This window comes from Wyeomyia smithii, chromosome 2, assembly GCF_029784165.1.
Source record: "Wyeomyia smithii strain HCP4-BCI-WySm-NY-G18 chromosome 2, ASM2978416v1, whole genome shotgun sequence".
NCBI lineage: Eukaryota > Metazoa > Arthropoda > Insecta > Diptera > Culicidae > Wyeomyia > Wyeomyia smithii.
In genome coordinates, this window is record NC_073695.1 from 125187853 (window position 1) to 125259941 (window position 72089).

Sequence of the window (72089 nt, forward strand, 5' to 3'; positions counted from 1 at the left end):
TTTTCTCGGCTTTATCGAGCCCAAAGAAAAACCCATAAGGAACTGTCAAAAAGTTATTTACAAAATACATGCAGCACTTTTCGATTGGGAACGAGACAAATGCAGGGCTGCGCAGGTACACTGCCTTAAAAAACAACTCAAACAGTGATTTTATTCAGAGGGTGGTACCATTCGAGTAGTTAATTTTGTACCAACTTTTTTGGAACATTTCTTCCTGAGTGTTACGTATGTCTTATGTATGTGTCTATACTTTAAACTGAACAACTCTGCTCGGGAGTGGAAGTAAATAAATGTTCACGGTAAACAGTTTTAGCTATCTCTTGTGTTTAAACATTAGTTAAACTGTTTAGGACCTATCGTTTTAGCCAAAGTGACATTCGACCTGAAGATACGACCTTATATGAGCTGTCATGTGACATAAGTCCGAAATGATTGGACCAATTGCTCAGAGATTTTTATATGACCTAGAGGTAGTAACAGAAACAATCCGGTTGACTGTTTATTGATACGTTTTGAATAGATTCTGTAAGGCTATTAAAAGGTATTTCGAATGTCATATATCAGGTATAAAGCTAAAGCGATTTCTCATATTATTAGTACAAAGTTTATTTAGCATAAAAAACTGTACAGACTGGATGTAGTTTCAATGACTAGACAGTAGAGATTGAGTGAACATAGATTCATTAGTTAAATACAACAGCAAGCGAAGGCTGATAAGCCAGGAATCAATTTAGAGCCGGGGAATAGTTTTCTCAACATAAAAACCAAACATGAAAAACAAATTGTAGAACGGTTTATTTGAAACTATAACAATCCATCAATCATCTTCTAGCTCGCTCAAATCGTAAAGGTCAGCATCAAAGTGGTCGTCAATATTGCTTTTTTTTTTATTTTTTCCCCTTTTTGATCCACTGAGAGTCTTCAGGAAAGTTTTATAGTAGTTCTTCTGAGCAACATAAGGAATGAGGTTTCGTAAATCCTTTATTTTGGCTGCAGATAATGAAATCGGTTGTGTGTCGATTGGCTTCAAAACGACTTCGCTGGCGTTTGGCTTGATTGTCAGGTTTATTTCCTGATAGTCGTCGTCATGTTAAAAACGTACTGTTTCGGTGTGTTCCGTACTGTACAAGAATACCATCACATTTTTGAAGCAAAATTGATTACCGTTCGCAGTCGTCTTCGGAAGTGTATACCGTGCTTCAAGATCCTTTGTTTTTAAAAAAAAATTCTGTTCCATATCGATGACAACGAACGGCACAGATCGACGTATGCCCGATATGAATATGAACCAGTCACGTGGTGTTCCGATATCTACTTTAGTTCGTTTCTTAGCGCGCTCTATCGCCGCATGTACGGTATCCACTTCCATGTGAGTGTCCAGTTCTCATGAATTTGTGATAAATTCAAAGAAATCGACCACTCTTCTTGAAAGTTTCCAATGCGTGCGTAAACAAAAACATTAAATTTTTGTTCTGGTTTTGTCCAGAGCAGCGGTCGCTATAGTAGATAACTTCCTGAATGTTTGATGGCATCTGTAGAAGATCCTTTAATAGGCACGACCCTACTTCTTGAGATCCTTTCTTTGCTCGGGACCCGTCCCACAGATAACAAAAAGCTTTGTTCTTGCCCGAGAAACTTTCGAATAGAGTAAAGTTTGTTGTGTAAAGTTGCCTGGAGTAGAATGATCGTCCGTTTCTCAGAAAAGGAGTCGGCAGTTGTTTTTGCATGTCAAAAGAAACTGTTTGCACTCCCAATTCTATTTTCGACTGATCTACATCCTTCCGCTTTAAAAATATACTCTTTGAGCCGACAGTTGATGATCTTCTTGCTTTTTCCTTAGCTGTATTCTCTCATCGTCGTTTTTTTTTCTATTTGTAATTTCACTCTGCAGCGATCACACTCATCACACGTATCTAATTTTGGCTTTCTGAAATGCAGATTCAAAGACTTGAAAACCAAACGGTAGCTTTCGTATCCGACAGGGTTAAGACTATCTGTACTACATTTTGATTGGTATAATTGGTACATTAACGAAATGCTCAAATCACCGGAAAGATATAGCGGTCCGTCTTTCCGCGACTGTAATGGCTCGTGTAAGCTGGGAAGAAGAGAATATGATGTTTTACATAATCAGCATCCTCTGAACTAATGCTCGATGCAGACTTGTTTCCAGATCTTCTGTCATCTTCAACCACTCCAGAGTTAGCTATTTTTTTAGCTGCTAAAACTCTGATCTTACGATCGCCGATATCAAATGTAGACATGAACATCGTCTTGCATACTGTTGCCATACCATTCACAGCAGGTAAACGATATAGGCGAGAATAGGTTCTGCGTGAATTGATTACCTGAAAGTTATGCGGAACATATTTACAAAGGAGTGCTTGAAAAAAGGATAAGTGAACAGAATATTAAGCATTATAATATTGGAAAACATAATTTCCTTGTTCGACTTAGGAATGTTTTTTTTTTGTAGAAAGTGCGATAAGAGAATACAATAAATATATCGCCATCATTTTAAATTATTTTGGATCATCAATATATTGATATTGTGTAACCGTTGGTTTCAGGGATAATGTGTTGACTTTGTCAAACTTACAAATAGTTAAAGCTGCTCAGACCCCCTTACTACGACTCTGTAGATAGAGCCCACTGAGTGAGTGATATCCCTCCAAGTCTGTCGCTTGGCGTCTGGGACGAAGGGGTCACTCACGACGGCAAGCTTTTTTATACGACCACGATTAGGGGCCGTTCAATAATTACGTAAGCAAATAGGGAGGAGGGGGTGTGTGCAATTTTCTTACGCTATCTTACAGGGGAAGGAGGGGGGTGAGTTGATTATCTTACGTAAGAAAAACATTGTCAATGGAACTATTCAAAAAACCATGTTGATGAAAGTATGGACGGTAAAATTCATAAAAAGAAAATTACGGAAGGAATATTAACTCGAATTAAGGACAAAAGAGGAAACGAAGTATTGTGCTTGCTTCAGAATGATAAAACTATAGTAAAAATCTATATATAGTATATATAGTAACTAGGGGGGGAGAGGGGGTATCAAAAAATCTTACGATGTCTTACAAGGGGGGAGGGGGGGTATAAAAAGTGGAAAAATATGCTTACGTAATTCTGTCGTGTGTACGTTCTGTATGTGTGATATCCCTCCACGTCTGGTGCTTTTGCATCTGGGACGGAGGGGTCGCTCATACCGGTTCACGATCAGATGCACCGAGGCATGTTTTGCCACAAGGATTTTGGATCATCAAAACTTAACGACCTACAAAGTGTTGCCAAGATATAGATATGTCAAGATTTGGGGAATTCGAAAGGGTTTATAAGGCTCAGCCAAAGCGGGGAAGACTCCTTTTTACGCTGAACAGTAAGCAAAGTCGTTACGCGCGAAGTCATTTTTACAATTAAAAATACATAAAAGGTGTAAATCAGTATAATTAAGAAGAAAGCAGACAAAAGGAACAGTTATTATCTAAAAACTAATTGTGTGAAAAACAAAAGGATCTAAAAGTTATTTGTGTAAAACAAAAGATGTTAGTCACTGTCTGTAAAACCTTATTGTGTAAGACAAATTGTTTCCTATGTCTAATTGTTAATCCTATATTAAGTTATTATAGTGTAGTAAAAACAAAACAAAAAAACGAAGAGAAGAAAAGAGCGGAAAACAGTGTTTTAAAAGGATAAAGAAAAACTTATTGTAAAAAAAAAGGTAAAAATTACAATTATATGTTGATAGTTAATATAACGCTTGTGTACCATAGCTATAAGAAACCGTGAAATGATAGCTAATTGCCCCCGAGGTCCGTGGAGGGCCTTTTTATGTTCTGCTCTGGTTACACCAGAACTTCTACTTCACAGACATCAGGACAGAGAGCATCAGTGGCCAGAACGCCCTTCTGTGGTGGTCAAAGATATACCCGCCCCGCAGTGTAAGCTAGGACATACATCCTCGTCGTGCGGTGTGATCGAACCCGTGCTGGTCGGCAGGGAGACCCAGCAATCATTGAAGCCGAGCCCAAGCCGTGGGAACACAGGTCGCAGCAGATGTACAGCGAGGTCGACCCGCTGAATTTGGGGAAAAAGCTACTATGGTTACACAAGCGCAAGTGAACTTAGGTTAAGATAAACATTGTTCGATAGCAAGATGAATATAATGTAGAATTAGTGTACAACTATCAGCTTTGAGATTCATACTAATTTACACCTGCCAATTAGTCCGGTATTCCGAATTCATACAGTGGTTTTACCCCTTTTCGCTACTGGTCTAACGAAAGGGTGTTCAAAGCAGGAACTTTTGAGCCAGTAGGGGTTTACACGTTAATACCAGGCAACGCTTTTCACCTGGGTCGCTCTTCGTTCGGTGGTTCACTTTCCCTAGGTTCCCGTTCGTCGAAATACGAGTAACGTGGTGGGCATAAAAGCAGCTTGAGGCGTAGATCGAAACCCCACCTCGCCTACTTCCTCGTTACCCCTGAGCTAAGCATAGGCTAACAAATTGGCGCCCAACATAATATCCCACGAATTTAGAATTTTTTCGATTTCAAAAAAGTCCCGGTGAGGAGAGTATAAAACAGTACGTCGTTTTGGCGAGGCATTTTCGTCCTCCAAACGAAAGTTTTACCAAGATGGATGTAGAATTTGATATGCAATATAAAAGTTTACTCGTTCATCACCTGAACAGGGATGAATTGGAATATGAACTTATAGTGCGCGGCATTGATTTTACGGATAATGAAGCACGTACAGTTATATCGCGGAGATTAAGGAACAGAATTAAAGCGGATAGAGAAAAAAACACTTCAAATTTTGATTTTGGTCGTTTAGGTACATTGGTTGATGAGGAAATAAAGGTGATTGATGGGAAAGTTAAGGAAATTAAAGAGTTGTTAACAAAACGAGGTAGTGTAGAGGTGACGCGTGAGAGCCTCAAAACCCGCTTGGCCCACTGCTTCGCGCGTGTCATAAGAGCGTCGGAAGAAGCAGAGCAAGAGGAAGATTTGGTTGACTTAGATAGTCTACAAGCCGAGATTCGTAGTACGTATAATGTACATTTTTCTTTGCATTCAACGTTAGGTCAAGCAGACTTAGCGAGACAAATTAGCCAATCGATGTCGAATTTAACAATTGATTCCCGAGTTGAGCAGGACAAACAACCCTCCAATTCGTCGAGTCAAGAAGATGTAAATGATTTCAGAACACCGGGAAGACATTTGAAACGAAGTTTGAAGTCGATAGAAATGAATACCGAAAAACCGAACCTTCCAAATTATTGGTACCCCTTTCCCATGCCGTATAACGCATACCCATGGCCGTTTGAACCGTCTCAAATGCAAAAGTGGGCCGCACAGAAAATGCTTAATTTTAGTTCAGCCGATAACGCGTCCAAGCAAACAGTACCCGTGCGCAATCCGATAGGGAAAGTAGGGAGAAACCCAGCAAAAATAGATAAACATTCATGCTTGCCAAAAAAGTCATATAATCAAACGAGAGACATTTCAGAAGAGTCAGGAGAATCTGAGTCGGGATGGTCATCAGACCAGTCCCATTGGAAACCGCGGAAAAAAAACATAATCACTTCTACCGTCGCGAGAGTTCAATTAGATTTAAACGGGGTAAATTAAGACCGGTTCCCGAGTGGAAACTTAAATACGATGGGTCCGATAATGGCCAATCACTTATGAAATTTTTAAAAGAGGTTGAATTCTACGCTCGGTCGGAAAACACGTCAGATCGACAATTGTTCCGGTCGGCAATTCATCTTTTTAGCGGGTCGGCTAAATCGTGGTTCATGGCAGGTTTCGAAAATGATGATTTTGGATCATGGCACGAACTCAAAGAGGAATTAAAGCGAGAGTTTTTGAGCCCCGATCATGACCAATCAAGTGAACCACGCGCGGTCGCGAGAAAGCAAGGACCTCGTGAAAAGTTCCAGGATTTTTTTATGGATATTCAAAAATATTTTAATTCTCTTACAAAACCGATGACGGAGCGGAAAAAATTTGATATCGTTTTTCGGAATATGCGCGCGGACTACAAGGGATACGCCGTGTCGACCAATATCGATAATTTAGTTGATCTTAAGCACCTCGGCTGACGCCTAGATGCTACCTATTGGTTCAAGTACCAAACACCTGCAAGCGAGGGTCAACCACGAGTTAAACCCGCACAGGTAAACGAGGTTTACACAGGTACTAATCATAAATACGCATTGCCAAACGAAAACGAACAATTTAAAACACGAAACTTTTACAATTCTCACGGACGTGGCGGAACCGATCAGGGAAACAAACGCGCGCGAGAAACCCAGCAGGAGAATCTCAAAGAAAGAGAGCCTGATTCACAACGTGGACTGGATGCTATTTTGGAACGGTATCAAGTCCCTCGAGACGGTGTCTGTTTCAATTGTCGCCTCCCAGGTCACCACGCAAGAGAATGTAATAATGTAATAATGTAGTAATGTGACCAAAATTATAGACACCCTGATCGTTCCATCTCTCAAGAGGCGGCTTCTCTTAGGAAGGAATTTGAAATCAAACCTACTTTACTGAAAGCAACCGTGGAAACACTAGAGCAAAATGAATATATAGAACCTATCTTACCAGAATGCGAACAAAAAGATACTAGGGAAAGTACATCACGATTGAATGATGAACAGAAAACTAAACTAGGAAAAATCCAACAAATATTTAAAGTAGCAGAGGAAAATCTGGACACCACACACTGGATTAGCCACAGACTTGAACTAACTGAGGAAGCCAAAAAGCTTCCACCAGCACGAATAAACCCGTTCCCGAATTCGCCCAGGCGACAAGATCAAATCAACGAAGAGCTAGACCGAATGTTGAAATCTGGAATAATTGAAAAATCCTATAGCGATTGGGCTCTGCGCCTGGTCCCGGTAGATAAACCAGATGGAACTGTACGATTGTGCCTTGACGCGCGCAAGCTGAACGATCGCACGGTTCGAGACTCTTATCCACTTTCGCACGCAGATCGTATTCTCAGCAGACTGGGGTCAGCAGAATATATCACCACCATAGATTTGTCACAAGCCTTTCTGCAAATACCATTACACCCTAGGTCCCGAAAACATACGGCCTTTTCCGTGTTAGGCCGAGGACTGTTCCAGTTCACTCGTATGCCATTTGGCCTAGTGAACAGTCCGGCCACCCTTTCACGCCTGATGGATCGAGTTTTGGGTGGAGGGGAACTTGAACCTAACGTTTTTGTGTATTTGGATGACATAATAGTCGTATCCAATACCTTTGAAGAACATTTGATATTGCTACGAAAAGTTGCAGAATGTTTGAGGGCCGCAAATTATCGATTAACTTGAATAAATCGCGTTTTTGTGTGACGGAAGTTCCGTATCTAGGGTATATTTTGGGACGTGGAGGTTTGAGGCCCAACCCAGATCGGGTGTCGGCCATAGTAAACTATGAGCGGCCAAAATCTTTAAAGGCTCTAAGAAGATTTTTGGGGATGTGTAATTATTATAGAAGGTTCATAGCCGACTATAGTGAAATTACGGTCTTTAACTGATCTTCTCAGAAATAAACCCAAATCAGTTCAAAGAAATAGTTATCGGTTTCCGTTATACTCTACTAAATTTACGAAATTTAGTAGAGTAGAACGGAAACCGATAACTATTTCTTTGATTTCTCAATCACTCTGCTAAGACGCTCGTTATAGATTTTCTAAATTCCCAAATCAGTTGTTTGGAACGATAAAGCTGAAGCTTCGTTTCTTAAAATAAAAGAGCTGCTTATTTGCGCTCCGGTTTTAACCAACCCAGATTTCACGCGGCCGTTTGCCACACATTGCGACGCGAGTGACACAGCTATAGCTGGCGGGAAAAAGAAGGGTTGGCAGTGATAAAAGCAATTGAAAAATTTAGATGCTATATCGAGGGTTCAAAGTTCACCGTGTATACAGATGCATCGGCATTAACCTACATCATGAAGAGTAGTTGGCGAACTTCTTCGCGGTTATGTCGCTGGAGCATGGATTTGCAACGACACGATATGAAAGTTTTACATAGAAAAGGTGCGGAAAATTACGTTCCAGACGCTTTATCTAGGTCGGTGGAAGAAGTTATTGAGGCTCCAAATCCCGGGGAATGGTACACTGAAATGCTTAAAAGAATTCGAGGGAATTCAGAGAAATATAAAGATTTTAAGGTCGAACGGGGAATATTGAAAAAATTAACTACAGTCCAAAATGATAAGCTTGATTACCGCTTCTCGTGGAAGATATGCGTTCCCGAGTCTGCTAAGGAAAAGATACTAGTAGAAGAACACGATGATAGGATGCATTTAGGCGCGGAAAAAACTTTAGCTTTGATCAAGAAAAAATATTTTTGGCCAAAAATAGCTGAAGACGTACAAAAGTACATCCGTCAATGCTCACTTTGTAAACAGAACAAACCCGCAAACCGATCCCAAATGCCCGAACCCGGTAAACAACGCGTGACTACGAAACCGTTCCAAATCATAGCGTTGGACTTCATACAGTCCCTTCCACGGAGCAAAATTGGAAATTCTCACTTACTTGTTGTCCAGGATCTCTTCTTCAAATGGTGTCTACTAGTACCGGTAAAACGCATTTCCGCGCCACTCGTAACCAAAATTCTCGAAGAAACCTGGCTGCGCATGTTTTCGGTCCCGGAATATATTATAACCGATAATGCTACCACTTTTCTGTCCACTGATTTCAAAGCACTATTGACAAAATACGGAATTCAACATTGGGCCAACGCGAGGCATCACAGTCAGGCCAATCCGGTCGAACGATTGAACCGTACCATAAACGCGTGTATAAGGTCGTACGTGAAACAAAATCAGAAAATCTGGGACACCCGGGTGTCCGAGGTTGAATTTTGTCTCAATAATACCCCCCATTCCGCGACGGGTTACTCGCCTTACAGGATACTTTTCGGACACGAAATAAATGGAAATGCAGAAGAACATCGGATAGATAGGGACAAGGAACGTTTGTCTGAAGAGGAAAGGGTAATTAGAAAAGGAAAAGTGGACGAGAAAATTTACTCGATGGTTAGTAGAAATTTGCAGAAAGCTCATAACAGAAATATAAAAAATTACAATCTACGTTCAAAGAACTCGGCTCCTGTGTACACAGTTGGCCAGAGAGTGTTTAAAAGAAATTTCCGGCAGTCTTCCGCAGCGGATTCCTACCATGCGAAGCTCCGACGAATCCAGTAAATCATTGGGGGTATTTCCGGTAGCTGATTTGAAGCCCGATGCCAAAAATGAACACAAATTCTCTCTTCAAAACAGATATTTTGAATAATTCATGTCTGTGAAGGTTTTAATGTCCGCACAGGGAGAATCCAGGGATCCGATATTAAAATGATCACTCCGGTAGTAGCGCCATATTTACCTACCCGCAACTTTCATTTTCCAACACAAGTACTACAATCTCGAATCGCTCTCCATCAGCCGATCAACCTATAACAAAAAAAAATTAACTACACATGAAAATAAGACCGAACGAAATCTGTTATCTGGCTACTGTTAATGTAACAGATTCGTGATAACAAATTGTTTTTCTTACCTTATGTATAGACCAAATTCTAAATTTGTCGTTTTAATCAAATTTAATGCACTACTGAACTACTCAGGGCTCCTAATAATTTCGTGTGCTTGGCTTGACGCCACCGAGAACTGACAGTTCTCAACAGTGGTGTTAGTAAACGGTATTTTTTAGCTTTTTCACGTGAGTGAAAAAGAGCATCAAAGAATACCACGATAGAATAAAAGAAGGTTGCATTGAGGAAAAATGAGAGTACTTGATTGGGTGCAAGTATTGTCCATTACACGGAGCAGTAGTTTAGACTCCAGTTTAAAAAAAAGGACCTTAATGGTATTACTATCGCCGCTTCCCCCCCCCCCCCCCACCGAATGAGTATTGTAACCGTTGGTTTCAGGGATAATGTGTTGACTTTGTCAAACTTACAAATAGTTAAAGCTGCTCAGACCCCCTTATTACGACTCTGTAGATAGAGCCCACTGAGTGAGTGATATCCCTCCAAGTCTGTCGCTTTGCGTCTGGGACGGAGGGGTCACTCACGAAGGCGAGCTTTTTTATACGACCACGATTACCTCGTTCTGTATGTGTGATATCCCTCCACGTCTGGTGCTTTTGCATCTGGGACGGAGGGGTCGCTCATACCGGTTCACGATCAGATGCACCGAGGCATGTTTTGCCACAAGGGTTTTGGATCATCAAAACTTAACGACCTACAAAGTGTTGCCAAGATATAGATATGTCAAGATTTGGGGAATTCGAAAGGGTTTATAAGGCTCAGCCAAAGCGGGGAAGCCCCCTTTTTTACGCTGAACAGTAAGCAAAGTCGTTACGCGCGAAGTCATTTTTACAATTAAAAATACATAAAAGGTGTAAATCAGTATAATTAAGAAGAAAGCAGACAAAAGGAACAGTTATTATCTAAAAACTAATTGTGTGACAAACAAAAGGATCTAAAAGTTATTTGTGTAAAACAAAAGATGTTAGTCACTGTCTGTAAAACCTTATTGTGTAAGACAAATTGTTTCCTATGTCTAATTGTTAATCCTATTTAAAGTTATTATAGTGTAGTAAAAACAAAAAAAAAACGAAGAGAAGAAAAGAGCGGAAAACAGTGTTTTAAAAGGATAAAGAAAAACTTATTGTAAAAAAAAATGTAAAAATTACAATTATATGTTGATAGTGAATAGAACGCTTGTGTACCATAGCTATAATAAACCGTGAAATGATAGCTAATTGCCCCCGAACAGGTCCGTGGAGGGCCTTTTTATGTTCTGCTCTGGTTACACCAGAACTTCTACTTCACAGACATCAGGACAGAGAGCATCAGTGGCCAGAACGCCCTTCTGTGGTGGTCAAAGATATACCCGCCCCGCAGTGTAAGCTAGGACATACATCCTCGTCGTGCGGTGTGATTGAACCCGTGCTGGTTGGCAGGGAGACCCAGCAATCATTGAAGCCAAGCCCAAGCCGTGGGAACACAGGTCGCAGCAGATGTACAGCGAGGTCGACCCGCTGAATTTGGGGAAAAAGCTACTATGGTTACACAAGCGCAAGTAAACTTAGGTTAAGATAAACATTGTTCGATAGCAAGATGAATATAATGTAGAATTAGTGTACAACTATCAGCTTTGAGATTCACACTAATTTACACCTGCCAATTAGTCCGGTATTCCGAATTCATACAGTGGTCTTACCCCTTTTCGCTACTGGTCTAACGAAAGGGTGTTCTAAGCAGGAGCTTTTGAGCCAGTAGGGGTTTACACGTTAATATCAGGCAACGCTTTTCACCTGGGTCGCTCTTCGTTCGGTGGTTCACTTTCCCTAGGTTCCCGTTCGTCGAAATACGAGTAACGTGGTGGGCATAAAAGCAGCTTGAGGCGTAGATCGAATCCCCACCTCGCCTACTTCCTCGTTACCCCTGAGCTAAGCATAGGCTAACAATTGACTTCTAGCAGTTCTAATTTTGTGTTTAAATATATCTAACATCAAAATTTGTCCATTAGGTTGAAAAGACTGAGGGTATGCAATGCTTCCCCATGTTGATTTGCTTTGAGATAAATTACTGGAATTACAATCGAAATTACCTTTGTTTTTGCAGTTGTAGTTACTTCCATGTGGCAAGCGAGAAATTGATTTTGACCAGATAACTTTAAACACGAAAATTTTCTCATCAACTTCGCTCGTATAGCATCCGGATATTTATTCCCGCATTGTAGTCAACAATCACAAGGTGCTCTTATTCTTCTCGCATTTATTAAGGTCCCATCTTTACGGATGTACTCCAGTCCTTTTTCCTTCCGAATCTTATTCAGCAACTTTACTTTTGCTTTGGTGATTTTTGGTTCCAAAGTCTCTTTGGCCATGTCAGCAGTTGCATGGACCGTTATATTCAATCTAGGTAGAACAGTATTGTCCTAATTTTCTTGTGAAGGGCAAATTGGTGATTCTGAAACGTTGAATATTGTATTGGAATCAGATTCCAATGCAATGGAATTATCACTTACCACTTTAAACTTTGGTTTGTACTGGCGCATTAAAATGGTTAATGTTCTGTTTGGGAGAAGATTCAGAACTCACGATTGCGTCATCAGAGTCGTTCTGACTGTTTGCTATTTTTCAACATATTCGACAATTGAAAGATCATTTAAAAGTTCTGGATCACCGACTTGATCGTGGCCATCTTCATCGCGTTGAACTACATTTCTTTCAAGGTCTGGACTCAGGAACCTATTCGGATCCTCGTCTGAATTTTGAATATAGTTTTCAGATTTTGACGCATGTTCATCAAAGTTAAAAGTAACACTCTCTGTCAGTTGCTTTGCACTTCCAAAATCTTATATTAGTGGTAGTTTCGGTAGGACCAAAATTTTTTATTTCTTCACCTATCGTTTATTTGACACGGCACAAATACAATTTAATGTTTAACGGCGCCAATTATATCTGATGACTTAAATTCTTTAAGCAAATTTTTTATCCTCGCTGCCGACTACGAGCTGAAATTAAGTCTATCTTAAAACTAGCATATATTTTTCAATCAATGTTTTGTAGTTGAATGGTCGTCTGATGATCGTCGAATGGCCATGGATATGCAGCATGTATGGATTTGTTCTGCTAAGCCACGATGTCATGAGCTGGGACAGGGGCATGTAATCCTCGGGGCCTGGAAGTATTGTGCGGGGTTCAGTTGCTGGTTATGGTTCGTTGTTGTTGTTCGCTGTTGTTCAAGCCAAGATATCGCGAAAGGCCTCGGGTTCTCAGGTCCTAGCGGATTCGTGTGGGGTTCAGTTGCTGATTCCAAAATCGAGGTCTAAGTAGGACCAAATTAATCGGCTCCAAAGTAGACGGGGAATTCAATGAAAAAGCAGATAGAGTGGTTGATTCTGATAATTCTTTTTTTCTCGATAGAGGAACTGATTTTGGTGTTGATGAAACTATATTATTGAATGTTATATCTGCTGACGTATTCAGGTAGTGCTCATTATCAATATCCAGTAAACGACCTGTAAAACACAATAAAAAATACGGTCAATGAACACATTGATATAACTTAAACATTTCATTTGTACATGATTTTTGGTCTGAAAAGTCAACGTTTGTTGAGTATCACTGATGGCATTACTTAGTGTTCGATATCGGACCAAGCACGAATAAAGAAAGTATTTACATTTATTGCTTCACCTAGATGTGCTGCTTGTGATTCAGATATTTAGTTTTCTTTTTTTTGGACTTTTCCGAGGTCCGTTCGATCCGACTTTGAACATTTCGAACCGATTGGGATTCAGACAAAACTCTATCCAGTTCGATGACGGATGCTGCTTAAGATAGAAAGCATTTGATAAGGCCTTACCTGTCCCAGTGAGCTCTTTAGAAAGTGATGTTGGTAATAAGAACATCTCCGGCGAGGATTCGTTTTTCTTAGCTGAGTCAGTACGATTAAAAAAGTGCATTGATGCCGTTTTTTGCGCAACCGAAGATCGATCGAACACTGAGTTCGAACAAGATGAACTATTCAAAGATCTCGACCGATTTTGCCAAGAGCGCGCCTGTTCCAGTATAAGCGATGACGGAGTATCTGGATTCCAATGAGAATTTTCGACTTAACTGAATCTATGGTTTATACTACTAGCAGGTGTTGTGCGATTCAAATGAAATAGTGTTGGTCGTAGGCAATTATTTGCGAAGCTCACCGCCTCTTTTGCAGTCGTGTAACCTGTATTTCTACTAAACAAGGAATACGAATGTTCTTCAAATATAGATTTATCAACTTTGGACGTCGAAGGTGTTTTAGCATATTTGGGCAGATCTGGAAGTCTACGCAGAACTACATCATGAGATCCAAATGAAACTGTTTCAAGTTTTTCCAGCTGCTTATCTAAGAAGAAAAACAATATAAAGACAAAAATTGTATTTTTTTGTGCTACCAAACCTATTAAAGATTCCAGTTCACGCATTGTTAGATAAAAAGAAAACCATTCCAGCTTGCTGTCATATAACATAGAAACCAGTTTTATTGCGGTCATTCTAAATCTAAAAAACTACTAGTTGGCTATGAAAAATATCTCATAAAATTGTCATAAGTGCCCAGTTTTAACCTGTCAAACTTGTAAACAAATACATGCATGCAATGATATACATGCAGGTGAGACAAAAGCGGCTTAGTTGGTTTAGTGTGATGCAGAACTCTGTCGCAGTCTCCGTAAGATGTGTGTAAAATGCTTTAGAGCATCTTGCAGCGCATCTTATAAAGTAACACGGCAAACTTAGTATTAGTACTTAGTACTGTTCGGTAGTTTTTTTTTTTTAATTTCATCGGCAGTTTGTCTTGTTTCGGTTGAAAATAATTTCCTATGTCGTTAAATTAAGCGTCCTTAAAAATAAGGTAGGGGCAAGACACTAGATATATTTCGAAATATATTCAATATTCAATTAAACTAAGTATGTATCGTTGCATTTTTCGTGCACCTCTCTATTTATATCAAAGCTCGTTGATTCCTTATTATCGTCGGTGTGATGTCAGATTTTTCATAAAAATAAAGTTGTCTAGGCCCCAGGGATTTACCATACTTTTCTCTAATAATACAGGCATCCAACCTTTGCCGCACCTTACAACATATATATCATTGAACTAGGCTTATTGCGGCTACGATTGATACCAACTAATTACCAACCGCGCCATAATGATATTCTTGAAACTTTTTATAATCTTGAAACGAAAATCGAATCGTCGTCTGACTAACAAATAAACTGAACATCCAAAGTTGATTTTGATCTATCTCTGTATTAAAGAACACGGCTAGATTTTTTTCTTCTGAAAAACTGAGCTGAAACAATCCAATTCATTTTTTGCTAACAATGAAATCATTTGTGTAAGCCCGTACTATTTTGATGGCGCATAAATTTTAAGCGCCTATGTTCTCAAAATGCACGACAAAATTTCATGCGCATATGCTTGAGAGCTACAAAACCTACCAAAAACCCTTCTTTATTCCATATCTTTTTACAATATCACCATCAAATAATATCGATTGCACGATGATAACCAACACAGGTGAAACATTTCTCCCGCGACGAGAGATTTCCTTATTAAAAAAGTGGCGTGATGCCCTGGTGTGTGTGCTGGAACGGCACAACAAATCAACTTGTTACGGTTGCTGTCAAGCAATGAAAAGTTTAATTTAACTTATTGTGGCAAGTAGCAGAGCGCAATAATAATTATTGCGCTCTTAAAGAGGTAATGCCAGCTGCTTGTAGTATGCGGTACTCTTTCCATGTGGTTTTAAAACAGTTTTATTGCCATTCTTATAATTGCTTCAATAAGCTTGGCAAGGGTGGGCCACCTGGCTGTGAAGCAAACTTACAGCGATTGTCAGGAGGTTCCGATAGTATTTCTAGTTTTAACAGCAGTTTTGCGAAGTTGGTCATGAAAACCGCTAAAAGAATGCAATATGACCTAAATTGTTACTTGGGAATGCATTGAAGGTATGCAACGCATGTTAACCAGCTCAAAATAATAACCAATCCAGTCGATGTGTCGCTTCCCCGCAATGCTCTTCAGGCAAATAAACGAATTCAAAAGAATTTCAAATTTCACAGTGACAGGCACCAGCAATGTGTTATTGTTTTTGGGTGGTTGATGCAAGTGCTTTTAAACAGTGCCTTCAAGGTAAAAATAAAAGTTTAGGCAGATTGTTTCCGATATCAACTGTGCCATCATTGCCTAGTAAAATCCCGCCTATATGAGTTTTACATCTATACTGTGGGTGTCATTATTATTATTGTTCTTATTTTGGGCTTATTCCAATTTCTACATCATGTTAGGAGATGGTTATACATGATTTTACTAAAGAAAACTTCAACATATTTTACAATATATGTGAAGAGATATTACTTCACCGTCAATTTCAAATGATAGATAGAAATACAGTAAATATTCATTACATAGTGAAAGTTCATGTTAACTTGTAAATAAAAAATAAACTATACAGTATTTTAATTCTAAATTCATGGTTGAGCGACGTTTTTTAAAATATTGATATGCAGGGTTTTGATAAAGTGAGAGCTTTCGTAAATACGCTTAAATCTCCATAGCAAAGAAATGAGCACATTTACAAGTAAATTAGACTGCAAATAAACCAAGGCGAAAAATAGAACATAAATAATTTATCTTTCAGAAATATTTATTTCAAAAATTATCTTGAAAAAATAAAAGCTGGATTAATTTACATCGACTACGATATTCTCCATATTTCATTTCATCAGGCCTACCGGTTCCCAATGACATTTCTTGCCTGGTTCACGATGACATTCGTGAGCATAAAAACAAAGCCAGCTGGCGCCTCTCTCTCAGGTCAAAACGAGCAAACTGAGTAGCTTTTACTCAGTTTCATTTCAAAACGGTTTTCTGAGAAGAGGGTAATTCCTACTCAATTTCTGACACATAGACCTTCCTATTTGCGCTAATGTTAGTGGTCGATTTCGTTAATACAAGTTTTATTTTTGGTTGCAAATAATCAACACGCTGGTGGTAAGAAAAACTTTCCTCCTGCCCCGAACTTTTATTCAAGCTGTAAGCCGATTTTTAGTTTGATTTCATCTATTTTTCCCTTAAAACAAAGTTTGTTAAAACAGGAAACACTACTGAACTAGGATTCATAAGTGAAATATTTTTCGAAATTGAATATCAGCTGATTTTTTGGTTGAAAACAAATCGATTTTATAAGGTAGTAGAAAGCTCTATGGTGACTCTACCCATAAATGAGTAATATCATAAAAACTCTGTTCAGAGTAGGTTCACTTTTAACGAAAGTGAGTGACATCTCACTCAATTTAGAGTTAAATTTGACGAGCGTGTAGGGTTTAAACTAGCAATACTCAGAGGGAGAGATATGCGAAGAGAGTGTTGTGAGCACTAGCAATGGGCGATCTTTGAAAAACAATCGATTCTCCTGCATCGATTAATCAAAATAAATAAAATCGATTCATAAGAAAATCGAGGCTGGAAAATCGATTCAACAAAAAATCGATTTTTGTTCGGTATAAGCTTTTTACGACCTTTTTTGGTTATATTTATGGAGATTTTGTTTTGTTTGCGTTTTCTGGTGTATCAATCATGTTCAACGAGTTTTCGTTCACAACATCTACTAACGATACGGCTTTTTTAGTTTATTGCCATCTTCTTTTACCGCGTGTACTCTTTTGGCGGTTTTTTTCTTCTAAGAATTCTCGTTGTCGCTCATCCCATAGACCATTTCACGAGACGTTTGTGAACTTGATTCATGAACGAAATTTTGACAGAAAGTTTGAAACCGCTGACATAATGCACGTGAAAGCATCAGGATCCGTCAGCAGGATCTGTGACACCTGTGAGTTCGTGAAATTGTCTTTTGTTTCGGATGCACTAAGAGCAATCCAAACCTGTATAATTGGGTTGTTTAGCTATTCACGGATTTCCGATTTTTATATATCATCCAAAAGAGTGTAACTTTCTAAGTAAAACGTGATTTTTCAAAACTTTATATCATTTTCCTTCGGTTTTTAAGAAAAAAACAAAAGCTCTATATCGCTACAATGACAGTTGGTAGTTGGGCGATCTGTCATTGTAGCGGTTTCGAGCAAATTTCAAGCAGTTTCAAATCGTGATTTAAAAAGCGAAGGACAATGATATATTTTTTTTTTAAATCACGTTTTACTTAGAAAATTCAGATCTTCCAGATGAGAGAAAAAACTGATATAGCTGAACAACCCAATTCATAAAAAAATCGGAACATCCGCAGCACAAACTCAAATAAACAAAAATGGCGAGCGTGACACCATGCAGAACAGAATGCAGCACGGCATATGCACGAACATTTAATTCAACTTTTGCAGTATTTGAGTTAACGAGTACCCCGCTACTCATAGTTGAAAAATAAGCGCATATGCCTTTTCTACCGAAATCAAAAAATTGGTGCTTGATAGTAAACACCCACAACGATAGTAAACAACATCCCTACGGAAGCCAATTTTCAAAAAATGCACTTGCAGAGGTAGCAAATTCGAAATAATGTTGGCTAATGTCCAAAATGGTAAATTCAATATCCAATGCAATGCAAAATTTCAGCTCAATCGGAATTTAGGAGTATTTGGTCTAAATTTCACTTTCTCGACTTCTGAATAAAAGCACAGTTTGTAATAGTTTTTTTTTGTGCCAAATGTCTTATGCCTTGTTCACACTATAGCAGATATCACGTGATATCGCGTGTCTTGAAACATCCATAGATCTAGTTTTCACGGAAAATTTGGAGTATGGGATCTGAAATCAAGATGAGCAATATTACATCATGTGAACGGGTTATTAGAAATACATAAAACGTCGAGGTCGGGTGTTATCCAAAAAATCGAAATTTTGCTAACTGTGAACATTGAACACTACTTCTAAATAAAACTGTCAAAGTCCATTGCCACCCCAATCTACACCAATCAGTTAGTAATGATTGTATACAATATATGTCAAACTTTCGAGGCGGTCTTGTGGTCGGTAATTTATATTCAGTTCGAGGTGCAAACTTATCACGAGCCGTTCATATGAACCGGTTCTTAGAAAAGAGCGAAAGAACGAACAGCTCACGAAAAAGAACCACGGTTCTTTAAGCGCAGCAGAACTGTTTGGTTCGCGTGAACCCGAAGTTTACCGAGACAACACGAACTGTCAACGCTCGTGAATCATTGTGAACCATGAGTCAGTTCAGAGCGGCTCTTGCAAAAGAGCCGTTTCACCCACCCCTAATCCTTGATATATTTCACAACGCATGCGTATTAGCCAAATTTCATACGGGTTTGTCTATTGATGTCGCGTTTACAAAGGCAAAAAAATGGTTACTGCGTTAAAAATACTGGAGGGACTTAATTTGGCTGCGGATTGTTCTTTTTCAGCTCGACGACAAGGTTATCCAGCTTCCCTGACCTACAGAAAACGTCAAAATGGGCAGCGTGCCCTATCCGCCATTACCGTTCGTGGAAAGCTGGATACTCTGGAACCTTGTGGGGGTGGTGACATACTCATGAAAAAAGTTGTCATGGACGTAGACAATTTTTTTAACCAGCAAAAACATTTGAAATGCGTTTTCCTCGGTTTCATGTCTATTGAACTTTAGCCCATCTTCAACTATGGTCATCCCGGTAAAAAAATGACACATTTTTCAGATCAGTGTCCGAGTTCCGAGCACACACTTCTTCCGAGAAGAAAAAAATTTTGTATACTATCAATGAAGAAACTTTCTTCTCTTCAAAAAAAAAGTATTCTCGGAATTCGGCCGCAGATTACGTTAGCAACAATAAATGCAATCACTATTGTCTTCAATCCGTTTTGCACACATTTATTTTTCAGGCAAAAAAAAACGATCTTGCCATCCAAAGGATCGATTCAGTAGAAGATCGCGCGCAGAGAAATCGATTCAAAAAATCGATGGATCGGCCCGAAAAGATCGATTTTGCAAAAATCGGATCGATTTTGCCCATTGCTAGTGAGCACCCCTTTGGCATCACGCCATGTTTCAAGGGCTAACATCTCAACATATGTGTAAACGAGATAGCACATAACCGCTTCTTTTCATACATCTTTATCTTACTGCTGACAGCGGGCACAAATTAATTTGAGCCCAGGACATGAGTTCATTGTCATTCACTGTTACTCGGTATAGGGATGCCAAAGGCTCGGTTGTGAGCCAAACGAACATGTCCCCGATCAACCACTCTTTATGCACCTTTATGAAACGACAACAACTGAAATCAATCGATATAGGTTCAAAACTAATCGATAGCGATCGTTCTCGTTTCATGAAGAAACTTAAAGAGTAGTTGGTCGGGTCAAAATTCGAGCCAAACGAACAAGAAAGGTAACACATTGAAAGGTATTGCAATAAGGGTTGATAAAGAATATATTTATTTTTACACGTTTTTCATGTTTTATTGCTAAAACATGAATTGAGAATGCTCCAAAGTTGCTTAATCACAGTGATTTTTAACTGGTGGTTCACAAACCCTTTGTATAGTCTACAGAATAATGATGAAAGTATATAAAATAAACATAAAATTTAACACCTTCACGGTTTTTGTGATGCACTTTATAAGGCAATTCACGGGTGACGTTTTTTTGCTTGTACGTTTGTTATTGTTGCTGTTTTTCAAGCTGTAAAATCAAAACACGGCCAAGACCGAAATCTTTTAATGTCGGCAATAATATCAAAAGTGATTTTATATTGTTGTATTTAGGATTGGCATTCGCGATACTAGAGCTACCGATCGGATAACATTTGTTTTTCACGCTTCTGGATCTGGATTGCATCCAAGTTGAGCTATCGAACATACACAAAGCTGTCATAAGTTGAAAACAGACTGAAATCAGCTGATCGCAACTGTCTCGTGAATTGCCTTATTATTCCACAGGACTTTCACCGTCACCATCAGTTATACCAGAGTCTATGTGTATATAGAGTCGCGCAAAAAAAAAATCTATCGTTCGGCAACACAGTTTTTGTGCCGTTTGTTGCCAAGAACTATACAGTTCTGTTTTTCACCATGCATTAGCGAATATCATTTTTTGAAATTCTTCGCAAGGTACACAGTTTTGAAAGATTACACCGGTGATGTTTTGTTAAATTTAAGTGAACCAGTGTACAGGTTCAATGTTGGATTAAAATGTGTAAGTAAAACTTCGGAAAAACACATATTCTTTATTACGTTCAATTAAAACACTTTTCATACACTCCTAACATTATCATTCTGTTTATTTACATTGCTCGATTGGTACCCTCGTTTGAAACTGATTTGTTCCCTTATTATAAACATAGACTCTGAGTTATACGAGCCGAATAAAAAAGTTAGTGAACATTGCGCTCTGAGAAGAGATCTGGCACCTTTGATACGTGAAACCTAGTTGCCAAATCAGCGGTTTTTTTCATCGCTTATCTCTCCCTCTGAGGATCTCTAGTTTAAACAGATCATTGCACACGAAAATAAGCTCACTTTTCTGACACTTCCCACGGGTTTAATTACAATGTGTTCCATTTTAGTTTATTCTTGGAAACGCAATTTTTAACAAAACACTTCCGCATTTTTATTCGAACCGAAAATTTTACTATGTAAAAAAACCCGCGACAACTGTCAAATCTCTTTCTTCTTCTTGTTTTGTGACGTCATCGTGCAATGATCCACTAGACCTCACCAAACGTGCATGTATTGGTGCACTTTACACCATGTAAGTCGGACTGAAAATGAGGCCAACAATGTACTGTCAAAATGCCTGCATTGATTGCGAAATTTCCATTTTCTTTCACTGACTTGAAACTTAATTTATTCCTATCTTACAAAATGAATATTTGATTTCCAGTACTGGGAAACTCAAAAGAGACTATATTTTTCGATTTCCTAAATTCCGGTAGAGTTAAGCAAGAGTCATTTATGAGGCAAACAAGTTTAGTGTGCGTGACTGAGCTGTCAGAAAGCTCTCTGGATTCCTCCATACACGCTCCTTAAATTTTACCCTAAACTGAGTAACATCTACTTTGTTTTATATTTCTACACTCAAAATAATTTTAACATCAAATCTTTGTGAAAAGCTATATGGTTATTTTCCATCTAACTTTTCACGTAAATTGTACCTGACGATATCAATTAAAAACGATTCATGTTGAATTTACGTGAAAACATATATGATTATTTTTTACTCTACTTCGCAAATAAATTCTACATGTTTGCCACGTAGAATAAATCCAAATGATCATAGTGAGAGTTCATTCGTTAGTCCAGTAAACGCTACGTGATGACTTAATATTTGATCGTAGATTTACACTTGATGGACTCGTTTGAAAAAAAGATATAGTAAAGGTTTTTTTTCCAGTTGATTTTCAAGGAGCATTTATTTCGAAATATATAATATTTGCTGTTGTTTTTTACAACCATTGCCTATTTCATTGCCTGTTTTCATTTCATTTGTCTATTGCAAAATCGAATGAATTAAAAAATATTCAAATAGATATTTATATAGAGCGAACAACGTCTTGTGCGTTCCAATGATCATACATTAAGTCTGTTGAAGTCATATCCGATAAATATCAATTTTCTAGTTTTGTGGCTTCCATTTTGTCTTTACAAAATGAGGTTTCATTATTTTTACAAAAAAATTATTCATTCTACCAAAAAATCATTCTCAAGTCTGAATAAAAATCGTTTGCCACTTAGTTCATCAGCAACTGATCGATTTACAATATGTATCATGAATGGAAGTGTGGTAAAAAGTTTTATATCTATGATGTCTACTGTATTTGAAGAACCAACGGCTTCAAAAGCTAGATAGTGCTTATGGAAAGAACCTATGTTCCAAACATGCAGAATCAAATAAAATGTATTTCCATGTGATAGAATTTCGAGAATTTCATATAGAATTGCGATTTCGTGAGAACGTTTTGCTATAAACTGACCTGCTTTATAGAGAGTACCATGAAACAGAACTGAGTTTTAAAGCATCAATGTAAATCCACTGTATATGTTCAATGGTTGGATCAGTTTTTGATAATAACTACGACATCTTATATCTGAAAGTTGGAAGCTGCTCATCTCTATTGTTTTAAAAAAGCTTTTTTTTAATAAATCGTTACAAAATTGCAAATTAAATTTCATGCAAAGCGTGTATTTTTTCTCGATGTTATGTATGTTATGTATTTTTTCGCGATGTTATTATATAAGCATACTGCTTAAAACCTTTATGTTTAGATTCATTACGAAAGCACATGATATTTCGTATCGGACCAGAAGATAATACTACACTTGGATAGTGAGGCTTAAGTTCTCTTTCGAACAGATGCATATACAATGTATGATGAACCACAATTAGATTTCTAAGCTGTTCTAGTTCTTCTGGTGCGAATAAAGCTTTTAACGAGAGTTCCACTAACTTTATCAACTTTAGGGCATAATTCCAAACAGGGTCCCGCAAGAGGATATACAGCCCTATTAGTAACGTAGTAGTGACAAAAGATTCGCATCTCATTGGCAGTCATTTTAAGTGCAACAGATTTTCGTTTTTCTTTGCTTATGTAAAATTCTGAAATATCAGGCATTCGTGTGAGTTCACTATGCGAAGAAATGTCTCCTAATTCTTTTTTCGATTGTTAATGTCTTGGAGTGTGAAATATTTTTTAGAGTATATACAGTAGTCTAGAACTTCAACAAATCCATATTTGCAAATTCCTGTGCTAAACAAATCGTGCATGCCATCTACGGTTCTATTTTCTGTTACGTGGAACGATGGTACTTCATTAAATCATGACCACCCCGCAATTCCAGTCTCACTGTGGTTATCAACTATGATATCTTCGTTATAATCTATTCTACGCCGCATACAATCCGCATGCTCCTTAACATCCGTTTTTAATAATTCTTTGGGTCTTCTACAGAACCGACAAAAAAACGTTGCGTTAAATCCGCTTGATAACAAAAGTGTAGAGTGTATTCCCAAATTGTCACCCTGTAACAAACACAGTACAAATCTCACTAGTTTCACTTCTCTTTCAATGTTTAATAAAATACCTTTTCGTTCTATTTCGGAAAATTTCATTACTAACGCTGTAATCAACTTATTAATACCGACACTTTTAATATCATTCATTTTTAGCATTCCGGCAACGAAAATGTTACTTAATCTAGATGCGAATTCAGCTGGTAACGTTGGAAAATTATAATAGATACCACATACTACGTGTCGATTATTGTGTGAGCTTTGTGAATCATTCACTTCGAACTCGTCAGTATAAAGCCAAACTGGTATTGCAATGTCTGTTGAATACTTATGACGAATGTCACGCCACGTTGAACCGTTAATAAAATTCGAAATCAGCATTGATTTTTCTAAATATGTTTGGTTGTTTATCGTTAACTTTAAAATATCTTCACATTCGAAGTACAAGCATATTTGGCTTTCGATGGGCATTAGAATAAGAAAACATTTGCTTGTCTCAGAAATTGTCTCTTAACCATGTAGTAATGGAATTTCCTGTTCTCTTTCAACTGTTATGATAGATGGCAATTTTAAGTGTTACTATTTAGATATTTGAATAGTTTATAATCCGAAATAATATTTTTTAAAAATGATTTCATCTTACTCAAAATCTTTAAATAAAAAACCATTCTCCGATCAGATGGAGTTAAATTGAGATTTTCTATGTATTGTGACAGCTCTGGAAGCAAGGTTGATACCACGTGTTGTATGTTATAGACATCTTTTCGCTGCTTTTTGCGTGAAATCCCAAAGTGAAATTTAGTGCTGATTGATTAATCATATTTAAACAAACAGAAGTGCTTTGTTGGGTAACATCAATTTTCGTTTTTTACTCATACTTTGTAACTCCTGTGCTTGGCTTTCGTTGTTCGTACTAGTACACATAACCTGCGATTTGATACATTGAGACATATTTACTGTTTTACTAATAGGGTTTACAATATTCATATGATTAATAATATGCTTCTTAAATGGATAGAGTTTTGAAAACATCTGTGCGCAAGAACCTACTGTACAACGGTAACTATAATCTGTAGGTACTCGATGATCCTCTTTCAAATGTATAAAATATTCATTGGCAGCGGTAAATACGCTGTTGCAGTTAATCAGCATACATACAATCATTTCGCCAATTTTGTTTCATCTAAAAAATTGCGAAGTCTATTCACACTAGCGTATGTCTCGCGTTGCGGTATTCCATAGATAATATGACTTATAAAATGCAAAACTAATTTGGAGATTTTGGAATATGGTATTCCTAAAACTGCCGTAAACTTTATAAGCACATCGGTTGCTCTTGCCGCAGATTCTAAGTCGTTGCGTATGTCACCGTACTGCATATAAAACCGTCCACTAAGTTCATTTATTCCATTTCCTTAAAAAAAATCAACTTCTGTACGATTGGTAAACCACGGTCGTTGTACCCAGCATACACATTGGTTAATATAGTTGAAATTTCGTCTTCGTCTTTTGCAAAAATAATTGTATCGTCCTGGGCGACACAACAGTTGGCTTGTATCTAACATCAGCAGATATTGGAGGCAGCACGGTGCTCAGTAGCAGCGCACAAACTCTTGTATCTATAACAATAAGAAAACATATATAAGAATTGACCAAATCATACATGTACCACACTACATCATGATACTAAAATCTATAAAAGTATTATCTGTACACCGTGTCGCTATTCTCATTCGAAAATTTCCTATTTGGCTCATATTGGTGTGACAATGAAACATTTCGACTTAAATAATCAAAGATCATCTTCACATTTTATATATTTTAATCATTTAAATCACTAGCTTAATTGTACGTCGGACATATCACATACACATTCCTACACATCGATAATTAGAAGAAAAAAATAAACACTTTTTTTAAATATTAGGAAGCAAAAAAGACAAGAAAGGAATAATAATAAAGAATAAAACGCATGTATTATACACCAATGAAGTGATGAATACGTGCAACTAGAAGCAGAAAAGAGTGCCTTGAAGCTAAAAAGAACAAAAACTATATTGTCAGGTGATCTTGTGGGTCACCTGACAATACTGGACTTTTTCAAAAGAGGGCCAGTGATGAGTATGAATGGAGACTGGATGGCACCTCAGGATAACCATGATATTCCCTACAAGGTATGCGAAACGTCGCGTGCAGACTGGGAAGTCGGAGTTCCTGATGTCCGTCCCGGTTCAACGATATTTTTCACAGATGGCTCAAAAATAGGTACCAAAACTGGTGCAGGAATCTTCGGCCCTGGAATTAATATTTCAGTGGCAATGGGACACTGGCCAACAGTGTTTCAAGCAGAGATCTTTGCAATCCTTGAATGTGCGAATGTATGTCTGACTAGGAAATACATACATGCAAATATTTGTATTTTCTCTGACAGTCAAGCAGCACTGAAAGCACTTGATGCTTATAAATGTACATCCAAGATTGTCTGGGAATGTATTCTCACATTGCGACAGCTATGTCAAACAAACTCAGTAAATTTGTATTGGGTTCCAGGACATTGTGGCATTGGTGGGAATGAAAAGGCAGACGAACTTGCAAAACAAGGATCTAACTCACAGTTTATCGGCCCAGAACCTTTCTGCGGTATATCAAACTGTGTAGTGAAAATGGAGCTTAAACGCTGGGAGGAACAAAAGGTGATAACCAATTGGTTTGATGTCAAAAAGTGTTCCCAATCTAAAAGATTTTTCACACCAAACGAGAATCATTCGAAAAAGCTCCTAGAGCTCAACAAAAGAGCTCTTTGTACATACGTCGGCCTAGTAACGGGGCACTGTCCGAGTAGATATCATTTAAAGAACATTGGCCGGGTTCAGGATGATATTTGTCGCTTTTGTAATATGGAAAGCGAGACATCGGAACATCTGCTGTGCAGTTGTGGTGCATTATTTAAACGCAGATCAAGGTTTCTTGGCAGTGGCTGTTTACAGCCCAAAGGGATTTGGTCTTTGAATCCTGGGAAGGTGATTGGCTTCATAAACCATATTTCACCTGACTGGGAGCGTGTCGGTGCAGGTACCTGATCACTCAACAATAGTGGTCATTGTATTTTGCAAGGGGACACGTATAGCAATTGACTGGGATATATATTACAAAAGTTCACATCAATGGACAACGTAATTCTAATTCCCTAACAAAAAAAAAAAAAAGTGATGAAAATGATTCTTACAGATTATGTACGTACCTTCACTGGAATGTTCAAGTAAATTTATTGCTGAAGGATCCTGAGACCTTTTTTTAAAATAATTCATAAAATGGACATTAGTTGTTTTGAGTGTATTCAATCCTTTGGGTACACCAGGATAAAGCTTTGTGAAATCTAAACCAATCTATAAACATAATAACACATTGAGTGAATATCTTTTAAGTGCACCAAATGTACCAACTGATATCCAAACTTGTTGCTATAATGTGGATAGTCTTTCATGAGTTGTGTATGCAAACTAGAATTTCTAGAATGTTTCAAGAAACGATGACGGACACTAAAGCTTTCTGGCCAAAACTCAATTACCACCATAGACCATGGTGCTTGATTAAGGATTAACCAGTTTGATGCGTCGTTATTGCAACTTTCTTTAGTGCGATCAACTAGTTGAGTCCTTTTCGCATGTTCTTCCTCTCTATTTAAGTTTTTCCTTTTACTTTGCCGTAAGTTTACTACTTTATTGGCGATTTTACCACCCGGATTTTTTCGATCACCTCCTCTTGGTATATAATAGTTTTCCTAAAAATATTTCTTTTCCAATTTCTAAATATTATTTTAGCAAATTTTACCTACTTGTTTCTCGTTTTCAAAAAGTTTAATAACAGAGAGACTATATCGATGCAGGTCCTCAGCAGTTAGTTTTTTGTGTAGACTAATGTGGTGTTGTGCGATTATACCCGAAAGCTGGAGCTGATTCCTTTCTGATAATTCACCTCTGATAGCGCGTTGTAATATTTCTTTACCAGTTTCACTTTGAGCTAATAGTTTCTGCAAGACTTTAGGGGTGAATACATGATTGACGTATTCCAGGTCAATTTCAATTTGATTTTGATTGTCAAGTTGTCCTGGTTCCTGTTGATCGTTTACGAAAATTCCAGATCGCTTTGTCTCATAAATAATCTCTGAACTGTTCGCCGATGGGGCGGCGTTTCGGCTACAGTACCACCATTCAAAATTGGATTTATTTCCAATTTCTAAAAGCAAAGTATTCACAAAGGAAAACAAATAATATACATATTTCACACTTACATTTAATCACCGAATTCTTTTTTTTTCACCGACTTTTCAACAGCTGGGCGCTCGGTAAAACGTTCGGTAATATAAACCTAGGACAGGACGTGACAAGTGGCTTCTAGTTATTCTTTTTTTCGTTCAAAATTGCCCTCATGGAACATTGTGATTTTTCGGCACGATGCTTGCCAGTGTTTCCAGAAATGTTTAATAAAGAAACTATCAATACCAAGGATTTTCCAAGTTTTGGATTTCAATTTTAAATAATTCATTTAAAATTTAATTTACCGAACAGTTCAGTAGAAAGTATAGCAGTATTCAGTAAAGTTATTTGTTGAATACAGAAAATATGTAAAGTTATATTAAATTCACAAACTACTCTGTATTTTCTCAAACTTACCGATCGAAATTGTAATAACAATTACCGAACTTTCATTATCTGATTGAGTGTGTTTAGTTATATAATGAACAAAAAACTCACATTCCGCTTCCGCCAGTCACTTATCTTTTGGTAAATATTTTCGTAGCACCAATTCATTCCGAAAGGTTCTAGATAATTCTGTAAATCATCAAGATCGAATGTTAGCAGCTCGAACAATGCCAGATTACAATATGTAGGGATACAAAATCAATTAGTCGCACCATTCTCTTTTTGACTATTAACTTTTTTCGCACCATTCAATAAAATTTTGATCAAATCCGATGGTAGTTGCAAATCATTAATGAGTGAATTCGCCATTTTGAACATCGAATTTTTCATACAGGAAAATCACGTAGCTTTTTTCCTAGTTGCCAGTTTGATATAAATGGTATGTGTTTGTTACATAGAAAACATAGAGAGTAAACTTGAAAATCATGGGAACCACGTGACACATCGCAATTTTTAGAAACTATTGAGGTATCGGAATGATCATGTAGCCTTAAAGTGAAAATTATTTTTAGTATATGCTAAACGTCAAAAACTGAGTAACACTGATTGTTTGAACTGAGTAATATTTACTCAGATTCTCTCCATAGCCGTATTTACTCATTCTTGCGTAATATGTGCGAAAATCAAAACTTTTCAAGTAGTGAAAAGTAGTAAAATTAAATTGATCATGGCGGCAAATTTCCTCAAAATTGGGTAACTGGTGCTTGCGTGTTGTTTTTGTTATTTTTTTGCAATTAAAAGCAAACAGCAAACCAAGCAAACCGTCTGAAAAAAGGAAGAAATAGAAATGTTTGAAATTAGTTGTTATCGGTTGCTAGTGTACCCATTGTATTCGAGGCAAATCAAGTTGCACAAAAGATCCCAAGCACTAGAGTCGATTTGTCGCGATTCGACTTGAAACTGCTTTGCGAAATTATGATCTAGTAGACCTACCTCTATTTTGAGCCTTGTTATGAGCAAAAACTGCCAAAAGAAAAATCAGACTACACTGAACCAAATTGCTCGCACATAAATATGTTATCATTGCTTGACTTTAGCTTTTAACGATTGTATATCATTTTAGAACTGATTATCACCCTTTGCTTGCGCAGTTCGAACAAATAACGGCAACACTAAACAGTTAAAATGATTGTTATTAACCATGGGAAAGATTATGGATGAGCACATCGAAAGTGAAACTGAATCGTAAAACAGTTCATGCTTGTATATGATTTCCATATCCCATACCCGGCGGAGAGTAATCAGATTTTGTAGAAGTACGATATCTTTCCTCTCGAGTCTGTGACCCGGCGAAAGGCGAAAACAAAAGAGAAATAACTAACCTGAGTATTATATATATTGACATTCGTTTGTATTCCCATTCCCTAAGTACGTTTTGATTAAACTAGACGCAAAAGTGTATGCTCTCTTTGTTCCATCGACACACGCGGAATCCGAAAAGTCCCCGGTGAATTTGGTGCTTTCTATCGGAGGATTGTCCACTTTGTAACCTGTCCGGGATCGAAGATCTACGTTCTACAGGATATGGGCCCAGACCGGTGGTGGAAATTGAGTGTATTGTACTTTGCGTGTGGGAAAATAGTTGGCTTGAGTGCGGCCATTTTGCTTTTACGGCGTGGATGATAAATTGCTGCAGGTAGCAGCGGAGCGTGTCACTGTCAGTGTATTAGCACATACATAAGACATACGTAACACTCAGGAAGAAATCTTCCAAAAAAGTTGGTACAAGATGAACTACTCGAAAGTACCAACCTCTGTAAAAAAAACTCTGTTTGAGTAGTTTATGGAGGTTTTGTACCTGCGCAGCCCTGCGCTTGTCCCGTTCCCAATCGAAAAGTGCAGCATTGATTTTGTAAACAACTTTTTGACAGTTTCGTAAGGAATTTTGTTGAGGGCTCGAGTAGAGCCGCGATGAAAAAAAATCATTCCCTTCATTTCAGTCGAGCAGTTCATACTGGTGTTGGTACCGAGTGATGTGGGGCAAAGAGTACCAAAAAAAAAAAAAATCGCCAGTGTTACGTATGTCTAAGTATGTGGTATTAGTGCGACAGCAGCTTTGTTCGGTTCGGGTCGATCGATGTGGAGTGGTTTACTCAGATAACGGTTTCTCTCTCGGGTGTCGAGTCGGTGGACACCAACGGCCTAGGCGTGCGTTAGTGTGCGTTTCTATTCAAACCGTGTGGCCACATACATAAGACATACGTAACACTCAGGAAGAAATCTTCCAAAAAAGTTGGTACAAAATGAACTACTCGAATGGTACCACACCCTGAATAAAATCACTGTTTGAGTTGTTTTTGAAGGCAGTGTACCTGCGCAGCGCTGCATTTGTCTCGTTCCTACTCGAAAAATGCTGCTTTGATTTTGTAAATAACTTTTTGACAGTTCCTTATGGGATTTTCCTTGGGGCTCGTTAAAGCCGAGAAAAAGAAAACTCATTTGGTTCATTATTAATCGAGCAGCTTGACAAGGCGAGGTACGGAGTACAAGGGGGCAACGTGTACCAGAAAAAAACGCCAGTGTTACGTATGTCTTATGTATGTGGTGTGGCTGAACGTGCGTTGTCAGTCCTGAAAGTATTTTTTTTCGTGGTGCGATTCGGTAAATAGAAGAATATGGCTGAGAAATACTTGTTTGCCCGTTTGAATAACAACAATTATTCAATATGAAAGACAAGAATTGTCATGCTTTTGAGGCGAGAAGACCGCTGGTATGTGATCAACAGTGTGAAACCTGACCCGGTAACCGACGCGTGGAAGAAAGACGACTCGAAGTGTTACGCGATTCTGGTGCTCTATGTGGAAGACAGTCAACTCAATTTGGTTAAGGATTGCAAATCCGCGAAAGGAGTGTGGGACTGCTTGAACAAATACCACCACAAAACGACCGTAACGTCGCGTGTGTCTTTACTCAAGAAAATTTGTAACCTGAATTTGGCTGAAAGTGATGATTTGGAAAAACATCTATTCGATTTGGATGAGCTTTTTTTTCGTCTCGCGAGTGCGGACCAAGCGCTCGAAGAACCGTTGCAGATCGCAATGATATTGCGAAGTTTACCAGACTCTTATGATGGTCTGGTCACGGCTTTGGAAAGCCGGCCGGAGGCAGATTTGACGATGTCACTCGTCAAGCAAAAGTGTTTGGACGAGTATCAGAGGCGCGTTGAGCGGCATCCAGAATCGGGGGAAAAAGCCATGAAGTTTCAGCAAAAGAAGAAACTATGTTTTCACTGCCAGAAGCCCGGCCACTTCCGAAAGGATTGCCGGCAGTGACTGCAACAGCAGCAAAAGAATAGTGATGGGGAATCATCAAGAGCGAAGGCAGAAAAACAATCCGGGAAGAAAAATAATGTGAAAGCCAAAATATCGTCCGAGAAGAACGTTCCGATATGTTTCACGATCGGCAATGCACGTCGAAAGAATTGTTGGTATATAGACAGTGGCTGCTCGAGCCATATGACTAACAATCGGGCTTTCTTTAGTGAGTTGGAAGAAAGTAAAGAAGTGCAGATTGTGCTTGCCGATGGTTTTGTATCGAAGTCACACGAAATCGGGGAAGGATTCATGAAGTGCCTCGATGAAGATAGTGGCGTGCGTGAAGTAAAGTTGACGGAAGTGTTGCTCATACCAACACTAGATAGAATTTCGGTACGAAAGCTGACGAAAAAGGGTTTTCAAGTGAACTTTGCAGGGTCAGCATGTTCGATAGTGAGCGCCACCGGTGAGACTGTCGCGATGGGCGAGCTGAACGGGAATTTGTTTGTGATGAAAACAGTGGAATACGCTAAGCTCAGTAAGGAGTTGCATCAACTGCCGAATTGACAGCACATGTGGCATCGGCGGTTAGGACACCGAGATCCAGCCGTCTTGGAGAAGTTGAATGAACGTGATCTGACCGTTGGCTTCAAAATGCAGGATTGCGGTTTTACGGCAGGTTTGCGAAGACTGCCTAAAAGGTAAGCTTCCACGCACTTCTTTCCCTAAATCTTCTGAAAACAGAGCCAGTAGAATACTCGACCTCGTGCATACTGACGTATGCGGACCTATGGTCAACGTGACCCCAGGCTGCTGCAGCTATTTGATGACGCTCATCGACGATTTTAGTCGCTATACCGTCGTATGCTTGCTGCGGCAAAAATCTGATGTAGCTGACTGTGTTAAACGTTATGTGGCCCATGTAAAGACGCGCTGCGGTAGAGCTCCATGTATATTTAGGTCCGACGGAGGCGGAGAATATGTTAACGCCACGTTGAAGGCGTTCTACCAGAGGGAAGGTATTCAAGCTCAGTACACCGCTGCTTATTGTCCGCAGCAGAACGGTGAGGCGGAGCGTAAAAACCGCACATTGCAGGAAATGGCAACGTGTATGATGCTCGACGCAGGACTCGGAAAACAATACGGGGGCGAAGCGGTTATGACCGCCGCTTACGTCCAGAACCGGCTTCCCTCTCGGGTGATAGATAAGACACCATTCGGAAAATGGTTTGGTAAGCCGCCGAAGATAAGCCACCTTTGTGTGTTCGGATGTTCGGCCTACGTCCATATCCCAGACGTTAAACGATCGAAATTCGACTGTGAAGTGCGAAAACTGACATTTGTTGGTTACTGTGAGGATCGCAAAACTTTTAGATTCCTTGATCCTGGAACCAATGCTATCACGATCAGTCGTGATGCGCGCTTTATTGAGCAGCAAGACAGTCCTCACATGGTTAAGCCCGAAGTTCGTGAGCCAGGAGACATCGAGGTCGATCTCGAATGGCCCGAAGCTGAAGCGTCTCAGGAGGAGATAAACCCTTTGGAAGAAGAGTGCGATCAGGAGGAGCTATCCGTTCCGGAAGATCACGACTACGATTCAGATGAAGAGTTCAACGATTGTGAGGAGCCTACTGGTGACGGTGGCAAACAGTCAGGTGACAAGCGATCAACTAGAGGAGTGCTTCCATTTAGACTACGAGACTATGATGTTGACGTGGCTCTGGTGGTTTAAGGCGAACCTGTTACCTATGACGAAGCTATTCAAGGATTTATGGCAAATAGTGATGAAGGAGGAGTATGATACCTTGATGCAGAACGAGACGTGGACTCTAGTAGAACTACCTGCTGGCCGAAAACCGATCGGCAGCAAATGGGTATTTAAGAAAAAGGAGGACAGCGCTGGAAATGTCACCAAATACAAGGCACTTTTAGTAGCCCAGGGATACTCACAACAGTTTGGAGTAGACTACGATTCCGTTTTCGCACCTGTAGCTGCTCAAACTACGTTGAGGGTCCTTCTGACAGTTGCCGGCCATAAGCGGATGATGGTTCGTCATCTTGACGTTAAAGCTGCATATTTACATGGACGATTAAAAGAGGAGCTGTATATGCAGCAACCCAAAGGCTTCCAGCAACAAGGTAATGAAAAAATGGTGTGCAAGCTCCAACGCAGCCTCACGGCTTGAAACAAGGAGCTAGAGTGTGGAATGAAACGATCCGTGAAATACTCGAGGCGATGGGTTTCAAACAGGCAGAAGCATACCCCTGCTTGTTCGCGAAGCGTACTCCAAACAGTTTGATCTTGCTTCTGATTTATGTGGACGATATTCTCGTTGCCTGTGTGTCGGAGGAAGAGATTGCGAAAGTGGAGAATGCGCTGAAGAAGTCGCTGGGGGACGTTAGCTGCTTCCTGGGCATCCGGATCAGCAAAGACTTCAACGGCTACTACTCGATGGATCAACAAGGCTACATTTTGAGAATCGCTAATCGATTCAACCTTGACCGTGCTAAAGGATCTAAAATTCCACTGGATACCGGATACCAACGTAGCAGGGAAGGCCGCAAAGTAATGTCCGATAACAAGCAATACCAATGCCTGATCGAAGCACTGCTTTACGTGGCTGTTAACACAAGACCGGATGTGTTAGCGAGCGTTGCAATTCTGAGCCGAAGAGTCAGCGCTCCAACGGAAGCTGATTGGGTGGAGCTGAAGAGGGTGGAGAAGTCTTGTGGCTGCGGAAGCTACTCGAAGATTTTGAGGTGAAGCTGAGAGGACCGACTACTGTACTGGAAGACAACGTCAGCTGTATTGACTTCGTCGCAATCGACCGCTCATCCAGACGATCCAAGCATATTGACATGCGTTTACATTTTGCAAAGGATTTGTCGGAGAAGGGCATTGTGACTGTAGAATACTGTCCGTCGGCATCCATGATCGCCGATATGCTCACAAAGCCATTAGGCTACCTAAAGCAGAAACAGTTCTCAGAGATGATGGGCCTAACCAAGCCCAATAACCACTAAAGATATCGAGGAGGAGTGTAGAAGTACGATATCTTTCCTCTCGAGTCTGTGGCGAAAACAAAAGAGAAATAACTAACCTGAGTATTATATATATTGACATTCGTTTGTATTGTCATTCCCTAAGTACGTTTTGATTAAACAAGACGCAAAAGTGTACGCTCTCTTTGTTCCATCGATACACGCGGAATCCGAAAAGTCCCCGGTGGATTTGGTGCTTTCTGTCGGAGAATTGTCCACTTTGTAACCTGTCCGGGATCGAAGATCTACGTTCTACAGATTTTACCTCGAAAATGACCTTCAAACTCTTATTACTCAGCAACTACGCGTACAATTAACACAAACTGGGTTGCGTATTGTAGATTGTTCTGTTCTTAAACCGTATTTAATAGTTTAATCGTTCAAAATATCAAGTTTAATTGTTAAGTTAAGATTCAGTATCAGGTGATGCCATACGGTATCACCCGCCGGGAATGGGTTGATGGGGCTGACATGGATGATTTTCTTTCATATATGCACTTGAATTCATGTTGTAAATTAGGCCGATACAAATATCATTTTCATTTTATGTCACCCCCCCCCCCCCTTCAAAAATGTTGAAATTTTGGAGGGGAAGAAAAAAAAGTTCATACCGTTTTGTCAATATTATTGACTTTTCGACAGCGTATATGCTTAATTTAGCAACAAACAAGTCCAGTTACAGTGAAAGTGTCATCAAAAGACAAGCCAAATGATTAATAATGATAATAATGTGGTATTTTTAAACACACTTTTGCATACAAGTTACAAACGTCGTAACCTGCACACAATTTTGTATGAAAGCTATTCCTTTTTTTTCTTCTCAGTGTTATTTATTTTTTGCCTTCCTCTTAGCTAACTTTGATAACCGTGGACATAAAAACTTTTTAAAATTTGTATCAGCCTTATCGACAACTATCACTGAAAACATAAATGCAAAATTTGCATCGATAATATATTTTTACAAGTGTGCATAGCGAATCATATTATTTGATGTGAACTATTAGTGCATCGAGTATTTTATATGACTTTTTTTAATTTCACCCGTCTGATATTTCTGAATAATAAATTCTCTAATAAGGACTCGATGATTCCGTTCAGTGTAACGACGTTTGACGTTACGTTCCCAAGTAGATCAACTCTATACATAACCTGTAAAAATCCAGCGACGCCAGCGACATTACTTATCTAGGGACTAAATAATCTTATATAGACTATCTCACCGAATCGTTTTAACCTCACTTTTAAGACAGTTAGTGGTAACTTTGTTTACGTTTTGGACTTTTGCTTTTTTCTAGCAGAGCAATTATGTGCGTAACGGAAATGCTGCTTAATTTATAATTGTTCTTAGTGTACTGGCACCTCACGCACAACATTTAAAGGGCGTTTTGGTCACAATTGAAGTAATCTGCTAAAATTGAGAACAAAACTGCATCACTCGAAGGTAAACAAAGTTACCAGTAGCTGTCAAACTCAGGTGCGTGACGTCACCGTGCGATGGTCTATTGGCCCTGACGACTCTGTTGATATTGATTTGGTTTTGACGTGGGGCTACGTCTTTGTTTACTATACTGGGATGCATTCTGTAAAATTGGAAATAAAACTGGCAAATGTTGCGTCAGATTTTAAACGTTAATAACAGCATAATCACATGAAATAAATAAATAAATAAATAAATGATGGATAACAATAACCAATATGTTGTTGGATAGATAAAATGTATAACAATTTTGTAATATGCTAGTTACCACTCTAGTTTCATTGCTTAGTGGTAAAATTGATAAAAATTGATAAATGATTGATAAAAAAATACGCGAATAATGAACCAATTACATGCGAGCCTTCCTAGCACAGACGACGTGAATGGACACCATCCGTTCCCTGTGATATTCTCTGTATCAATATCGAAATAAAAATTGACAGATTCTCCCCGTCCCAATAGGTCAATTTGTTTTTGCTTCCATGAGCTTAGACTAATACAGTCGAATCGCTCTATAGCGACAACTCAAGGGACCGTCGTTATAGAGAAATGTCGTAATAAAACGAATAATTTTTATGAGTGTAAAGCAGAAGGGACCCCTGAGAATGTCGCTGTAGAGAGATTTGTCGCTATATAAATTGTCGTAATAGAGGGATTCGACTGTATAATGTCTCGAAGATAAAAGTTTTCCTAAAAGGTTGAAAAAATCTCCATTCTTGAACAATTTCTAAACCTGCCTTAAGAACCTAATAAATCGGGGCAGGATTCATGAAGTGCCTCGATGAAGATAGTGGCGTGCGTGAAGTAAAGTTGACGGAAGTGTTGCTCATACCAACACTAGATAGAATTTCGGTACGAAAGCTGACGAAAAAGGGTTTTCAAGTGAACTTTGCAGGGTCAGCATGTTCGATAGTGAGCGCCACCGGTGAGACTGTCGCGATGGGCGAGCTGAACGGGAATTTGTTTGTGATGAAAACAGTGGAATACGCTAAGCTCAGTAAGGAGTTGCATCAACTACCGAATTGACAGCACATGTGGCATCGGCGGTTAGGACACCGAGATCCAGCCGTCTTGGAGAAGTTGAATGAACGTGATCTGACCGTTGGCTTCAAAATGCAGGATTGCGGTTTACGGCAGGTTTGCGAAGACTGCCTAAAAGGTAAGCTTCCACGCACTTCTTTCCCTAAATCTTCTGAAAACAGAGCCAGTAGAATACTCGACCTCGTGCATACTGACGTATGCGGACCTATGGTCAACGTGACCCCAGGCTGCTGCAGCTATTTGATGACGCTCATCGACGATTTTAGTCGCTATACCGTCGTATGCTTGCTGCGGCAAAAATCTGATGTAGCTGACTGTGTTAAACGTTATGTGGCCCATGTAAAGACGCGCTGCGGTAGAGCTCCATGTATATTTAGGTCCGACGGAGGCGGAGAATATGTTAACGCCACGTTGAAGGCGTTCTACCAGAGGGAAGGTATTCAAGCTCAGTACACCGCTGCTTATTGTCCGCAGCAGAACGGTGAGGCGGAGCGTAAAAACCGCACATTGCAGGAAATGGCAACGTGTATGATGCTCGACGCAGGACTCGGAAAACAATACGGGGGCGAAGCGGTTATGACCGCCGCTTACGTCCAGAACCGGCTTCCCTCTCGGGTGATAGATAAGACACCATTCGGAAAATGGTTTGGTAAGCCGCCGAAGATAAGCCACCTTTGTGTGTTCGGATGTTCGGCCTACGTCCATATCCCAGACGTTAAACGATCGAAATTCGACTGTGAAGTGCGAAAACTGACATTTGTTGGTTACTGTGAGGATCGCAAAACTTTTAGATTCCTTGATCCTGGAACCAATGCTATCACGATCAGTCGTGATGCGCGCTTTATTGAGCAGCAAGACAGTCCTCACATGGTTAAGCCCGAAGTTCGTGAGCCAGGAGACATCGAGGTCGATCTCGAATGGCCCGAAGCTGAAGCGTCTCAGGAGGAGATAAACCCTTTGGAAGAAGAGTGCGATCAGGAGGAGCTATCCGTTCCGGAAGATCACGACTACGATTCAGATGAAGAGTTCAACGATTGTGCGATGGTCTATTGGCCCTGACGACTCTGTTGATATTGATTTGGTTTTGACGTGGGGCTACGTCTTTGTTTACTATACTGGGATGCATTCTGTAAAATTGGAAATAAAACTGGCAAATGTTGCGTCAGATTTTAAACGTTAATAACAGCATAATCACATGAAATAAATAAATAAATAAATAAATGATGGATAACAATAACCAATATGTTGTTGGATAGATAAAATGTATAACAATTTTGTAATATGCTAGTTACCACTCTAGTTTCATTGCTTAGTGGTAAAATTGATAAAAATTGATAAATGATTGATAAAAAAATACGCGAATAATGAACCAATTACATGCGAGCCTTCCTAGCACAGACGACGTGAATGGATACCATCCGTTCCCTGTGATATTCTCTGTATCAATATCGAAATAAAAATTGACAGATTCTCCCCGTCCCAATAGGTCAATTTGTTTTTGCTTCCATGAGCTTAGACTAATACAGTCGAATCGCTCTATAGCGACAACTCAAGGGACCGTCGTTATAGAGAAATGTCGTAATAAAACGAATAATTTTTATGAGTGTAAAGCAGAAGGGACCCCTGAGAATGTCGCTGTAGAGAGATTTGTCGCTATATAAATTGTCGTAATAGAGGGATTCGACTGTATAATGTCTCGAAGATAAAAGTTTTCCTAAAAGGTTGAAAAAATCTCCATTCTTGAACAATTTCTAAACCTGCCTTAAGAACCTAATAAAAACTGATGTCTTGAAAGGAAACATGCATAAAAAAAAACTGCAATGCTGCTGTTGATGGTGGTTGATAGTTTATCTCATAAATATGATTACCATAAATTACTAAACAAGAAATGTAAATTTTTGCAACGGATATTTATTTAATTTTATCTTCGATAATCACTCAATAATCGTGACCGGATAGTATTGAAAGAGTAAATTTCTAAATATATACATTCATTTATTTATTTATTTCGTCAATCAAATGTAGACTACAGTTATAATAATACAATGTTTTCTTATATTATATACATTATTTCCAGTAGTTACTCGTTTTTTGATTTGATTTCTGCCCATAGTGATATTCGATATTTTCGCAGTGCTGATTATAGTGACGCATCATGCGATTCATTGGGCCATTTTTTGAGTAGTTAGTTCCAGGGTTACCAATGTTCCAGTTTGAACTGGATTCCTACAGTTTTTTTTCAAGTGATTCACTCAAACATTTTCTTCCCAAAATCTTCCAGTTTTTTTCAGATATTTGCCAGTTTTATCCAGTTTTTTATTCACTCAAGCTCCGATTGGTTTTCGGAAATATTTATAAATCTGAAATTTTGTAGATTGATGATTCATTATGACAATTCTTAACACAGGGTGGCAAAAAAAATTTAAAAATAAAACTCCCTGATTTCCCCTGAAATTTAACATCAATTTCCCTGATATTTTTCAGCATTCGGCACAAAAAAGTACAACGCAAATCCAAAATCACAGTGAATAAAGTAGTCAATCGTATATGAAACCCAACAGTAGATGTCCCGAATTAACCTTTTGCGCTGAAAAAATCAGTTTTTGCACTAAAGAGCCGCTTAAAAAAATCGCTTCTTGGTTTGAAAAATTTTCCCTGAATATTTGTCAGTTCCCTGATCGAAAAATAAATTCCCTGACATTCCTTGATTTTTCATGTTTCTCCAGGTTTTCAACACCCTGTAACAGCATTTTCAGTATACCATCTTCTCGCACGAAACACGGTCAAATAAAAGACGGCATGACATGGTTGAGATCAAATCAAACAAATAGATTTTACCAGACCATAAAAAAAATCTTCTATTTATTTTATGTTGCGTAGCAAATAAAAAATGTTAGAAGACTTAAATACCAAAAGATAGCGAAGTCAGAAATAATTGAAATTTAAACTTCACTGATGTAATGAAAGGAAATGTTGCGTTAATACTTTTGTAAAATATAAAAGTAAATGGAAAAGCTGTATATGTATCTTAATTTTGAGATAGATTGATTGCGTAATTTTGAATTTTGCTGCTGTTAGTGGAAATTTTTCAGTCCATAATTTTAACAAAATGTGAGCCCAAAACAAAACAGTTCTGATTAAAATGAGTAATTTTTTGCGAAGAGTTATCGCTTTAGTTGCTGTATCCAAAACTGACACTGGATTCAATCCCCGTAACAGAAAAGCAGAGTCTATGTGTATATAGAGTCGCGCAAAGAGAAAATCTATCGTTTCGGCAACACAGTTTTCGTGCTGTTTGTTGCCAAGAACTATACAGTTCTGTTTTTCACCATGCATAAGCGAATATCATTTTTTGAAATTCTTCACAAGGTACACAGTTTTGAAAGATTACACCGGTGATGTTTTGTTAAATTTAAGTAAACCAGTGTACAGGTTCAATGTTGGATTAAAATGTGTAAGTAAAACTTCGGAAAAACACATATTCTTTATTACGCTCAATTACAACACTTTTTATCCACTCCTAACATTATCACCTTGTTTATTTACATTGCTCCATTGGTACCCTCGTTTGACACTGATTTGGTTCCTTTGGTTTCATCTTTGCGGGACTCTTATTGTAAAGCTTTTAAATATAACGTCTTTATTCGTTAGTGGTCTTTTATCGAATGGCTTTTACGATTTTATCTCTCTCTGTCAACCTATGTCAACGCCTACCTAAGTTAACTTATATTTAATACAACTCGATCATCCTGACATTTTCGATGTCCTCATCGATATCATCATTGTCCGCTATGTCATTATGCATCCATTTTCTTAAATTTTGCGCTGAATAAACCAAATTAAATGGAACTTAAGTACTTGGAACCCTTCAATATCAGTGATAACGTACCTATCATTTGGCAGTACTTTTTGCCTTTCTCCTAGAAAGGTAGAGCAATCACTGGAAAAACCAAAGGTATAAAAGTGGTCCCAATGGCCGAATGTCATATACCACTCGACTTCTTTCGACGAACTGAGCATTTTCTGTATGTATGTATGTATGTGTGTATGTGTGTGTGTGTGTGTATGTATGTGCAACTTTTTTTTCTCACTCACTTTTCTTAGAGATGGCTGGACCGATTTTCATAAAATTAATTGCAAATGAAAGGTCTAGTTGCGCCATAGGTTGCTATTGAATTTCATTGCAATCGGATTGTAACTTTGTCCGTTGTTCATGAAAATGTGAAATCACATAATGAAAGTAAACATATTGACTTCCTCCTAACGATCACTGGCTAATTAAAAGGTAGAAAAGTGATCCAAATGGCCGAATGTCATATACTACTCGACTCAGTTAGACGAATCGAGCATTTTCTGCATATAAGCATGTATAGGTGTATATGTTTGTGTGTGGGTACGTGTGTATGTGCACCTTTTTTCGCACTCACTATTCACAGAGATGGTCTGACCGAACAGATTTCAATGAAATTAATTGCAAATGAAAGGTCTAGTTGCCCTATAAGACCCTATTGAATTTTATTGTAATCTGATTTCTAGTTTAGAGGTTATGTATCAAAGTGTAAAAATCACGAAACATCAATATCTCAGAAACCACACATCTGATTTAATTAAAATTAGTTTCAAATGAACGGGCTACCATAAAAACCCTTAACTTTTGAATTTTATGAAGATTGAACATGTGGTTCAGGAGTTATGGAAAGAAACGTGTTCTGGAGACTATTTAATCTCACTCATGTTTCTCAGAGATGGCTGGCCCGATTTTTATAAAATTAGTGTCATATGAAAGGTCTTTTTGCCCCATAAGACCCTAATGATTTTTTTTACAAACGGATTATTACTTTGCCTGTTATGTTTAAAAATGTGAAATCCAGCTATGAAAAGAAACATATTCCAAGACAACTTACTTGGACTCACTCATATTTCTCAGAGATGGTTGACCCGATTTCCACAGAATTAGTATCAAATGAAAGGTCTACCTACCTCATAACTCCCTATTGAATTTTGCAGTAATCGGACTGTAACTTCGTCTGTAATGTATCGAAATGTGAAAATCACGAAACTTCATTATTTTAGAAACTACACAACCGATTTGAACAATATTGATATCAGATGAACGGGCTAGTTAAGGGTTAACTGATGAATTATGATTGAACACGTGGTTTCAAAGTTTGGCTGCCCCATACGTTACCTTTTCATTTGATTGTAATCAAGCTTAAGCAAGCGTTATGTTTTAATTTGTAAAACAACGAAAGTCTATTTTCTCAAGTACTACACGACTTATTTGAACATAACTAGTGTCATACAAATGAGTCATCTCTCAAACTTACAAATAACAAACTTCATAACAATTTGATATGCTGTTTAAAAGTTTTAGAAAGAACAGAAATTCAAAGGCTATTCAACACTTTACCTGCTTCGATCAATATATGTGGCCTCAACATGATTTAAATGTGGTATCGTACTATCTGAACGTTCCCGGCATCGCTCGTGATTAAATTGTTCGAAATTAAGAGTCATTGCTTTTATTTCGCTATTTCTTAAGTACTAACATTACGTCAAATTTCATATTTTATACTTTAATCACAACACCAATATTTTAGAACCCAAAGAGTGGATAAACATTTATTGGATTTAAGCATTCATGTAAATCTATTTTTACAAATAATAAGTTTGAATTAGAAAGGCTGAGTCTGACCGCTAGGTGGATTAATTTAGGTTTTTATTTCATACGGCCCTTTAAATTTGGCCGAAAGTTTGTTTCAATTGTTTTTATTGCCACAAAATCTTCTTCCCTGTATTGTTTATTTGAGATTCTTTTTTTATCGGTTTTAATTTTATTATAATTTTGAACATCTCTTATACGTCATTCGCTTCCCGGCTATCGTTGCGAGAGGAAGCATTCGAAAACGGGTCCGTTATTTTAGCTTTTACTAATACTGTTTGGTGTGCATCGGTACGCTTGTGTTTTTCGGTTTCGTTGCTGATAGACATTAGACGTACGTCCAGCAGCCAGAGCAAATCCCCGCGCCGCCGGACGCAGGTTACCCCTTGCGGCACAGAAGATTTGTGCACTGTGTTCAGACTGTACGCGTGCTACTGGTGTTTTCGGTACCGACACTGTGACTGTGACAAGAAAGCAATTCAGTAGTCGCTGCGAATTCCCCGCGCCGCCGGGCGCTGACTATCTTCTAGCGGGGTAAGAGAGTGTACATTGTACACCAACCGCTGGTTAGCCCCTAGTGCTGGTTCAGCTGGATGCGATTCCTACCAAGCCACCTACTGGATTAATCCAACTATCAGCCAGGAAGGCACGTAGACAAAAATACAAAAAGTCTGGTGAAGTATTAACATTTGTTTTTTTTCCCCTTTATATATTTTTTTTCAATACGGTTGTCTTTTTTCTTATTCAATACACCTTATTTTGAAAATTTGTTTTTACATTTTACACAATTATTTGATTCCCCTTATATACGCATTTATATTGGTTGCGTGCGGTAGAGCTAAACGCTCCCGCGAAAAATGGACGACATGCAGGTGCAACTATTCCTGGATGTTAAAACAAATGGGGAAGAGATTGAGATCTCCCCCATCAATTCCAAATCAAAAATTTTATCACTGTATTACAGTGGAATTGCAGAAGTATCATCCCCAAATTCGAATTATTTTCTCATTTGATAAATACATACAATTGTGACGCATTTGCGCTCTGTGAAACCTTTCTCAATTCAAACGATCAACTCAATTTCCACGATTTTACCATAACTCGTCGAGACCGAGACTCACACGGTGGAGGGGTACTTTTAGGGATCAAAAAGTGCTATTCTTTTTTTCAGAATCGACCTCCCCTCGGTCTCGAATATTGAAGTCGTTGCCATTCAAACGAATATGAATGGAAAAGACCTATGCCTGGTTTCGTTATATATCCCCCCATCCGCGCTGATTGAACTGAGGCATCTCACTGATATAGCAAAGTTGCTTCCCGCGCCTTTTTTGATATTGGGAGATTTTAATTCTCTTTGTTCGCTATGGGGGTCGCCGTACGTCGACAACCGATCTTCTTTAATCTGTAACTTAATCGACGACTTCAATCTGACACTTTTGAATACTGGGGAAGCGACACGTGTACCTAATCCTCCAGCACGTGAAAGCGTGCTTGACCTATCCCTTTGCTCGACATCACTATCGTTAGATTGCCGGTGGATAGTAATCAACGATCCCCACGGTAGTGATCACCTACCAATCGTTATCTCAATTGCTAATGGGTCAACTCCAACGGATCAAATCAATATTGCGTATGACCTCACACGTAACATTGATTGGAAGTCTTATGAGACCATAATATCGCAAAGAATCGAGTCTCACGTGGAACTTCCTCCGGAGGAAGAATACGCGTTCCTATCTGGCTTGATCATCGACGCCGCGACGCAAGCTCAGACGAAACCGATACCCGGGGTAACGATTAGACGACGCCCTCCCTCCAAGTGGTGGGACAAAGAGTGCTCAGACCTGTACGCGCGAAGGTCCTCTATGTATTTGGCCTTCCGAGAACAAGGCACTATCGATTTGCTCCGAAAGTACGATGTACTGGACAGACTGGTGAAGAACTTGATAAAAGCAAAAAAACGCGGATACTGGCGCTGGTTTGTGAACGCGTTGTCGAGGGAAACAGCGATGAGCACTCTTTGGGATACCGCCAGACGCATGCGGAATCGTAACGTTTCGAATGAGTCCGAGGAGTATTCAGATCGCTGGATACTCGATTTCGCCAAAAAGGTCTGTCCGGACTCTGTCCCCGAACAGAAGACCTTTCACGGCGTTTTTAGTAGCCACGGAAGAGCCCCCATTTTCGATGTTGGAATTTTCAATGGCTCTCCTATCGTGCAACAATAAAGCTCCAGGGTTGGACAGAATTAAATTCAACTTGTTGAAGAATCTACCCGACTCTGCAAAAAGACGCTTGTTGAGCCTGTTCAACATGTTTGTTGAGCTAAACATTGTTCCGCACAACTGGAGGGAGGTAAAAGTCATTGCTATTCAAAAACCCGGAAAACCTGCCTCTGATCACAATTCTTATAGGCCGATTGCCATGCTCTCTTGCCTCCGGAAATTAATGGAAAAAATGATCCTCTTACGGTTAGACAAATGGGTCGAAACAAATGGTTTACTTTCAGATACTCAATTTGGCTTCCGCCGGGGCAAGCGTTGCTTTCTACTGAAATTCAACTCGCCTTTGCTCGAAAAGAGCAAATGGCTTCTGCATTCTTGGACATTAAGGGGGCATTTGACTATGTCTCTGTAGAAGTTTTAACCGAGAAACATCATTCGCAGGGACTTTCACCAAATTTGAAGCATATGTATTTCTCACATGGTGATTCGACAACTTCCCGAATTAGTTACATGGGGTCTTCCCCAGGGCTCATGTTTAAGCCCTCTCTTATATAATTTTTACGTCAATAACATCGATAAATGTCTTGCAAATTCATGCACGCTAAGGCAACTTGCAGATGATAGCGTTTTATCCATTACTGGTAGCGAGGCTAGCGATCTGCAAGGACCATTGCAAGATACCTTAGACAATTTGTCTGAATGGGCTCTTAAGCTGGGTATCGAATTCTCTCCGGAGAAAACCGAGCTGGTCGTTTTTTTTTCTAGGAAGCATAACCCAGCTCAGCTTCAGCTCCTACCAATGGGTAAAACGATCACTCAGGTTTTAGTCGCTAAATATTTCGGGGTCTGGTTCGGCTTTAAATGCACCTGGGCTTGCCATATTAGGTATCTGACCCGAAAATGCCAACAGAGGATTAATTTTCTTCGTATGATTACCGGAACCTGGTGGGGAGCCCACCCAGGAGACCTTCTAAGGCTTTACCAAACAACGATATTGTCTGTAATTGAGTACGGGTGTTTCTGCTTCCGCTCCGCAGCAAACACACATTTGATCAAACTGGAACGAATACAATATCGTTGTTTGCGTATTGCCTTAGGTTGCATGCAGTCGACCCATACGATGAGTCTTGAAGTGCTAGCGGGTATTCTTCCGTTGAAACATCGCTTTTGGAATCTCTCTTATCGGTTGCTAATTCGATGCACAGTTATGAACCCATTAGTAATTGAAAATTTCGAGAGGTAGGTCGACCTTCAATCTCAATCCAAATTTATGACTTTATATTTTGACTACACTGCCTATAACCGCATACCAGTCCCATATGGATTTTCATCGTTTTTGAGTTAAATATCAGATTCCATCTATTTCCTGCTCTACTATCGATTAAGGAAACAAAAAAGTATGTTTTATTTGAAAAAGTCATAAAAAATGTGAGGTCAAATTGTCCCATCTTGAAAATAATAGCATATCAGTCCCACCAAATGTTTTTCCTGAGTATGGCCATACTTTCAATATAATAAATACTTGGTGTTGTTTTTCAAGCTTCTTACTGTTAAAAACCTTATCAAATAATTAATAATTGCAAGGTTATTTCATATAAATTCCACACAAAAGATAATTTTAAGTAGACACTGAAACTGCAACTTTTTCTGAAAGTTCGTTCCCGAAAGGTTATTGGTTTCGTCAATCAGAGGGAGAATAGCCTTGAGTAATGCTGCTTTCTGTAAGGAGTTTATTTCCTGTGGATGATCTGCTCACTTCAAATGATCATTCAAGTTGAAATTGTCAAAACTCATAAAAAACGTTTTCAGTTGCTTAGCTGAAAACAGCTTGTACCTCTTTTCATCGCCGTCGTCTTCTGTCAAGTCACTGTTGTAATGGAATTGGAAACGTCCCTTTCTCAATACAACTTTTCCAATATGCTAAATGCACGGACTAATCCGGAATAATTTTATTCAGCACGTATTGCGAAACACTGAAGACGTAAGAAAAAAAATTATTCAGCAGCTTTTCCAAGACTTTAACCTACGGGGTAAGTAATGGGTGGACGTCTCCGCCATTCTCCATGCAGAATAATTAGAAGTTGTCTGCGGCCATGAACGTCTGCCCATATTCAAAATACTTGAGAAAAATATGGAGCAGTACACCGACTGGTTGAAAGTGAGACCGGTATGCGATTATTTTGCCACTCGATGGCCTAAATAATCGCATATTAGTCTCTTCCTTATTTTTTATTGTAATTTTCACGACAAAGGCAATTCTTCAATGAAGAAGTTATGATTGAGGTCTATTTCATTACATAATGACGAAAAAATTAGAATAACCCACCCCAAACAGGTGAAATATCCAAAACAAGAAAAATATCTTCAAGCGCTGTTTTCTCAACTTGATGATTTTCCAGATGGGACTGGTATGCGATTATAGGCAGTACATGGCTCAAGATATTAACCCTTCTTCATACGTTTCTTTCAATGTCGCACTTTTAGATACTTCTGACAATGCTATATTCTTCGACACCACCATGAAAGAAGACATTACAGGTATCCCGGATCAATTGCGACCCCAAGAGATCCCTAAGATTTTTTCCAATAAGTTTAAACATGTTAGTTATGATAAAAGGTTTTACACTGACGGATCTAATCTAGATGAGTCCACTGGCTTCGGTGTTTTTCACGAAAATTTTACCGCCTCCTACAAACTCGATGCTCCTGCTTCCGTGTACGTCGCAGAACTAGCTGCTATTCAGTACTCCCTTGGGATCATCGAAACCCTACCCATAGACCACTACTTCATCTTCACAGACAGTCTCAGTGCCATTGAGGCTCTGCGATCGATGAAGACTGTGAAGCACACTCCGTTTTCCTGAGGAAAATACGGCGGTTTTTAAGTGCTTTAACAGATAAAAATTACCGGGTTACCTTAGCGTGGGTCCCTTCTCATTGTTCCATTCCGGGCAATGAAAAGGCTGACGCTTTAGCTAAGGTGGGTACTATTGATGGCGATATTTATGTAAGACCAATTGCTTATGATGAATTTTATAGTATTTAGTGTCAGAGAACACTCAACAGTTGGCAATCATCATGAAACTCAGATGAACTGGAACGGTGGCTACATTCCATTTTTCCCAAGGTATCGACGAAAGCATGGTTCAAGGGGTTGGATGTAGGTCGGGACTTCAATCGCGTGATGTCAAGACTTATGTCCAATCGCTACACGTTAAACACGCATCTCTTTCGTATAGGGCTAGTAGACAGTAATCACTGCGTTTGTGGCGATGGCTACCATGACATCGAGCATGTTGTTTGGTCGTGTCCGAGCTTATGGATTCTCTTCGGGCCCGAGGAAAACAACCGAACGTACCCGTTAGAGACATTCTAGGAAGCGGTGATCTCCAGTACATGACACAGCTATACGTGTTCATAAAACACGCTGGTATTAAAATATGAAACTCTTCTATCTATTTGTTAGATTACCATTCCCGCTACACGCTGAAAGAAGATGATGCACTATGCTGGAGACACTAAAACGAAGACTCGGCATCTTTATGTTCACGCAGATACCTTAGACCGAAACTGCTCAAATAGAACATCACTGCTTAGCCATGTACAAATGAATAAATCGTATAACTCAATATAGTTAAAGTCAAAATTGTAACTCCCCTTCTCTCACCTTGAATCCCCACTAGCTCGTAGTCGGCCGCGAGATATAAAAAATGTGCCTCCCTCACACTTAAAATAAAAAACCGAATTCGGTAAAATTTTACCGGAATCTCAACAGCTGAACGTTCGGTGAAATCTTCGGTGTTTCCACCAACCGAGTGATCGGTAATTTTCGCAGCTTTTTGGTAATGTTCCAAACCGAGCAGCCAGTGAAATTTACCGAAAGAAACTTTAAAAATGTACAAAAATACCGATTGCAGAAAAAGTCGGTTATAAATGAACCTGCCGGTACCGTCTAAAATCAAACTAAATTAACCAGATCACTTACGAAAAATGTTAGCGACTCGTACATCCTGTTTCAGTAATTCACCATTAACACTTTCCTATATCCTATGTTTACACACAACAACAATTGAAACAAATCAGCAGCACCAGTAGAAAATATTCGCGTCTTGCACGGTTGCACGTATGAGAAAAATGGCCAGCACATTCACAATTTGGGATTTTTACAGGTTGTTCGGTAAAAAGTTATACAGATTTCGGTGAATGTAAAATTAAGCAAATATTTCGGTAAAAATTAACAAAATCATGGTAAAACTTACAGATCTTACAGAACAGTCGTTAATTTAATGCTTTTTTGCAGGAATACCAGTAATATTACACTTTACCGATGGATTATTGTAAAAAAAAATTATCGAACGACTTTTTTTGATTAAGTGTGCTATTTTCCCTACCAATTTAGAATTAAAAAAAATGTACTTGGCTCAGTTAAACATAATTTGTATCGTGCCGTGTCAAATAAACTATTTTTAAAACTAAAATCTCTTATACGTATATGTGCTCTGTCTCTTATTTCTTGTAAATTTATATATTCACTAACCCTCTGATTATTTCTAACAAAAGTTTCAATGTTATAGTTTACATTATACAAATTATTTTGTTGTGTACCAAATAATAATACACGAGGGTAGTAATAACCAATACACTAGATCTATTCGAAGTAGGCATATGTAATGGCCCATAGTGATCCAAATGAATTGTTTTAAACGGTTCTTTTCCTTTATTAATAATTTTGAGAAAACCTTCTTTTTGATATGCCGGGCTATAGAAAATACAAGATAGGCAATTTTGGATATATTTTTTCAAATATTTTTTCATGCTGCTAAACCAATATAACTTTTTAATTTCATGAACTGTTTTTTCTATTCCTATATGTCCGCAATTATCTCGACAGATTATAAGCACATTATTTATCATTAGTTTTGGAACAACCAACAAATTCTTAATGCCATCTTTTTTAAACAATACTCCATTCGATAGCATAAAATGGGGAAAATTTGATGTTTCCAATAAATGCTTAATATTTCTAATTTTTTCATCTTGTTCTTGAGCGATTATTATATTCTCTTCAATTTGGTTATCATTTAATACACAAATTATGTCATTGCTATTACGGTTTTCAATTATTTTTTCTGAGTTTTTGTTGTTTCCTTTACCGTTATCAAAGTTCATTTCAGTACGACTAAGTGCATCAACATGTTTCATTTTTGATCCTTCCCTGTAATTTAAGTCAAAGTTATAACTCTCCAAGAATAAAGCCCATCTACTAATTTTAGCATGAGCTACAGTCAAAGTTTCTAGTTCAAAACAATGCAATTTAGATTCGTATTCGTCAGTTTTCTTGCTGAAAAAACTAACCGGATGAAAATTATTATTATCTTTTTGTTTCTGAAGTAACATAGCTCCAAAGCCGTACGAACTTGCGTCGCAGTGCAGTTGAGTTTCTGCTAGCGGATTAAAAATGGCTAGTATAGGAGATTTTATCAATTTGTCTTTTAATAATTCAAAAGCTTTAAGTTCCTCATTGCCAAAAGTAAATTTCGAATCTTACTTTATTAGATTATACAACGGTCTTGCTATGGTCGCATAATTTTTAACAAATTTTCTAAAATAGCTCGTTAATCCAATGAATCTTTGAACATCTTTGCAATTTTTCGGAACGGGGAAATTGGAAACACTTTCAATATGTGAACTGTTAGGTTTTCTTCCATTCTCATTGATTGTGTATCCCAAGTAATCTATTTCTTTAAATATGAATTTACACTTTGCTATGTTTACACTTTCTGAGTTTAATTCCAATATCACAAAAGATCAAAATAATGGTCGCAGTGGTCCAAATCTTACAAAAAAAAGTTTAATTCCAATAAATTTTGACTCAATATTTCAAAGATTTCTTTTAAAACAATAAAATGTTCTTCAATACTTTCGCTCGCTACCAAAATATCATCAATGTACACAAAAAATTTTCCATTATCAATCAGATGTTTGAAAATTTTATTGACAAATCGTTGGAATACAGCAGGGGCGTTACACAGCCCAAAAGGAACTCTCAAATATTCATATTGACCTTTGGGTGTAACAAACGACGTATATTTCATAGAATTTGATGAAACCCTGATTTAAGATCTTGTATTGAAAATATTTTTTATACCTAAGATTATCAAACAAATCATCAATTATTGGTAACGGGTAATTATCGCGAACAGTATCTTTATTTAATTTTCTATAATCTACACACATTCTAAAATCATTATCTTTCTTTGGTATAAGTACAATAGGACTTGCAAATGGAGAATTACTTTCTCTGATAATTCCTGATTTTAGAAGCTCATCAATTTTTTCATCAACTTGTTTTTTTTTGCTCGTATAAAAGTCGTCTAGGTTTGTAATGAAAGTGGTCACCTTTTCCATCGCAAAATCAGTTACTGGCGTGGAAGGTTTGTTGTAATATTAATAATTAGTTTTAAAAGTATTTAGAAAATTTGCCAAATGATATTTAGAAACTTCTCCCACATTTTCCATTAGTATTTTAAAGTTGTCGTCACTGATATTGAATACTTGTTTGTTTACCTTCTGATCATCAATATTTCCAGGCTTCAAATGGTTCAAAGAACAAGGGTGTATTTTTATTTTTTTCTCAATTACAGTACGTATTCCGGGACGCATAATGACATCTCTTCCAATGATAGCATCGCAGAAACACAATGTTTTATCAACAACAACAAAAAATTCATTCTGAAACAATTATTTTGAATAATTATCTTGTTTTCGTATGTACCTAATATCTTTAGCCTTTTCCCGCTAACTCCACAATAAATGTTTTTTCCAGAATATTTTGAAATGTTTCGTTTTTCAACTAATCCTCGTCGAATTAGTCAGATGGGGCTGCCTGTATCTATTAAAGCTTTAAAAATAAAATTATCATTTTTTAAAGAGAAATCTACCAGTCCGTTACGTCCTTAGTCTGTCTGTCTGGTTGGTGGTTCTTCATTACAAGTGTTAACAACGTTTATCAATTGATTCGCTCGGGGCTCTCTTTTGTCGAAATTCTGGTACCTGGATTGATTCGCATTAACATTCAGGTTTTCCTCCAATTCGTCTACAGTTAGCAGCAAGATGTCCTGGTTGATTGCAAGAGAAACATAGAGTATTCCTCTGGCCCGATGTTGCACTCAAACGAATCATTCGAATTGCTTGAACAATTTCACACACAGTTTTAAAATTCTGCAGCCTTGCTTGATTTTTCAACATATTATCTTCAATTCCTTCAACGATGTAATCTACCAATTCCTTCTCGTTTAAATCTAATCGTTGTCCAAGAATCCTTTTTGCTTGACAATATTCCGCAAAAGTTTCCTTTTCATACCATTTCCTGCTTTGCAAATGTTGTCTTAGGTGAAAATTATTGTCCGGAACACTGAACATTCTCCTCAGTTCTTCCAAGGTTTCAGTGTAATCGCGAAGCATGAACCGTGCATAAGAATGCAACCAAATTTGAGCTTTTCCTTTCAACTGCCGAATTATGACCAATTTCATTAACTCGTCGTCTACTGCTAACACCCGCTTAGTACTCTGCACCACAGCAATGAAATGTTCCACCATCGTCATTTTCATTTCCGTAAAACATTGGGAGAAATCCGCATATTTCATCCAACCGAAAGCGACACGCTATTTGTCCAGCAAACGCTCCATTTCCAAAATGCTCAGGTCTTGCAGCTACTGAAGCTTGTCTAGCAAAATTCACTGGCCCAAATGGTACAGGGATGTTTCCAAGACCAGTTCCTGTACTTGCTTCTAACGTAGTTGTAACAGATGCCATAACTGGTTGAGAAGATATCGTAGCAGCATTCATTGTGATCCCTGCATTCGATTCAACGTCAGGAAAAATTTCACTTCGTTCACCGGCGATATTTCTTGTTTCCATTGGTTTTGTCGGAACATCTGGATCGCTTCCAACTACTTCGAGTTGCGATGAAGTTTTCTGACTTCGTAAAAACATGCTCGAACCCACTTCTGAAGTTGTAGAGCTTTTAAATGTAACGTCTTTATTCGTCAGTGGTCTTTTATCGAATGGCTTTTACAATTTTATCTCTCTCTGTCAACCTATGTCAATGCCTATCTAAGTTAACTTATATTTACTACACTTATTATAAACATAGACTCTGCAGAAAAGCTTTTTCATAATCTTTTTTATTCCTTTTTTCTAAATTTAGTTGGGATCCAGTTTTTTCCAGTTTTGAAGTAGAATTCTTCTCTCAGGAAGTTCGGCTACATAGGGATGTGAAATGAAAATTTAAAACCGAAAAAAGTGAAAAATATGTCCAATTTCAAATGCTAATAAATCGGTTAGTATTCGATGGATTTCCTTTGTTCTTGTAGCAATAGATTGGAAAATCTTCTGAGATTCTTCCCAAATGAAGATAATTGTAATTTTATTATTCAAACTATTGTACTATTGAAAATAATCAAGCCTTGTCAAAACGAAAAATTCGAACCCTGATTGATCGTTGTATGATTGCTCCCCAAGCACGGTTGACAGAATCATATACCTTGCAATTGAAAATATGCCGAAGCTGCTCATAACAGTTCTAGACAGCGACAACAGCAGTCATCCCTTAGCAGCAGCAGTGGCAGTGCAGTGGATACCTGCCATAGCGGATAGCGGCCACAGCTGTGGCGTAGCAATGAATAGCGCACAAGTTGCAGCGGATCTCAGCATCGATAACAGCTGGGCCAGCTGATGCAGGGACAGCGGATACCAATGGCATAGGGATACCATCTGGTCGAAGTTAGAAATCAGGACACCTTTTCTCGGCACAAATTTGACTAAGCCATTCTATTCTTCGAAGTATGAGCAAATATAACACATAATGTGATTTACCCTTTAAAATACAATATAACACTCTTTTATTTACTTAAAATACACTCAGTTTTTATTTACGCGGGGATATGTACCTCGTGGAAAAACGCGTAATTCAAAATTCCTTCCATTTAAAAATCCGCGTTAATTAGAAAATCCGTGTGGAAAAATACCTATTGAAAAAATGAGTGTATCTTCACTTTTATTAAACCGCTTTGAATTGTTACGCATCAGTAGATACTTTAAAAATTCAACACACGTAAACTGTTTCAACTTAAACTTAACAAAAGCCAGATGCTTAATGGTAACAGTAAATGCATTAACGAATCTTCTTATTACTATACTGAGTTTCAACCAATGAAAAAAAATCGATTGCAGTGAGCGTTGCGACATGCAATCGAAAACACTTATTGAGCAATTTTCAAAAATTCTGCTCAAATTCTGACATGTCCTGCTAAATCAGGACGGATGGTATCCCTACAATGGCAGCGTATAGCGGCCACAACTGTGGCATGGCTACGAATAGCGGCAAGAGGAACGAGTATCGGTGTAGTAGAACAGTAAGTGTGTAAGGAAGAGTATCACATTACACACAAGCACTGATGAACAATAATAATAAGCATGCCACTGCTCAATTGCGGTATTGCTATTAACAGAAGTGCGGGATACAGCAGACACCCGGGCATATCTCACAATAGATCTACGATTCTGGTCGCAGTGAGGAAGTCCATACAGGAAAAAAATAGACTTTTGTTGCATCAAGTGTAGAATACATTAATTTCATTCTGGAATATTTCGAAGTCTTCTGCATTGATTATTTCTATAAAGAGCTTCAAGCCGTCAGCATATACAAGCACATGTATTGATTTAAGAAGAAAGAAAATGTCATTCACGTATAATATAAAAAGAAGAGGGCCCAGGTGAGAACCTTGAGGAACCCCGGAAGTTACTTCTATCGGGTTTGAAAAGGAATTTTGAAAGCGGACTATTTGTGTTCGTTTTGTTAAGTATGACTGCAGCCATTCCAAAAATGTTGTTTCCATTCCGTATTTTTCGAGCTTGAAGAGCAATAAAGGTATGTCGATTCTGTCAAATGCCTTGCTAAAGTCCGTATAAAGAGCATCTACGTGGTTGCCGTTGTCCATTACAGTCAAAGTGAAAGTTATGAATTCCAAAAGATTTGTGGTAGTTGATCGGCCTTTATAAAAGCTGTGTTGTTGAGTTGTAATTTGGTTTTTTACTTTCTGAAAGATTTTTTCATTAATTATTGATTCGAATAATTTTGGAATGCATGAAATAATGGCAATTCCACGATAATAACGAATGTCAGATTTTGCGCCAGATTTGAAAATTGGCACTAAATATGAGGTTTTCAAGAGTTCTGGAAAAAGAATTTCGAGAAGAGTAAGATCCTGCGAATGCTTGTGATTTTTTTGTTTATTTACTAAGATTCATTCAGAATCTCTTTTTACATTTCAAAATTGTTAGATGATATATTATTATTCCAAGCTTTGCCATAATAAACGTATATTAGGTGTCTTCGTAATACAGCGAATGTATTTGTAGGCAAATGAAAAAAATTGTCAAGCAAAAAACAAAAATGGAATTGTTGATTGCTACGATTTTTTGGTGGAACTTGTTAATAATTTTGTTTAAAATATCTTCTTATGTTTGCCAATTAATGAACCTTTGTAAGGGTTTCCATATTATTTTGAAAGTAAGATCCATATTAAAGATTTGATTTAATCAGAGTTAAATAAGACAAAACCATTCATTATGATAACGTACGTATTATTGGATTTGGTTTTTGAGGATATAGAGTTAATTCTGACTTTGACGCATTACGAGAAATTTTTGGTGCTTCTTCAACAAGCACGATATGTTTGTGCCTTGTCAAATACATGTTGTTTGCACAAAAAAATACTACAGGCATAATATCGTCAGATATAAACGATATTCTTTCGAGTGTTGTTGAATATATTTCAAAAATTGATTTCTAGGGGAGGCTGAAAATGAAAATACGTACAGTCGCTGAGCATACACATTGATTCTATCTGCTGACTCTGTATATTTTGCGAGCCATTGACATACCTATACTGCTGCTCATGGCAAGTCCGTCCCAATTACATTTTTGTGCTGATGAGAAAACAGCAATTGAAAATCGTAACGTTTTAGGAGAAATATCGCACTCGTATGCTTTTTTAATTAAGACTGTCAACAGAATTTTTTACTGCAATGGCAAACAAACACTTTTGCTTCAAAAAGCGTACATAAACATCAAATCTTGATTAAATTATATTGAAAATCATGAGCTGAGACCAACATGCGATTACTTTTACGATACCTAGCCAGAATGATAGCAAATCAGTCACATAGCCACCTACAACCAGTGATGAAAAACAAACTACTGCAAATCGATTCCAGTGCTAGGCTTGTGTTTGGAACAAATTCGTCGCTAGTCGATCTACAAATGGCCTTTTCTCGTGTTTCCAGAGAATGATTGAATGATTTTGTAGCGAGAAGCATTTCACAATGTTATTGAATAACTGCACCATCCACTTGTTTTTCTATCTGATACTATTGATAAATTCGAAATCACGTGAGGTCGAGGAACTTGTCCTAATTTTTTTTGAGTTCTTGGCGGGGCAGCTTCTACACATCTGTGAAAACAAATATGATGACAACCCTCCTATTAGAAGACTTTTATTCCCTTGTAAAAATAGCTAAGAAACGTACCAAAGTATTTGATATGACTATTCACGCGGTCTTCAAAACGAAATTCACCGTTTCTCATCATGTGTTGAATAATAATTACCCACGGCCCAACATTGATAAAATACGAAGAGTAGTATTTACTTAAGCATTATTTTACTTACATTACCTTGAGTAGTAACATATCTAATGATGATGGCCAGATAAAATTCTGTTCACCGTTAATGAAAAAAATAGCTGAAAGAAGCAACTGGTGGAAACTTTTCCTCAAAGAAAACATTGTAGGTGCTACTGAATGCAATAATTTTAGTTGTGAACGGCGGAAATAAATAGTTTTAGAATAATTTTCGAGTAAAATTTAAGGATTGATATTTTTCATAGTTTTAACTCTTGAAATAATTATAACAAACATTACCAAACACCTGCCAAGCAACAAGGTTCGAATTTTTGTCTTATCTTCAGATACACACACATGTGAATAGCTTTGTTTTCTTGTAATTTAGTAGTATAAAGTACTCGCACAACAAATAGCGATTCCAAAAGTTGTTAACAATCAATTTTCGCTAATAAAGGGCGCATGCTTTATTTCTTCCGTTTTAAATGCTTAAGTATAGTAAAATTGAATCGAACCACTTATAAAATATCACTAGGTCAACTGGTATATCAAATTCAAAACCTGAATACAATGAACTATTGTAAACATCATATATTTCATAATTATTATTGGCTGTAGGACTCACTTGTAATGATTTTTCTATGGGACCGACTTGCGATCATTTTTTCTATGGGACAAACTGACTTGCTATTTTTTTCATAGTTTCTCAGAACAAAGTATTCAAAATTATGTGTTTTTTCGAAAGTACATATGAAAAGGTGATGATTCCACCAATAAAATCAAAATTGATAAAAATGCAATTGGGACGGACTTGCCATGAGCGGCAGTATACCGAGTAACATTGAATGGCAATGAACTCATGTCCTGGGCTCAAACCCATTTATGCCCGCTGTCAGCTGCCACATAGAGGTGTATGAATAGTGGCGGTGATACGCTATCTCGTTTACTCATACGATGAGATGTTAGCCTTTGAAACATGACACGATGCCATAAGGCTGATATTCTGTAACCAAAAATCCCCTAATTACAGTGTTTAGCCCAACGTTACCATTTCATACAACCCTAGGGCTGTATACCTAGTAGTATTTACTTGTGAAAGTGAAGGGGGGGAATATTTTTGCTTCTGTTTTCACACATAAATTGACATTTGCATACGATAATTCGCGTAGGTGCGAACAGCCTTAAAAATCTCTGTTACTTGTGTCAGGGCCAATAGGCCCCGGCTAGAGTGCCTATATATAGAGTGCCTATATATAACTAGAGTGGCGCCGTGTCATCCAAAGTAACGCTGGTAACACTGAGCATCCTTTCTCTTTTCCCCACACGTGTTTAATAGGTTGTTTGCTCAATTGGAATGACACTGACAGATAATTTTTATTCCAACTTTGACAGTCTCGCCACTCTATATATTTACAGACCCTTTAGCCCCGGTAAAAGAGATTTTTAAGGCTATTCGCGTTGACGGTTATCGCGGTTAAATGCGCAAGATCTTGAATGCGAGAAATGCGCAAGATCTTGCATGCAAGACAGCTTTCAAGCTTAGTGATGGGAAATATCCAGGGGGCTTTTGGCTGTCAAACTCCATACATTTTCCATCTACCACTCATTGATTCTGGTACCAGCGTGTCTAGTACCCACTTTTTGGTTGGTTTGCCCTAAAACAAGTGTAATAGAGTAAACGTCCCATTTTGTCGGTAGACTTATTCTCGAGTAAATGTCGTTTTAGATGGAAAAAACAAAAGCTCAACATTTGTTTTTAGAACAATGTGCACTTTCAATGAATAAGATAAGTTTTGTAAGCATTTGAAATGAAATATTACCGCCGTGATGAATTTATGATTGGTGGTGGTGGCAAGGAGGCAGGTGGTTTGAAACTACATTTACCGGCACTCAAGTGCAAAGCGCTTCTAATCAATCGGCATATGAATGACATCAACTCCCTCCCTTTCTATATGTCCTTTCTTTCCCAAGCAAATCCTACCCCACCCATAGATTGTCCTTGTTTAAAAATAATTTTAAATTTCCGAACACTACCTCCACATGTCCAACAAAATATATCCGTAGAAACGCTTCATAATTACTACGTTGAACAGACTGATTCACCCACGGTGTCCAATGACTACCCCACAGCAGATTGGCGGCTGATTTGGAGAAATATACGAGGCGCTAATTCAAGCGAAAGGAGTGTCTTGTTTCTATTGATCAATAGAAAACTTGAACACCGAAAGCTGATGTTTCGGATGAACAGAGCCGACGGTGAAAATTGCTTATATTGCAATAACGCTGTTGAGACATTGGAGTACAAACTGAGCGAATGCAGGCGTGTGGAACCAGCCTGGAGTTTACTACAACGGAAGGTGAACATGCTGCTGAACGGATGGCGCAGACTTCAGATAGGAGAACTCTTGAGACCACAGTTGAGAAACCTGCGAAAAACAATAAAAACTAAAACTTTGACATTGTTTGCAAAATATTCAAGCTTTCTTATACATTGTAATACTAATGATATTGACCTAACTTCACTGGAGTTTGAATTAGATTGTTGAAATGTAAGTATTATCTGTTAAAGCTTTTAACTTAGAAATAAACAAATTCTTACAAAAAAAAAAAAAAAAAAATAAATAAATGGTAGGCAAAATGTTGACGTTTATAGGCCCCTGGAAATATCGCCTAGAATGGACATCGATAGTTCCGGGGCTTTTATCGAGAAGTATCGATAATCTGACAGCTACACGCAAAAGTTGGATGGTGCGAAACCAGTACAAAATTGTGCGTTTTTAGCGCAATTGTTGATGTAATTCGGAACCAGTACAATGATTGCGTGTTGGGCATAACGCATAACGTTTCTTCAATGTATTTGGCAGCTCCAAACTACTACACCTAAACAGTTTCAACTGGTATCAAGCAGCATTGCAAAGCAAGCGAGAAGCAAAACCATTCTCCTCCTTTCTGCTTGAGGACGAGACATATGCTTCGCTTTTCAAGTCTATTGCACACACGCTTTCGAGATACTTTTTCTTCTTCATGCATTCCTCTGAATAGCAGCAAGCACGCACCGACAGTATGAGTGAGACTAACAACACTGGTATCAAGTATGTACAGCACGGGTGTCTCGCTCATTTCGTGAAGCAACGAGGTATCGCCTTGCGCGTCGCAATCCGAACCGAAAGAGAAGAATGACAAATAATAATTATTCACAATTTACAAGTGTTGCCATAAAAATCAGCAACGCTTTTGTGGCTTTGTGGAATGGAGGGTTTTGCTAGTTTTGCGTTGATTACAAAATGTTGTGAACAGAATTTTGTTTCGTTTTTTTGCAAATCATTTAATGGTACTTTTTAATGACCAAATCCATCGAGATAAATCGATCGAGTATTATAGCTATTTAAATCTAGTGAGTTCACGAGTTGTTTGCTGCTTGCACTGCTTCATGAGTAGACGTGAGAAATAAAGTGTCGGTACATGATACATATTCTGATTTCATTCTATGTCAATGTATTCGCAGTACAACTGTTGCGTTATGCGTTTCACACATTTATTGTGCGATTTCTGTGCAACATTTGTACGAATCGGGAAGACACAATGATTGTACAAGACTTCAACTTTTGCGTGTAACGTTTGCGGTAAAAAAAAAAACTATAGATGGTGATGAAAAAAAAACTATTTCAGATGGTGATGAAAAAAAACTATGACAGATAATTGAGTTGGATAAATTTCCCATGGAAGGATGTCATATTAGCTTCCTCGCAAAAAAATATTTCGTCCTTGCGTGCGGCCTTCCAGCAGTTAACCGGAACATTCACCATGGCGGACGAAAACATGCGTGTAGCCATGTTTTTAAGCTCTTTCTTCGTTTTTTATTAATTCCTTCTCCGTTTTCGCGACAAAATTGTTGGAATAGATCTTGCGCTTAAAGTTTGCCCAGAAATTCTCGATAAGAAGCAGGTGGGGGACATTGGGCGGATTCGCCGATTTCGGTACCACATCGATATTCAGCCGCTCCATCTCCTCCAACGATCGCTTCGAGTAGTTGGCCGACGTCAAATCTGGCCAGAACACTTCGCGCTTATGGTATTTCTTGATGAACGACGCAACTTCTATCAGGCACTTCGTACTATGAATTTCCCCGTTCACGGCCAGCCCGGGGCGAAAGAAGAGCAACTTTGACATCCCTTTCTCGCTAATCGTCAGCCACAGCCGCACCTTCTCGGGGAGCTTGGTCTGTGAAATAAACTTTACCTCGGTGCTCACTTCCTTCGTGGGGGAGGTAAAATACGAAGAGCCCCGCTAGTCGTTGCCATTCAGGGTGAGATAGGTCTAGTTGTCCATCACCACTGCCACGTCGCGATTCGCCGGGAAAATCGACTTGACCATCTTATTCAACCGCTGTCGCTGCGTCATTGTCTGCAGCTCCGAGACCAGTGGACGGGACTACCGCTTCCTGCATGTATGTCCATGTTCTCCAGATACTTTTTCACCGTTTTAGAGCATGCACCAACCTCTCGGCCAAGTGCACGGAGCGATTTAGCCACTTTTCCCTCGGTCTTCCTCTTCAGCATCGGTTGAAGCTTCTTGTCGCTCAGGGTCGTTGGCCGTCCGGAACCGGGCTTTCTTTCGATGCTCTGATCGTTGTCCAATAGTGTCAAGATGTTGTAGATGCCAGAACCGGCATACCCGGCGTCCACAAAGTGCCGCACGATGTCCGTTTTTGACGCGGCGGGGTACCGTTCTCTGAACGCGCACACTTCTGAACGGAGTAGCTTCACTTTTTTCGCCATCACAGTTAGAGTTTGACTGATAGAGCTGTCAATTTTTTTTGCTAACTCATGGGTTACTATGTTTGATGATGCATGAGTAGTTTCGTCAGTTCGATTAATGGTAAACCCATGAAAAATCAGCAATTTTTGTCCATAATTGTACCGCAAACGTTATTCGACAAATGCAATTTTGCTATATAAATTTGTTAAAAACAGAGACAGTAATGGCCTAAACAGAATGGCCAACTGTCAAATTGCCGCAACGTATCCATTGTGTTAAGGCTTTGAATGACAAATCTTACGATACTGCGAATGAATACAAACAACCGGACGAGTTAAACAGTTTGTTTTGGAAAGTCTTCGGGTTTTACGCCAGGAGTGCTTTCTACGGAGTAGTTACAAGCCGAAGTTCATTTTGAAGGGTGTATAATAAGGGAAATATTTGAAGCAGGCAAAATTCTGTCAATTTTTAAATGGCCAAAACATCACGAAAAATGAATCAATTCTGACAAAACAGGTTTCATTTTACTGGAAAACTGTCCTAGTTTCCTAGTATTACTTGAGAACTGGAAGTGACCAAGGGTTACTGGAAATGTTTCGAATTTCCGGAGTGTGTGCCAAAGTGTACATTTTTGCAACGCGTAGAACTTTTTCTGACATTCTGTTTCACTTAGGTTTATATGTTGTCAATAATCAGAATTTATTTCGGGTTCATTGGTAGCAAAAGATTGAAAATTCGCCAAGGAATCATCGAGGTATGAATTTATCAAGTATGGGTGTTGATTTTGGCAGTTTTTTCCCTGTTGGGTACTAATTTTCTTTGAGCTTGCAGCACTCTAGCAGAATTCAATCAAAATTGTGGGTGTGTAGGTCTTATTAAACCAAGCAACTTTGCAAACTTGCGTTTGAAAATTTATCTGGATTAACATTTAAAAAGGTCAGATTATTTTCACGCGGATTTTCTCCAAAAGGTTATTTATGCAGATTTTCAAATTACCGTGGTTTTTTACGCGAATTTTTGAATTAAAGCGGTTTATTAAGCGGATTTCTAAATTAACATGGTTTTTCACGAGGCATGTATCCCCCGCGTAAGAAACCCTAACTGCATTTGAACCTTTTTCTTATGAATCAATATATCTTAGTAAAAATTATCTGAACTTTCCGTCAAAAATATAAAAAAATGAGTTTAAGATCCTACTCTGAAAAAAATATAATTTTAAAAACAAAAAATGATTTTAGAAAATATCGGTGATCTCAGATTTTTTTAAATGAAATATTTTATATAGACAATTTAGTTACCTTAAACGTTCTACGCGTTGCAAAAATGTACACTTTGACACACACTCTTGAAATCCGAAACATTATTGGTGTAGGTTGGTCACACCAAGTTCCCAAGTAATACTAATATAATACTGTTTTCCAGTAAAATGAAACCGGTTATCAAAATTGATCCATTTTTCGTAAAGTTCTGGCCATTTGTAATTCGAGAGAATTTTATGTATCTCAAATTTTGTCTATCCTCTGTATAAATCAGGATACTTTTTTTGGCGCAACAATTTCGTTGATTTGGATTTTTAGTGGAACTAAAAATTGTTTGTTGGGTAACAGATACTTCAAACTTAAACAGTTCCAAGTTGAACTTAACAATTACCAATAGACTGTCGCTATTATGCATGTCCATCATAGTATAAGAATTGGCAAGCCAAACAAAATGCATTTTATCACAATGTCGTATCATTGCTTTTTATGAGATGGTGCAAAATGTTTGGATATTTTTTTAAAGTTCTCCAGTACTTAGTTGTCGAATTCATCTGTTCTTAGGAAACTAAAAACTATAAATACCTTTCTAGTTACCATTATTCATCAGAAACTCAGTGACACCCGGGGCGAACCTTCACACCTCCCCCAACAATGCTAAATCTTGTAGAATAGCAGCACCCAACAAATACCTAGCGACAAAAGCAACTCCTGGGGTAGGGTAGGTGAGTTCTCCTTCTTTTGGGTCTCCTCCAGTAACCAGCCGCACTGACTTGTGCTCACTCTTATAATATCGATAATTATCGTTAATGCCAAAATATTAACGATAATATCGATGCCCAGTATTTATCGATATTATCGATAAGTATCGATAAGTTTACCTTCACTATTCAAGCTACGTAGAGAAAATTGTATTAAAATTTTCCTGAGACAATAATGATTCTTAAAACGTTAAAAAATGATAGAAAAGATCAATTTCAAACTCATACTCATTTGAAAGTAATATCAAGCAGGGACCAAAAGAACTTTAGGCGATATATGTAGTATTGGAGAAAATAACATTGAGGGTGATATAACGAGATCGGAGAAATCTCGAATTTTCTCAGAAAGGCCGGCCTAGCGGAAAATTGTGAGTATAAGCGATTGTTGGTCTACTAGTGGGTGACCATTCCTGAAAATATCATTTTTGGGAATTTCCTTATAGTGGAGTAGTAGTCGAATAAGTGACCTACACACGTAAATAAGGTAAATTATTGAAAAAATCGAATTTTCCCAGAACAGCCGGCCAAGCGGAAAATTGTGAGTATGAGCGATTGTTGGTCCACTAGTGGGTGACTATTCCTGAAAACATCATTTTTGGGAATTTCCTTACAGTGGAGTAGTAGTCGAATAAATGACCTACACACGTATATGAGGCAGATTATTGAAAAAATCGAATCGAATGAAGTTAGTGATGCTGGAGAAGTTTCTAGAAGAGAAACAGAGTCTGGAAGAGCAATTTGCTGATGACGATGTTTCTTCCCGTTGTACTTTTTCAAGCAAAATATCAATGACGCGGGCATGGCTACGAACGCAACGAAAGCAAAACAAACCTCCTAATGGTATAAATGCAGGGGGAGAGTATGGGTCTAACGAATCAGTTGCAGATGATGGAAATTTGCAAGACGGAATCGAAAAATGGGGCTCTAGTTCAGTCCAAATAGACCCTGAAAAGTGACGGAATGTTCAAAGCAGAGTTACAATTAGTGGAACAAACCGCGTATGGGAATTCAGATTGACATCAGACTAGAGAACTAACAAACACGCGGTAAACTATTGAACGGAATCTTTATTAGTGTATGGAAAACACTTGTGCTCTCTTTGAGGTTTTAGCGCGAATGAGAAATCATCAATAGGCAGTGTTGCCGTAAAGGTTTACGTAGATCGGGGGTTGTGCAAATACACTGTAACAACATTGCAGGGGTGTGCATCGTTCTCCACACTTCTCCTCGATGGACGACCTCTGCAGAGAAAAAACTACTACTCTAGTCCTAATTGACCACAAAAGCGAGCATGCTTATTTGGTCCCAATGGTCCCAATGGTCAACACGTCGGCAGTCATCAGCTCGGTTGAGCAGTACTCCAGCGCAATTTGCTTCTTCAGACACAATTCCTGGATGAACTACTCCCGAGTATCGATGTGTTTGGACCTACGGGTGGATCTCTCAGTACGGACAAAAGCGAGACACCCTTGATTGTCCTCTCGGATTGTAGTTGGTTCTGTTTGATGCTCTCCGAAATCAGCAAGCAGCTGCCTCAGCCAGATGGCCTCTTGGCAAGCCTCACTGAGCGCCACGTATTCGGCCTCCATGGACGATAAGGTAACACTCGACTGTCCACGACTGGCCCACGTAATTGTTGCTCCACCAAACATAAACACGTAACCGGACGTTGATCTTCGACTCTGCACGTCACCGGCCCAATCAGCGTCTGAATAACCGGAGAGTAGCTCATCGAGCACTCCACCTAAACGCAGATTATAATTCTTCGTCCCTTTTAAATAGCGCAGCTGTCCAGTCTAATTCTGTTGCATTGCTGAGCTTCCGTCCTAGAATGGCAGCACTGTTTGCAATATCCGGTCTAGCAACTACGGACAGATACAGCAAGCTTCCTACAACACTTCTGTTTTCGTCGCGTCCTCCAACAGTTTGCTTTCGGTTTCATCCTTCAAATATCCCGGATCCATCGGCGTTTTGGCAGGTTTAGCTTCGCTCATACCGTGGAGTTTCAACAGCTCCTGGATAAAGCTCTGTAGTCGTATATTGTAGGCACCATTCACTCGTTGAACTTCCATGCCGAGGAAGTGACGAACATCTCCTAGGCACGTCAACTCGAACTCCTTATCCAGACTCCGAAAAACTTTCTGCAATTCACTATCGTCAGTTGATGCTACGAGCATGTCATCAACATACACCAGTAGAAAAACAGTAGTATGCCCACAATCCTTCACATACAGGCACTGGTCTGCACGTGACGGCTTAAACCCAAGTTTAGTTAGTGTATCATGAAGGCGTTTGTTCCAGCAGCGCGTGGATTGGCGCAGCCCATAGATACTTTTATGCAATCGGCAAACAAGGTTCTCTTTTCCTTTCTCCTCAAAGCCTGGCGGTTGGCGCATATAAACTTCTTCTTCCAAAACACCGTAGAGATAAGCGGTTTTTATGTCAAGGTGTTTCACACTCATCCTTCGTTTAGCTGCAACCGTCAAAAACGTACGGAACGTTGCATGCCGTGTAACCGGAGCGTAAACTTCCTCAAAATCAGTACCGTACCTCTGCACATGACCTTGAGCCACGATTCTGGCTTTATGTTTTACAATTTGTCCTTCTTCATTTCTTTTCAACTTGAACACCCACTTGGAGCCCACGAGCTTCTGTCCCTTCGGCAAAGGTACAAGCTCCCAAGTGTTGTTCCGACGATGCGATTCAAGCTCGTCTTTCATCGCTTCATGCCACTTGTCCACCTTCAATGCATCTTGGTAGTTCACTGGCTCCTGTGCAGCGCACGCCGCTGTACCTACTGCATAGTCCAAAACGTAATCTTCAAGATGTCTGGGTGCAACACCACGAGTGTTTCGATGCGGACGAAGTTTATCTCGCTGTGTCGGTAAATCCACGTCTTCGGCATCCTCGTAGTCTTCCGCATCCGAAACATCATCACCTTCTACGAACTCCTCCTTAATAGGCAGCAGCTTTATCTCCTCCTCAACGGGATCCCGACGCTGTTTATCGGAAGAGCTCGGCGTTGAAAACTCGACTGTAGATGTTCCGTTTCCCAACTCGAGAAAGCGGGCATCCCGACTAATCGTGATCAAATCAGTTTCGCAATCTACGAATCGATAAGCTTTGTGCTCTATCGAATACCCTACAAATTTCAGCTTCCGTGATTTACTGTCCATCTTACTACGCTTCGGTTCAGGCACGTGGACATAGGCTTTGGCACCAAACACACGAAGATGTGCCAAATCAGGCTTACGTCCCCACCATAGTTCATACGGAATTTGCTGGATCGATCTCGACGGCAAGCGATTTTGTAAATATGTTGCAGTGAGAACTGCCTCTCCCCAATAACGCTTCTCCATACCGGCATCAATAAGCATGCAGATAGCCATCTCCGTAATTGATCGGTTCTTGCGCTCAGCCACGCCGTTTTGCTGAGGCTAGTACGGAGCGGTAAACTGGGGCTTTATTCCTTCAGAGCGATAAAAAACTTTTAGTTCTTTGTTAATAAACTCACCGCCACCATCCGAACGGATTACCCGAACCTTTCTACCAAACAAGGTTTCGGTTCAACGAACATATTCTTTAATAATCTCCGTTGCCTCGGATTTCTGCTTCAATAAATATGTTACTGTAAATCGGCTATAATCATCGATGAGATGCATTACATAACGATTGCCACTGGGAGTTGTTGTTTTCATTGGGCCGCATAGATCCGTATGCACGATGTCAAGGACCCGATCAGATTTCCGCTCATTAATGGGAGGGAAGGGCTGTCTGGCAGATTTGCCCTCCATACAACACTCACACACAAGACGCAAACCACAGTCGCTTACCTTGATACCTGTAGCAAGACTTTCCTCAATGACTCTTTCAGCGGCTGCCCAATCTCTGTGGCCCAATCGCCGATGCCATTGATGCTGGCAATTAATGTTGTGCCCACCCGATGATGCCTTATGCGATTTCTCGATTGTACGCAGATAGTACAAACCACCGTAGCGGAAACCCGTCGCTACGATATCACCGTTCGCATTCATAATGCGACAACCATCACTATTGAAGTCAACCGTTAGCTTCTTTTCGGCCAATTTGGCAACCGATATCAAACTTGTTGCGAGACCAGGCACGTACTTTGCCTCACTCACGTCAATTTTCACTGATTCATCTTGGCCGTCTACCCCATGAATCACTCCACTACCTTCACCAAGGATTTGGATCTTCTTTCCATCGGCAAGCGTTATCGACCCACCGGAATAGCTTTTCAATGAGGTAAAGAAATCACTATCGTTCGTCATGTGGGCACTTGCCCCACTGTCAACGATCCACGCACGCGAGCTAATTTTCTCACCACTACCAGTAAACGCAACATTTCGTTGCTCACTTTGCACCACTTTCGCTCTCGCATTTTGTTTTTCTTGCCGCGAACCGTTATCTTCTTTGAGCGACGCCTTATACTTCCGACAATCACGGCGCAAGTGACCCGGCTTTTTGCAGAAATGACACACGCGGGTTTCTTTTGTTTTACCGTCCGCAGAACACATCGCTTTTTCTTGCTTCACACCGGCACTGTCGCGTTCCAAGCGACGATGGTGTTCTTCCATCAGTTTCGATTTTACGATATCAACCGTAATTTCGTCATCACGTCGATTATCGAGTGCAACCACAAGGTTATCGAACGAAGCTGGCAAACAACGCATAACCATGCACACTTTGATATCTTGGTCAAGCACTGTACCCGCGGCATCCAATCGATCGTAAAGATCATCAATCACCCACAAATGATCTTCCATATCTCCTCTTTCCGAAAGGTTTGCCGCACACAACCGTTTTAACAAAGAAACTCGTACCGAACGCGTCGTCTTTTGATGATACGATTTCAAAGCCGCGAACACATCATGTGCGAACACACTGTTTTTCACAACAGGCAACTGGTTATCGTCAATCGACAGAATTATAGTCGCCTTCGCTTTTCGGTCAGCTTTGACCCACTTAGCATTCCGGGCATCTTCCGCCGGAACTGGATTTTCCACTGTATCCCACAGATCCTCACATTGCAGGACCATCTCAATGCGCACCTTCCACGTCTGCCAATTGGTGCCATTTAGTTTTGTTACCGGAAACTTGGCTTCGGCCATGGCTTCTTCCGTTGCTCCACAAAACGTTTTCAAACGTTCTTCACGCGAGAACTTTTCTGCTGTATGCCGCTTACCAGCCAGCACACACACACAAACAAAACGTTTTTGCACTGCCGCGATACTCTGAACGACGCTATCGAACAGATTGTTTTTCACTACCGATTCTGTCTCAAATCTGTCCACTTTCTGGGCCAATAACCTGACGGAATGTACAAAGCAGAGTTACAATTAGTGGAACAAACCGCGTATGGGAATTCAGATTGAGAACAGAATAGAGAACTAACAAACACGCGGTAAACTATTGAACGGAATCTTTATTAGCGTATGGAAAACACTTGTGCTCTCTTTGAGGTTTTAGCGCGAATGAGAAATCATCAATAGGCAGTGTTGCCGTAAAGGTTTACGTAGATCGGGGGTTGTGCAAATACACTGTAACAACATTGCAGGAGTGTGCATCGTTCTCCACAAAAAGCAGCCTAAAATTAAGCCAACTGCTCTCGATGGAAACTACACTGGCGAAGGTAGGCGGGAAAATCGAACCGCTGGTACCGAAGAAGTATCGGTAGTTCCACCAAACGCGAATCAAATAGCGGCGAGACAACTGTGGCCAAAAAAACTGCCAACATTCTCGGGCGATCCAGAGGAGTGGCCAATTTTTTACAGCAGCTACGTTGATTCAAACGTGGCATGCGGGTTTTCACCAGTCGAAAATGTTGTTCGATTAAGAGATTGCCTACGCGGCCCAGCTCGCGATACAGTAGTGACTAAATTGATGTTTCCGGACGCGGCGCCATCGATAATAGAAACTCTTCGGCGGTTATACGGGAGGCCAGAATTGCTAGTAAACAATTTACTATCAAAGGTTCGGTGTCTAGAAGCGCCCAAACCAGAACGGCTTGATACGCCAATGAATTTTGGCATGGCGGTGCAACAATTATGCGATCATCTTGAAGCCGCAAAACTGCGGAGCCACATGACAAATCCGACGTTGTTGGATGAGCTTGTAGACAAGCTGCCGGCGGCAATAAAGCTTGAGTGGGTGCGACATAAACGAACTTGCATCAAGCCAACATTAAAAGAGTTCGGCGAGTTTATGGATAGGTTGGTTGAAGATGCCAGCGAAGTTACAACACTCTTACCACCAAAAAAAAGTGTCTGATCAACCGGAAAAGGGGAAACAGAACCAGAAGGCACATGTCCATGCTCATGGTGATAACATCGGTTGGCAAAGTAATCCCTTGCCTAAGAAACCTTGCTCGGTTTGTTCACAGTTGGACCACCGAGTACGGAACTGTGACAAGTTTCAGCAAATGAGCACTGAAGAGCGGTTGGAAACAGTGAGACAACTAAAATTGTGTGAAGTATGCCTCTTCGATCACGGTACCTGGCCGTGCCGCTCGAAATATTTTTGCAATGTAGGAGAATGTCGAGTGCGTCATCACCCCCTGCTGCATCGAGAGCAAGTAGCCACCGTAAGGCAAGCGGGTTGCCAATCACACCGCGCCGCGATTAAGTCCGTCCTTTTCCGGATAGTACCGATCACACTCTACAACGGTAGTAATAGTTTCGACACTTTCGCTTTTCTTGATGAAGGTTCATCTCTTACGTTGATAGAATCGAATGTGGCGCGCAGTCTTGGAGTTGATGGCGTACCGGAGCCACTGGAGCTCACATGGACGTCAAATGTAGTACGCAAAGAAAATGCATCGCAACGGGTTAACTTGATGATTTCAGGTAGAGGAGCGCAAGAGCGATTTAATTTATCTGCGCTGCACACTGTCGGCGTGCTGAACTTGTCGAAGCACAGTGGTCTGGAACTGCATATAGTCGGAAAAAAGTCAATTTTTCAACTTAATGCATCGAGCAAGCCCTCTTCGGGAATCATTTCTGCAGGGTTTAAGCTAGTGAAAAATTATCAGAATGTTCTGATTATTAATGTTGTCATACATTTAACGTAGTTGAGAAAGTAGGCTTCTTGTTCACTTACGACTTCTTTATTTTCACGTTGTTTTCCCAGGTGATTTATTACAGAATGCAGAAGTAGTAATGACTATTACAATAGTGTCTAAATGATTATATAGCCTTACTCTAGCATTCTAACAACTTCAGATATCCTTTTTAAAGTTGTTTCATGGAAATAAGCACTCCTCAAAATAAGTATAATGAAATACTTAGCACTCCAACTTTATGTAGAGTTTTAAATGGTATCCCCGCCGATACCCGCACTCATTCAAAGACTAAAGTGTTCCCTCGTGTTCATAGAGACAGGAACAAAAAAGTTTTCTGAGCAATATTCGCCGAAACGTTCACAATACCAAAAACAAAAACGAGCGTGCGACGCGCAAGCGGCCATTTTTTAGCAAGCAATGTTAGCTTAGAATGCCACTCATGAAAATTAAAATTCAAACTACTCAAATATTAATAGCCATCACGCATACCTTAACTATGTTTGATATACCTAGATCGTGAAATTCGAGATTTTTCGGGTTTTTCTTCTTAAACATGCTATAAGTAGCCGTAAATCATGTTTTTTGAGATTAATTGCTAAATTACTCAAAAAATACATCAGGTACTACCTTTATATCCAAGGAAGAGTTTCTCAAAATACTATTCTCTACAAACTTTCTTTAGACATTATCCTTCTATTTTGCTTCCTTGAGAAGTTAGCGATAGCACCGCCCTAGTGGTGAAATTTTGAACTGCATAGCCATTACCAAAAGTTGGCGAACAGTTTCAAGATCAACTTTCTAGAAGACATCGTTCATCCTTAGTAGTTATTAATTTCACCCTGATTTCAGTTCTTTCCGACCACTGTGCGAAGCAAAGTTTGCGATTTGAAGAGGTGGCAAAAGAATACAAACATTTAGAAAATATTCCAATTTCGTCATTCCGGGATGCAGAGCCGAAATTGCTTATTGGCTTACAACACCTAGATCTATTCGCTCCACTTGACAGTCGTGTAGGTCAAGCAGGGGAGCCGATTGCAGTAAAGTGTGCCCTAGGCTGGACCCTTTACGGCCCTTGCGTGAAAAATCGGGATTCCTTCCAGTTGTTGGGTCTCCGCGGTTGCAAATCTATCGTCGAGCGTGAGCTGAACGAACTGATACGTCAGCAATTTGTCATGGACAGCAATGGTATCGAGCCTACTCTGGTGCCAGAGCCTGCGGAAGTAGTTAGGGCTAAACAAATTTTGGAGCGCACTACAAAACGCGAAAATGGGAGATTTACTACTGGGCTGTTGTGGAAAAATGATCAAATTTGCTTTCCCGATAGAACAGAACAGATATGCAACTTCGAACCAAACTCTGCAGCAAATTGGTGCCCAAGCTTTCGCATTCATTTTTTGCTGTTCCATCCTACATTGATTTTACAGTGCATCGTTCGAACAGTTCGCTCCAATAGTTTGAACATGCACCAAAAAACTTTTTTTTTTTTGCTTTAATAACCAGGCAAAAAGGTGATCTTGAATAGTTGAATCTATCAAAATCAAGTTCACAAGACCGACCGTACTTCACACAGGACCGCATTCAAGAGATCTTT

General features: G+C 39.0%; 3 long non-coding RNA genes across 3 annotated transcripts; all 3 read right to left on the reverse strand.

Moving 5' to 3' along the window:
• Positions 1-12336: 12336 nt before the first annotated feature.
• Positions 12337-14830, reverse strand: LOC129725631 (uncharacterized). Its single transcript, XR_008728127.1, has 3 exons — positions 13988-14830; positions 13409-13933; positions 12337-13061 (listed from the first exon to the last, which is right to left on the reverse strand). It is a non-coding gene; the product is annotated as an uncharacterized LOC129725631 (long non-coding RNA).
• Positions 14831-27002: 12172 nt separating this feature from the next.
• On the reverse strand, positions 27003-28258 carry LOC129725632 (uncharacterized). The gene is made up of 3 exons (XR_008728128.1): positions 27846-28258; positions 27390-27790; positions 27003-27335 (listed from the first exon to the last, which is right to left on the reverse strand). It is a non-coding gene; the product is annotated as an uncharacterized LOC129725632 (long non-coding RNA).
• Positions 28259-39072: 10814 nt separating this feature from the next.
• Positions 39073-56647, reverse strand: LOC129725634 (uncharacterized). Its single transcript, XR_008728130.1, has 3 exons — positions 56552-56647; positions 56160-56475; positions 39073-39431 (listed from the first exon to the last, which is right to left on the reverse strand). It is a non-coding gene; the product is annotated as an uncharacterized LOC129725634 (long non-coding RNA).
• Between the last annotated feature and the right edge of the window lie 15442 nt (positions 56648-72089).